Source organism: Triturus cristatus, chromosome 3_2, assembly GCF_964204655.1.
Source record: "Triturus cristatus chromosome 3_2, aTriCri1.1, whole genome shotgun sequence".
In the NCBI taxonomy this organism is placed as follows: Eukaryota; Metazoa; Chordata; class Amphibia; order Caudata; family Salamandridae; genus Triturus; species Triturus cristatus.
In genome coordinates, this window is record NC_140584.1 from 252,239,389 (window position 1) to 252,311,477 (window position 72,089).

Below are 72,089 nucleotides of genomic sequence, written 5' to 3' on the forward strand. Positions count from 1 at the left end.
AATGGGCAAGAAGGAGGGTGCAGGGGCATGCAAAAAGGCCCATGGAGGATAGAAGGAAGGATCAGCACCTGGGCACAGACAAGAGAGTTCAGGGGAAGGGGCCTCACAACAGACCGCGCGGGGCAGGCAGGAGGAGCAGTTGCAGCACAACAGACCAGGGAGGGCAGAAGGGTGTGGCAGTAAAATGGACAATGGAGAACAGGAGGAAGGGGATAGGGTCATAGCATGTGGACAGGCAGGGTGGAGGTGGCAGGGACAGGTTACAGTCATCTGTCAATGCTAGGCAGGTGGGATGGGAGTGGCAAAACACTCAGAGTAGATAGGAGTGGCAGGTCCATGGAACATGGTGGGAAAAAAGGATGGAGCAGGGGCATGCACAAAGACATCGGAGGGCAGGGGGAAGGAGAATAGGGGCAGCAAGCTAAGCACAGAGGCTAAGCAGGAGTTCAATGATGGTCCATAGAATTGGGCAATGGAGGGCAGGAGGAGTGGACTGGTACATCATGCTAAATGGAGGGCAGTGGCAGCACATCAGACCATGCATGGCAGGAGTGAGGAGGCTAGTCCATGGATTCAGACAACAGAGGATAGGGAGGAGGTGGATGGGGCAGCAAGCTAACTGTTCAGAGAAGGTGGGTATTAGGAACGTTATTGTTTTTAAAATGTGTGTCTGTGCGAGCTACTTAAAATATGAACAAGTATGCAGCATAATCTCACTTTTATTCAGGAAGAAGAGGACGTTTGTGACTGTGGCTCCGGGCTCACTTGGCAGAAACACCCCCTGACCCTCCACCCCCATCGCAAAATGTAATGCCTGTGAAAAGGGTAGGTGGTTGCAATGTAATATAGAACATAGTCCTGAGAGCACGATTGAAAATGAAAACTAGATATAGTATATGGTATAAACTATGCACCAAAAAGTGTGATATAAGATGAACCAGGCGTGAAATATAATATGCAATACATTGTGCGCAATGACAGATTCATTGGAGAGCGCGAGATACCACAGGCACTAGCGCGTGCTATGCGATATGCACCTTGGAGTGTAATATGCACAGGGCAGTGTTGTGTAACCTAACTAGTCTCTATTGTAATATTAAATATGTGCTGGGGAGTGTAACGTTGCATATGCACTGTGACAAACATATAGATCCCAGATTGTAATATGTATGGCATAGCGCTGTGCGTTATAACATAGGCATCGAGGAAGGCACGTTAGATGGGGCAATATAACCCATGCGAAGGCAAGTGTGGCATGACATATTCACGGGGTGGTGTTACAGTGCACATGGGCTAGAGAGTGTCATAGCATGCGCACTAGCTGGTGGAATACGACACAGAGGTGTGTGGCACTCGGCGGACACTGGTGGGTGTAACACAGCATTGGGCTCAGCCAGGAGCACGCTGTGACTCTCAAGTGAGGTTGACCTCCTTTCCAGAGAGTAAAATAAAAAGTATTACACGTCCGGCTGTGGATGTGTGTTTTATTAACTGTGAGGGGGGTTTCTTGCATAGTTTGGTCAAATTTTTGTCGAATCCCCTTTGAAAGGCTTGGTGTGCATGTGTATTAAATGTGCCCGTCAATAGCTACCCATGTTTGTATAAATAAACGATAAGGGTGTCTACTTGGAGAGTACCCACCGGCGGGGGCACCTGGATTAGGCACGGTAGTTCGTAAGACACGTCAGAGCTTCACTAGTGGTGTAAATACATTCCACGTGGATTCATTGTATGCATAGTCACCTTTTAATGAATATTAAGCAAATCGTCATGGTGATAGGTATATACGGTTTGTCCAGCATGTCCTAGGTGTTTCTATAAGTATATATGTTTTAAAAATAAAAAAAATCAAAGGCCGGCCCCGGTGGATGGGGTCCCCGGGCCATAAGTGGCCTGAGGAGAGGGGCAACGCAGCCCCCCTCCTAAAGAATAAAAAAAAAAAATGGCCATGACCCGGGGGTTGGGGTCCCCGGGACCGATTAAAGCCTTGGGAGGGGGGCCACACGGCCACCTTCCAAATTTTTTTTTTTTCAACAAAAAAAATTAGAGTGCAGGCCCTGGGGGATGTGGTCCCCAGGGCCAATAAATTAGAAAAAGAAGGGGGGCCACACAGCCCTCTTTCTTAAAAAAATAAAATAAATAAAAGACTGGCATCGCGCAGGAGGCCACGCCCCCTCCTTGCAGCACTCTGCAAACGCACCCCCTGGCCAGTTGTAAGTTGGGGAATTAATACTGAGGGTCCCTGAGGGCCAACTAGCCCAACAGGTATCTCCAGTATGTGCTAGGGAGCTACGTTGCAGACAGTTGTTCTGAGGCCATGCCCCTTTTTATATCTCTATGCAACGCAGCTCTGTGGCGCTTACTGGAGGTACCTAGTGGGCTAGCTTGACCCTAGGGACCCTTAGGATTCAAGGGGACTTAATCTCTCAACTTAGAATGGCCACAGGGTGCGTTTACACAGTGGTGAAGGGAGGGGACGGGGCCTGAGGTGACGTGTGCAAACACACCCTGTGGCGCGTTTTAAGTTGGGGAAATAATTCCCTTTCAATCCTGAGGGACCCTGGGAGCCAACTAGCTCACCAGGTGCTTCCAGTAAGCGCCACTGCTCTGCTTTGCAGAGAGGTGGTGCAGGCCGTGCCCCTTTTTACACCTCTCTGCAATGGCGCTTACTGGACATACCTAGTGGGCTATTTTGCCCCTAGGGACCCTCAGGATTCAAATGAACTTAATCTCCCAACTAAAAACGGCCACAGGGCGTGTTTACACAGTGGTGAAGGGAGGGGACGGGGCCTGAGTTAACGTGTGCATACACGCCCTCTGGTGCGTTTTAAGTTGGGGAAATAATTCCCCTTCAATCCTGAGGGACCCTGGGGGCCAACTAGCCCACCAGGTGCTTCCAGTAAGCGCCACTGCGCTGCGTTGCAGATAGGTTATGTAGGCCGTGCCCCTTTTTACATCTCTCTGCAACGCAGCTCTGTGGCGCTTACTGGATGTGCCTAGTGGTGTAGTTGGACCCTAGGGACCCTCAGGATTCAAGGGGACTTAATCTCTCAACTTAAAACGGCCACAGTGGGGAAGGGAGGGAACGGGGCATGAGGTGACATGTGCAAACACGCCCTGTGGCGCGTTTTAAGAGGTAGTTTTAATCCACTGCCCTATTATATACTAGGGGCTTACAGAGGAGGTCATGCTAATCACAGGGGGACCCCAACACATAGTGTTCCCTAGTGTATGTAGGTGTTTTCACTGTATTCTGAGTTTCTTTTAACATAGCTCTGGCTCTAGGACTGGTTAGTCAGACTCATTTACCACCAGTATCCGTCTGAAAAAGTTGAGAGTACAGGATGATTTTGAAACAAGGCTTCTTTCTGCTTTTCTGTTTGTTCTTTCTGCACGTTATCCTTCTTCCTGCACTTTAAGGACTTCTGTTGCTTCTTTCTGCATTTCTTTTTTTTCTTTCTGTGCGTTTTTTCTTCTTTCTTTACATGTCCTATCTCTGTAGGCATAGTTAGAAATTAGCATTTAAAAAACCTTTGAAATTCACTGAAAAAAACGTAGGTTTCAGGCATGTTATAGTTAGGAATGAGCATTTAAAAAACCTTAGAAATTCACTGAAGAAACCATAGGTTTCAGGGGCGTTATAGTTAGCTGGACTTTTCACTCGTACAAAACCATTGAAAATCCCCCGTTATAGTTAGTTCAGCTAACTATAACTTGCGTGATATTACATCACTCATGACATGGTCAGTGACATCACTCTTGACATCACTGATGACATCTCAAATGACATCACTGATGACATCACTGATGACATCATCCTTGTGATAGAGTGGCAGACCTACTCTCCCCTAATATAACCTTTGATACACACATTCAAAAATAGAAACAAACATTTTCAAAACAATGGACATACCAATACCAGTTACAACATCCTATTCAGTAATTCTAAGATCCACATACACATCCACTCATTCACCAACAGTCCTATACAGTCACTCATACATGTACTCACTCATCATATGTACTCATACACCTATACATCCTGTTACACAACGCCACTCATCCATAGAGTTACTCACACACATAGTCACTCATGCTAATAAAGAATCAAACATCCATTTACTTGCATGTACAGTTATACACACACCACCACACTTACTTCTACAGAAACATACACATACTTAGTCTTTTAAACAATCACTTATAGAAACACATACTTATTCATACAGGAACTCTTCCAATCTCTCACTCTCACATATACTCACTTATATACACCAATAGTCACATATACTAGTTTAAAACATATGTAGCTACTCATAAAGACACTATTGAGACAGTCATTCTCTCACTAACACACCCATGCACACCCTCATCGACCCATACAGTCCTGCACACATGCTGTCTTCAACACATACAAACAGTGAGTCACTCATTCATGCACCTACGCACTACGTAATACCCCCCACCGAACCACACAGACACTCAGACACTCATACTGATACTCAAAAAAACAACTAATAACCTATATAGACACTCATGTAGCTACTCACCAACCTATGCAGCCACTTATACACAAAGTGAGAGACTGATACAGATATTTACATATTTAAACATTACTCACTAAGCCATGAATTCACTAAGAAACACTTAATCAGTCAGTTATACAATAAATTTTTCAAAAACAAATCATCCATATAGACACTTATATAGCCATTTATTCTTCCATCAACCTTGAGATATACATATATAAATATGTGTAATTTTCAGAAAAACACACATTCACTGGATGATGTCATCAGTGATGTCATCAGTGATGTCATTTGAGATATCATCAGTGATGTCACTGACCATGTCATGAGTGATGTAATATGTGATGTCATCAGCAGTGCATTGCGGGCGCGCAAGTTATAGTTAGCTGAACTAACTATAACGGGGGAATTTCAATGGTTTTGTACGAGTTAAATGTCCAGCTAACTATAACACCCCTGAAACCTATGGTTTCTTCAGTGAATTTCTAAGGTTTTTTAAATGCTCATGCCTAACTATAACATGCCTGAAACCTACGGTTTTTTCAGTGAATATATACATATATATATATATATATATATATATATATATATATATATATATATATATATATATACATATTATCTACTGGCGGTCACCAGTAGATAGTTATAGTTAGGACCGAGTTCCCATAGGAAATCTGAAAATTCTATTTTGAATAAATTTAGCGCCGGTTGACGAATCCTCGCGAAATTTTCAAAACTAATGGGGCACTCTGCTCAGCTCCTACCGTGAAAGTCTTGGGGTGATTCGTCAAGCGGGGGATGAGAAAATAGGGGGTCCCAAAACGCGTTTTCCCCATGCATTTTCCCATAGGACCTTTAGTTGAAGGTACAGCCCGAACGGCTGAACAGAATTACTTGAAATTTGGCAAAGAGTTAGTCCTCAGGTCAGGCATGTGCCTTTTGCATATATGGTGTCAATCTGTTCAGTAGTTCCTGAGAAAATTGCAGTTAAAAGTACATAAATATCTATATGCGCGCACCGTGCGCGCACGGTGCGCGCACCAAATGTCCGTGAGCATAATTCTGATTAGTGGTTAGATGTCAGTCAACATTCGAATCGGTCAAAATCAGGAAGTGTCGGACGCCATTTTGTGTGTGACAGTGAAAAAGAAAGGTGGAGAACGTGAAAAGGGGGCAGGGTAGAGAGTTCCTGACCCCCTAGCCTTTGTCAGGGGGTCCCTGAAGGACCCCGAAGGGTGAAAAAAACATTTTAATTTTTTTCTAAAAATCGTGGGGTGCGCGCACCGTGAAAAACCCTTTAAAAAAAAAAACATTTTAAACTGTTTATAAGTTTATAGAAGATATTAACTTTGCTGTTCAACGTTATCCAAATTCAAAATAAAAGAGCTGAGCCATTCCATATTAAAGGATACAGTCAATCTATAACTATAGGTAGTTTATTGTAAAATAAATATATAAAAATATAATAATACATACATAAATTAGCATTTAAAAAACCTTGCAAATTCACTAAAAAACCATAGCTTTCCCACACATTATAGTTAGGAATTAGCATTTCAAAAACCTTGCAAATTCACTGAAAAAACCATAGGTTTCACACATGTTATAGTTAGCTGGACATTTCACTCGTAAAAAACCATTGAAATTACCCCGTTATAGTTAGTTCAGCTAACTATAACTCGCGCGGCCGCAATCCACTGCTGATGAAGTCACATATTACATCACTCATGACATGGTCAGTGACATCACTCATGACATCACTGATGACATCTCAAATGACATCACTGATGACATCATCCACTGAATATGTGTCTTTCTGAAAAATAAATATTTTTTATATATGTATATCTAAAGGTTAATGGAAGAATAAATGGGTAAATAAGTGTCTAAATGGATGTTTTTTTTTGTAAAATTAATTGTATAACTGACTTATTAACAGTATCTTAGTGAATACAGTGATGTAATATGTGACGTCATCAGCAGTGGATTGCGGTCGCGTGAGTTATAGTTAGCTGAACTAACTATAACGGGGGAATTTCAATGGTTTTTTATGAGTGAAATGTCCAGCTAACTATAACATGTGTGAAACCTATGGTTTTTTCAGTGAATTTGCAAGGTTTTTTAAATGCTAATTCCTAACTATAACATGTGTGAAACCTATGGTTTTTTTAGTGAATATATATATATATAAATATATATATATTCACTGAAAAAACCATAGGTTTCACACATGTTATAGTTAGCGGAAATTTTACTGATAAAAAACCAGTGAAATTCCCCCGTTATAGTTAGTGCAGGCAACTATAACTCACGCGACCGCAATCCTCTGCTGATGCTAATACTGTATTTAGACACTTATATGCCCATGTCTTCTTCCATACATTTTTAGCTATACATATATTACAAATATTTTTTTTTCATAAAGACACATATGTCATCAGCAGAAGATTGCGGTCGCGTGAGTTATAGTTGCCTGCACTAACTATAACGGGGGAATTTCACTGGTTTTTTATCAGTAAAATTTCCGCTAACTATAACATGTGTGAAACCTATGGTTTTTTCAGTGAATTTGCAAGGTTTTTTAAATGCTAATTCCTAACTATAACGTGTGTGAAACCTATGGTTTTTTCAGTGAATTTGTACGGTTTTTTAAATGCTAAGTTACTTTACGCCATTCGAGGCGTGCGCGCCCACTTAACGCAGTTCGTTCCGTGCACGGTTTTTATCAACTTTAATAAGCCCTGTACATTTGGTGGCCTTCGGCCACCAAAAGCACAGGGGGTGGGGTCAATGTGGATAGTGTTTTTTTTATTTCAATTTTATAATTTCATGTTGCCAAAATTTAGTTTTTTTAACCTATTAATAAGCCCTGTGCATTTGGTGGCCTTCGGCCACCAAAAGCACAGGGGGTGGGGTAAGTGTGGATAGTGTTTTTTTTATTTTTATTTTTTTACCGTACGCTTACGGTAAGCGTACGGTAAGCGTACCCCGCGAAATTGCCGAAAAAAAAATAAAACCGTTTTTGCTCTTGGGGGATGTTTGTGGACTCCCTCAACATGACTATGTGGGAGGGAGTTGTCAAACAGCCCCGTAACATGTTTTTGGCCATCATGTTTGATAAACAACACTCAGTGCGAGAGACAAAATGGCGGCCGCCGCTTCCTGGTTTCGGCCGATTCGAATGTTTACTAAGATCTAAGAGCCAATCAGAATAGCGCTCGCGCACGCCACCGTACGCTTACCGTAAGCGTACGGTAAGCGTACCGTAAGCGGGCTCAGATATATATATTGATTTAAAGGCTATTTTCTCAGAATCTACTGAACAGATTTACACCAAACCTACAAAAGGCACTTCCTTGACCTAGGGACTACCTCTCTGCCAAATTTTGAGTAATTCTGTTCAGCCGTTCGGGCTGTAGCTCGTTCTAAAGGTCCTATGGAAAAATGCATGGGAAAATTGTGTTTTGGGACCCCCCTTTTATCTCAGCCCCCGCTTGACGGATCCCCCCGAGACTTTCAGGGTAGGAGCGGAGAGTAGCGCCCCACCTATTTTGAGAAATTCGCGAGGATTCGTCGACCGGCGCCAAAGTTATTCAAAATAGAATGTTGAGGTTTTCCTATGGAAACGTGGTCCTAACTATAACTACCTACTGGCGACCGCCAGTAGGTAATATATATATATATATATATATATATATATATATATATATATATATATATTACCTACTGTCGGTCGCCAGTAGGTAGATATAGTTAGGACCTATTTTCCATAGGAAATCCACAACTTTCTTTTTGGAATAACGTTGGCGCCGATTGACGAATCTTCGCGAAATTTTCCAAACTTTTGGCCAGCTCCGGTCCGCTCCTATCCTAAAAATTTCACGGTGATTTGTTAAGCGGGGGCCGAGAAAAAAGGGGGTCCCTAAACACATTTTCCCCATGCATTTTCCCGTAGGACCTGTTGATGCAGCTACAGCCCGTACTGCTGAACGGAATTACACTAAATTTGGCAAAGAGGTAGTCCTCAGTTCAGACTCGTGCCTTTTGCTTAAATGGTGTAAATCCGTTCAGTAGTTCCTGAGAAAATTAGAGTTAAAAAGATAGATATATCTATGGCCTCGGAGGATCCGCGCACCCTCCGGGCACTCAGCCCGCACCCTGCCGTGCACAAGCTGTATTCTAATTGGCTGTCAACACTCCAGATCAGGAAGTGTTGGCAGCCATCTTGTGCCTTGGTACAACCGAGGCACAAGAAACCTGAAAAACAATCGTGAAAAAAGCGACAAGGGGGCAGGGTAGAAACACCCTGACCACCTAGGCCTGCTCAGGGGGCCCACAAGGACCCCCAGCACCAAAAATATATATATATTTTTTTTAATCGGCGAGATTTGCGCACCCAGCGCGAATTTCAGCCGGAAAAAAAAAGAATAATTCAGACCGTGCTGAATATTCTAATTTGCCCCCGGAGGCCAAATCCCGGGGGCATAATTTAAAAAAAAAGTGTGGGGGGGTCCCAATCCCCCCCACACTGCCCTGGGGACCGCCACCCCCGGGGCTTTATTTTAATGTATGCGGGGAGGCTCATGGCCCCCCCACAGCCCCGGGTACCGCCACCCCCAGGGGCTTGGTTTTTTTTTAAAATAAAAAACCCTGTGTGGGGGGGCTCAAGTCCCCCCACATGCCCCAGGGACCGCCAGGTGCCCGGGGCACTAAATATTTAAAATAGGGGGTCCATTACGGACATCCAAGCCCCGGGGACCACCACCCCCTGGGGCTTTATATTAAGTGGGAGGAGGGCTGTGCAGCCCCCCCTGAAGCCAATGATGGCCCTAGGGACCGCCACCCCCAGGGCCGGCTCCTGCAGTGTCCCGGGGTACCCACCCCTGGGACACTGCTGTTTGCAATGGCAGGGCGGGAGCCTCCCGGTTCCCGCCCTGTCATTGCAAACTGCTTTGCTTCATTGAAGCGAGAGTAGGGAAACCTGCTCTTGCTTCAATGAAGCAAAGCAGTTTGCTTTTCCACATGGGGAGCAGCATGTTAGCTGCTCCTCATGTGGAAAAGCAATGCCGGCTCCCGCAGGAAGCAGGAGCCGGCTGGGACTGTGGGGGGATTGGGACCCCCCCATGGTCCCCAACGAGGTGGCCAGGCCCCGGGGGATGGGGTACCCGGGGTCAAAATGGGCCACAGGAGGGAGGCAAGGCAGCCCCCCTCCAAAAAACATGCCCCGGGGGATGGGTTCCCTGGGGCAAATTATGGCCTCGGGAGGGGGACAACGTGGCCCCCTTCCCGATTTCCCAATTGGGGGCAGGCCCTGGGGGATGGGGTCCCCAGGGCCAATAAATTAGAAAAAGAAGGGGGGCTACACAGCCCCCTTCTAAAAAAACAAAAAAAAAAAACAAAAGAAGGGATCGGGCCGGAGGCCATGCCCCCTCCTTGCACCTCTCTGCAAAAGCACCCCCTGGCGCGTTTGCAGATGGGCATCTAATTCCCCTTGAATACTGGGGGTCCCTGGGGGCGAACTAGCCCACCAGGAACCTCCAGTATGCACCAGGGGGCTGCGTTGCAGAGAGGTGTAATGAGGCCACACCCCTTTTTACACCTCTCTGCAACGCAGCTCCATGGCGCTTACTGGAGGTACCTGGTGGGCTAGTTGGCTGCAAGGGTACCTCAGGATTCAAGGGGACTTAATCTCCCAACTTAAAACGCGCCACGGGGCGCGTTTGCACAGTGGTAAAGGTAGGGGGCGGGACCTGAAGTGATACTGTGCAAACACGCCCTGTGGCGCGTTTTAAGTTGGGGAATTCATTCCTCTTCAATCCAGAGGTCCCCTAGGGGCCAACTAGACCACCAGGAACCTCCACTAAGCCCCACGGAGCTGCATTGCAGAGTGTTGTAAAAAGGGGCGTGGCCTCTGAACAACTCTCTGCAACGCAGCTCTCTGGCGCATACTGGAGGTACCTGGTGGGCTAGTTGGCCGCCAGGGGACCTCAGGATTCAAGGGGACTTAATCCCCCAACTTAAAACACCCCACGGGCGCGTTTGCACAATGGTAAAGGTAGGGGGTGGGGCCTGAGGTGATATGTGTGCAAACACGCCCTGTGGCGCGTTTTAAGTTGGGGAATTCATGGGCTAGTTGGACCCCAGGGACCCTCAGGATTGAAGAGGAATGAATTCCCCAACTTAAAACATGCCACAGGGCGTGTTGGCACAGGTCACCTCAGGCCCCGCCCCCTTCCTTTACCATTGTACAAATATTCCTCTAAAATAAGCCGAACTACGAATTCCGATTTACTCACCAGTTATCAGGAGAAAACCCAGGGCTGCATCTTTTGGACCAGCACTGACCCTGAAAAGTAATTCTAAGCATACTTACCAGTAACTTGGATTACTTTCCATAGGAATCCATTGTGTGGTATTCAGCAGAAAAGTTTCTAAGTGTCCATTTTCTAAACGTACAAATATTCCTCTAATATCAGCCGAAATACGAATTACGATTTACTCACCTGTTATCAGGAGAGAACCCAGGGCTGCATCTTTTAATCCAGCACTGACCCTGAAAAATAATTCTAAGCGTACTTACCAGTAACTTACATTTCCTTCCATAGTATCCATTGTGTGGTTTTCAGCAGAAAAGTTTCTAAGTGTCCATTTTTGAAACGTACAAATATTCCTCTAAAATCAGCCGAACTTCGAATTACGATTTACTCACCTGTTATCAGGAGAGAACCCAGGGCTGCATCGTTTAGTCCAGCACTGACCCTGGAAAATAATTCTAAGCGTACTTACCAGTAACTTGTATTTCCTTCCATAGGATCCATTGTGTGGTTTTCAGCAGAAAAGTTTCTAAGTGTCCATTTTTGAAACATACAAATATTCCTCTAAAATCAGCCGAACTCTGAATTCCGATTTACTCACCTGTTATCAGGAGAGAACCCAGTGCTGCATCTTTTAGACCAGCACTGACCCTGAAAAGTAATTCTAAGCGTACTTACAAGTAACTTGTATTTCATTCCATAGGAATCCATTGTGTGGTTTTCAGCAGAAAAGTTTCTGTGTCCATTTTTGAAACGTACAAATATTTCTCTAAAATCAGCCGAACTATGAATTCCGATTTACTCACCTGTTATCAGGAGAGAACCCAAGGCTGCATCTTTAAGCCCAGCACTGACCCTGAAAAGTAATTCTAATCATACTTACTAGTAACTTGTATTTCCTTCCATAGGAATCCATTGTGTGGTTTTCAGCAGAAAAGGTTCTAAGTGTCCATTTTTGAAATGTACAAATATTCCTCTAAAATCAGCCGAACTACAAATTACGATTTACTCACCTGTTATCAGGAGAGAACCCAGGGCTGCATCTTTTAGTCCAGCACTGACCCTGAAAAATAATTCTAAGCGTACTTACCAGTAACTTGTATTTCCTTCCATAGGATCCATTGTGTGGTTTTCAGCAGAAAAGTTTCTAAGTGTCCATTTTTGAAACGTACAAATATTCCTCTAAAATCAGCCGAACTCTGAATTCCGATTTACTCACCTGTTATCAGGAGAGAACCCAGTGCTGCATCTTTTAGACCAGCACTGACCCTGAAAAGTAATTCTAAGCGTACTTACCAGTAACTTGTATTTCATTCCATAGGACTCCATTGTGTGGTTTTCAGCAGAAAAGTTTCTGTGTCCATTTTTGAAACGTACAAATATTTCTCTAAAATCAGCCGAACTACGAATTCTGATTTACTCACCTGTTATCAGGAGAGAACCCAAGGCTGCATCTTTAAGCCCAGCACTGACCCTGAAAAGTAATTCTAAGCGTACTTACCAGTAACTTGTATTTCCTTCCATAGGAATCCATTGTGTGGTTTTCAGCAGAAAAGTTTCTAAGTGTCCATTTTTGAAACGTACAAATATTCCTCTAAAATCAGCCGAACTACGAATTACGATTTACTCACCTGTTATCAGGAGAGAACCCAGTGCTGCATCTTTTAGACCAGCACTGACCCTGAACAGTAATTCTAAGCGTCCTTACCAGTAACTTGTATTTCCTTCCATAGAAATCCATTGTGTGGTTTTCAGCAGAAAAGTTTCTAAGTGTCCATTTTTGAAACGTACAAATATTCCTCTAAAATCAGCCGAACTCTGAATTCCGATTTACTCACCTGTTATCAGGAGAGAACCCAGTGCTGCATCTTTTAGACCAGCACTGACCCTGAAAAGTAATTCTAAGCGTCCTTACCAGTAACTTGTATTTCATTCCATAGGAATCCATTGTGTGGTTTTCAGCAGAAAAGTTTCTGTGTTCATTTTTGAAACGTACAAATATTTCTCTAAAATCAGCCGAACTACGAATTCCGATTTACTCACCTGTTATCAGGAGAGAACCCAAGGCTGCATCTCTAAGCCCAGCACTGACCCTGAAAAGTAATTCTAAGCGTACTTACCAGTAACTTGTATTTCCTTCCATAGGAATCCATTGTGTGGTTTTCAGCAGAAAAGTTTATGTGTCCATTTTTGAAACGTACAAATATTCCTCTAAAATCAGCCGAACTACGAATTACGATTTACTCACCTGTTATCAGGAGAGAGCCCAGGGCTGCATCTTTTAGTCCAGCACTGACCCTGAAAAATAATTCTAAGCGTACTTACCAGTAACTTGTATTTCCTTCCATAGGATCCATTGTGTGGTTTTCAGCCGAACTACGAATTCCGATTTACTCACCTGTTATCATAAGAGAACCCAGTGCTGCATCTTTTACACCAGCACTGACTCTGAAAAGTAATTCTAAGCGTACTTACCAGTATCTTGTATTTCTTTCCATAGGAATCCATTGTGTGGTTTTCAGCAGAAAAGTTTCTAAGTGTCCATTTTTGAAACGTACCAATATTCCTCTAAAATCAGCCGAACTACGAATTCCGATTTACTCACCTGTTATCAGGAGAGAACCCAGTGCTGCATCTTTTAGACCAGCACTGACCCTGAAAAGTAATTCTAAGTGTACTTATCAGTACCTTGTATTTTTTTCCATAGGAATACATTGTGTGGTTTTCAGCAGAAAAGTTTCTAAGTGTCCATTTTTGAAACGTACAAATATTCCTCTAAATTCAGCCGAACTACGAATTGCGATTTACTCACCTGTTATCAGGAGAGAACCCAGGGCTGCATCTTTTAGACCACACTGACCCTAAAAAGTCATTCTAAGCGTACTTACCAGTAACTTGTATTTCTTTCCATAGGGATCCATTGTGTGGTTTTCAGCAGAAAAGTTTCTAAGTGTCTATTTTTGAAACGTACAAATATTTCTCTAAAATCAGCCGAACTACGAATTCTGATTTACTCAACTGTTATCAGGAGAGAACCCAAGGCTGCATCTTTAAGCCCAGAACTGACCCTGAAAAGTAATTCTAAGCGTACTTACCAGTAACTTGTATTTCCTTCCATAGGAATCCATTGTGTGGTTTTCACCAGAAAAGTTTCTAAGTGTCTATTTTTGAAACGTACAAATATTCCTCTAAAATTAGCCGAACTACGAATTACGATTTACTCACCTGTTATCAGGAGAGAACCCAGGGCTGCATCTTTTAGCCCAGCACTGACCCTGAAAAGTAATTGTAAGCATACTTAACAGTAACTTGTATTTCCTTCCATAGGAATCCATTGTCTGCTTTAAAGTAGAAAAGTTTCTAAGTGTCTATTTTCACAAACTAAAAATATTCCTAAAAAATCGTCTGTATGACTTAAACACATTCTTTCAACTGTTTACAGGAGATTCACCTGTGCTGGATCCAGGATCCAACACTAAGTAAGAAAAAGTAACGATAACACTACTTACCTGCTGAGTGAATTTTCTGCCATAGGATAACATTGGTGATTCTATGGGAAAAAGTTTCTAAGTGTCAACTTTTAAATTACAATAATAATCCTTAAAAATCAATACTGTAACCAAATCGCTTTTACTCAACTGTTTACAGGAGATGTCCAATGACTGAATCTAGCATCCAGTCCTGTGGTTAGAACAATAATCCATAAAGTAACTAATTGCATTTGACAAGAAATTCACATTGAGCTCAATGTTGCTTTGTGTTTGAAATTGTGTTGCCCATTGCAACTACTGTAACTACTGCACTTAAACGTCTTTTGCCTATTTGCAAAGTATTACAACTAAAGTAATTCATTCTGAGAAAGTATATTTTGTATTGTAATGTATAATGTAATTAAAAAAAAAATATCTAAAAATAAACAGTTTAAACAATGTAGTAAATCAGTATCAAAAAAATCAGTATAACAATTAATACAGTAAAAATTGTCATTTACAAAACCTTTGAAATTCACTCAAAAAACCATAGGTTTCAGGCCTGATATAGTTAGGAATTAGCATTTAAAAAACATTTGAAATTCACTGAAAAAAACATAGGTTTCAGGCCTGTTATAGTTAGGAATTAGCATTTAAAAAACCTTAGAAATTCACTGAAAAAACAATAGGTTATAGGGGTGTTATATTTAGCTGGACATTTCACTCAAACAAAACCATTGAAATTCCTCCGATATAGTTAGTTGTACTAGCTACATCTTGCGCGCCCGCAATCCACTGCTGATGATGTCACATATTAAATCATTCATGACATGGTCAGTGACATCACTGATGACATCTCAAATGACATCACTGATGATATCACTGATGACATCATCCAGAGAATGTGGTTTGGTTCGTTATTTAAATATATATTATATATATAACAATTTACAGTGAAGAATGAGTGGATATATAAATATAAATATCTGGATGGAGGATTTAGTAGCAGTGTGATTGACTGTTTACCTGACTAATTTATAGTGTCTCACTAAATATATTGGATAGTGACTAAACTGTGTGAATATCTGTATCACTTTGTCAGTTGTTGTGTAAACTGCTGCACTAGAACTATAACACCCCTAAAACCTATTGTTTTTTCAGTGAATTTCTAACGTTTTTTAAATGCTAATTCCTAACTATATCAGGCCTGAAACCTATGTTTTTTTCAGTGAATATATATATATATATATATCCACAAGAGTTGCCTCCAACAGAAGGAGCCCACATAGGTAAGTATCGCTAAACTTCTTTAATGGCAGCTGATTTGCAGTTCAAAGAGACTTTCACAACCAAAATGAACCAAATTCCAGCCGACGCGTTTCGTGCTGCCCGCACTTAATCCTGGGCTTGCTTGTGGACTGCAACTAAGAACAAACGGCTATTTTGCGCACACGTAGTATACCTTTATCCTTGCCCCAGTGAGCGTGGCCACTACAGTGGCCTTCTGTGATCTGTAGTGCCAATTTCATCTCTAGTGAGTGGCCAAAAGTTCATTAGTAAAATTGAATGCTATTGAAAACCCCAGTGGGTTGTGGTAAAGTCCCTCTAATCTGCACAATCTTTTCGATGCAACCATCACGCTGCTCCTGTCCCTCAATGCTGTCACGTCATTTGGCGTCACGGCAGGGCTGTTCACCAACAGCGGGGCCCCTTCAAGCGGCCGAAACTAATGAACTTTCGGCCACTCACTAGAGATGAAATTGGCCCTACAGATCCCTTCTATTGGAGGGAACTCTTTTTTGTGGATGTAATGCGGTCCGTCTCGGCTGCTTGAAGGAGCCCCGCTGTTGGTGAACAGCCCTGCCGTGACACCAAATGACCTGACAGCATTGAGGGACAGGAGCTGTGTGATGGTTGCATCGAAAAGATTGTGCAGATTAAAGGGACTGTACCTAATAAATCAGTCTGATGCTTGCAGCTCGTGTGGTTTGTTCGAGTGCCTCTCATATCAGGAACAAGCAAGTGCATGAACATGTAGGCGGTAGCCTTACCGCCGAGAGTGCACCACCCCATGAAGAGAGGGGGCCACGGAGGATGGTATTTACCGGACTCTATATGCGGAGCAACTACACAGGATTGAGAGGGAGTCCGGCCACTGAGACCCATCTGGGGGTTTAATCCACAGCAGGATATTATATACTGTAAAGGGGAACATCTTTTCCCCCCCGGGACTTCAATGCCCATGAAACATTGCGCAGAATCATTCAGAACGGCCTATAGATGGCGCGCTATTTAAATGAAAGGGGCTGTGACCGGACTGTGTTTTCCACTTCACCACCGGCCTTGACAAAGAAGGGAGACTTCGAAAAGCGTTGGCAGCGGGTGATTTGGCTGCTCAAGTGATCGGGGGTCCGGCTCCTTCGTACCTAATAAATCAGTCTGATGCTTGCAGCTCGTGTGGTTTGTTCGAGTGCCTCTCATATCAGGAACAAGCAAGAGCGTGAATATATATATATATATATATATATATATATATATATATATATATATATATATATATATATATATATTATCTACTGGCGGTCGCCAGTAGATAGTTATAGTTAGGACCGTGTTTCCATAGGAAATCTCAAAATTCTATTTTGAATAACTTTGGCGCCGGTTGACGAATCTTCGTGAAATTTTCAATCCGCTCAGATCCTACCCTGAAAGTCTCGGGGTGATTCGCCAAGCGGGGGCCGAGAAAAAAGGGGGGTCCCAAAACGCGTTTTGCCCATGCATTTTTCCATAGGACATTTAGTCGAAGGTACAGCCCGAACGGCTGAACAGAATTACTTGAAATTTGGCAGAGAGGTAGTCCTCAGGTCAGGGAAGTGCCTTTTGCAGGTCTGGAAATAGCATTTAAAAGCATATAAATATCTATACGCGCGCACCGTGCGTGCACGGTGCCATGCGCGAGCGAAATTCTTATTGGTTGTTAGATGTCAGTCAACATTCGAATCGATCGAAATCAGGAAGTGTCGGCCGCCATTTTGTCTCTCGCACTGAAAGGAAAAGGGGGAAAAAAGGTGGAAAAAGTGAAAAGGGGGCAGGGAAGAGAGTTCCTGACCCCCTAGCCTTTGTCAGGGGGTCACAGCAGGACCCCCCAGGGGGAAAAAAAAAATCATTTTTTTTAACAAATCGCGGGGTGCGCGCACGGTGCGTGCACGGTAAACAATATATATATTAAGAAATACATAACTTAGCATTTAAAAAAACGTATAAATTCACTTAAAAAACCATAGGTTTCACACACGGTATAGTTAGGAATTAGCATTTGAAAAACCTTGCAAATTCACTTAAAAAACCATAGGTTTCACACAGGTTATAGTTAGATGGATATTTCTCTCGTAAAAAACCAATGAAATTCCCCCGTTATAGTTAGTTCAGATAACTATAACTCGCGCGACCGCCACTCTATCACAAGGATGATGTCATCAGTGATGTCATGAGTGATGCCCCTGACCATGTCTTGAGTGATGTAATATGTGACGTCATCAGCAGTGGATTGCGGTCGCGCGCGTTATAGTTATCTGAACTAACTATAACGGGGGAATTTCATTGGTTTTTTACGAGAGAAATATCCACCTAACTATAACCTGTGTGAAACCTATGGTTTTTTAAGTGAGTATATATATATATATATCTATCCACAAATCGCCTTAGAGCTCCTAGAGGGCACAAAACGGTGTTCCGCCCATCCGGGCTGTTGGCCTCTCAAAAGTTTGCCTGCCTGCTTCTCAAGCTTTCACTCCCATGCCCGATGCATTTCGAGGCCAGTTCGCCTCTTCCTCATGGGCTCTTCCATTTAAACATGGACAGCTCACCTTTGTATTCAAATTATTATTTATTGAATTGAACCGCCCTAAGTGGGCGTGGCTTATGCTCGCTGGCATGATAGTAATTGTAGTCCATTAAGGTGAGTCACATTATTTTCCCTTGAGTAGGTTCCATGTTTAAATGTTGATTAAAAGTTCCAGTGAGTCGAGGAGAAGCCCGGATGGTTGGGACTCTGTTTTGTGCCCTCCTGAATGCTTTGGGGCAATTTGGTGATTGTTTTTTTGCATGGCAGCCCTGTCCTGGGGAGGAGCACCATCCAAGCAAAGAAAATGGAGGCTGCTGCTGAGAACTAGTTTCAGCGCGATGCAGCACAGATGACCGAAATATAATTAAGATCTGCCTCGAATGTCACTAATCCTACGAAGGAAATTATCCATGCTTTTAAACTAGGTGAAGAGGAACTGCACCCACTTAGGGTAAAATAATAGGACTACATATCGCAGCATGCCGTTCTACACTAAGCAGTACTACTATAGGAAATGACATGCAGTGCCAGGAACACAAAAGAAGGACTGGCCTTTCCTCTTGATTTCATAAAGCAAGCCCCTGACGAAGAGGAGCCATTCCTTGAAACGCGTTGGGCAAGAAGTAACTGCAGAGTGACACGAAGAGCGAGTCGAGGAGAAAAACAGATGGTTGAGACTCTGTTGTGTGCCCTCCTGAATACTTTGGGGCAATTTCATGATTGATATTAGGGGTGGGCGGAATTTGCGAAAGTGACTTTCGCAAATGATCGCGAAAATGTTACAGATCTCCGCAAACACGCGGAAATATCGCGAAGATGCGGAAGTTTTTTTCCCGCCCGTTCGCGGTATTTTCTGCATGGTCGCTGTGAGAAGTTGGCCTGGTATATGATGTTCACTAGTTAAAGTGACCACCTTGTACCATGCCAAGCAACCCTTATGGTGTGGTTGTAAGTCAACCTTTTCGGACTAGCTGCCCTAGTGGTAGCGTAGGCTAAGCAGTCTTTGAGGCTAAACTCGTTAAAGCATGTTAAGCAGGCTGTTTTACCAAATGTAACCCCCCTTTATACCAATGACAGGACACCACACAGATATATATTGAAACTACATATGCATTTATTTCTCAAAGTATCCCCTAGACTCTTTATGAGCACAGGAGCATAAATCGTTAAACAAGACAACGTTATAATATACAGAAGTTGCACTTTATATGAATGGGCCCTGGTGGCCACTCAAACCATATACTAAAATAGTGGTATAAGTACCACGAATAGGAAAGGGAAAAGGCCTAGGGCCTCTAGAATCGCTGGCCCTACAAGGAGCTAACTTCAGTTAGTGACCAGGAGGTCCACGGATCGCGTGTGCAGTGAGGAAAGTTACACGCGGGCTCCCATAGGTTTTCAATGGGTGCGTAAAAGGTTAAAAGTTACTGCAGAAAGGGTCTTCTGGGTGGACTACGATCTTTAGATTCAAAACACAGACACTAGAGATGTTTCTCTACACTTGGGCACCGGAGTGCCAGCTTTACCTCACCCACAGGAAGCGGGTGCATAGGTCTCGAAGTGCGTCGGGTTTCTTCTATCGATTCAATGGAGCCTGATGACAAAGATGCTGCAGGCGGTTGGTCCAGAAGAGCTGCGTTGGATCCAAGGGTGGATCGAAGTTGTAGAAGACCTGAAAGCAGAGGGGACAGTGACCGGCGTGGCACCAGGTAGGTACCAGGCGATGTCGGGTGCAAACAGGTGGTGAGGTGTAGCTTGTCTCCGCAGCCACGTGGTCCCTGAAGGTCGACAACGTCCAGGAGTCGAGTCACGAGCTGTCCCACGCAGGCCCTCGCTGTCGGCGGTGTCGGCGACTCGAAAGAAGCAAACAAGCCTTGGCAAAGGCAGGAGTCGTGGAAGTTCAAGAAAGCTGATTGTTCTGACCAGCAAGGTCAGAGGGGCTGCTCTTTTGGAGAACAGCTAGGGCCAGTCTGGAGCAACCAGACCAGACTCGTTGATAGTGGAGAGGTGTGGCTCACTGGTTAGAGGCGGCAGACCCGTAAGCAGAGAATTGGCCAGGGACCAGGGTTTAATTCCCAACGCGGCAGGGTCGTGGACCAGGGTCAAAACGGATTCCATAATTCTCGTTTCGGTACCTACTCTAACCAGGAACACACTCGGCAACTCTGGGCATTAAGCTTGCCTCATCTCTACAACGGCCCCCCACAGACGCTGGGGATGCCTGGTTTCACCTTGGAGATACCCAGAAAGGGACCATCTCACAGGGATAGCCAGGACGGGTTCCCCAGCGGTCTATAGCGCCGGGACACCTCCTCGTGAGGTAGCTGTTCGCGCTCTACAAATATCAGTATTATTATTATTATTATTATTTCAAGTTTCGTCACCAAAATGGCCACTAGCCAACGGGCCAGGGACCGGGCAGGCGCGTCGAGATGCAAAGTGCAGAGGGGCCCCACGCAGATGGAGATGCTGGAGGGCTCACCTTTGGTGCAGATGCTGCTCGATGGTTGGGCTTCTCAGGACCCAAAGCACAACTTGGAGAGTGCCTCTGTCGCTGCGCTTGCAGCTTGTCGTCGGTCTTTCAAGATGGCTGGCTCCACGTGTCTCTGTGCCTCCACAGGTTCCTTCTTTTCAGGGACTCTGGATCAGGCGGTGAGAGGTCTGGGGGTCCAGGTCTTGTCGGGCTCTGGGCTCGGGCTCTGGCAGGAGGCGGCGGCAAAGCAGACGTTCAATAGCTGGTTGGTGCTTGCGTTAGCAAGATGGTCACTCCCTGACCATAGGGGAGATTTCCTTCAGTCCTCTGTGCAGCAGAGCGTCGAAGATCCCGTCTTCTTCTTGTTGTTAAGTTGATTCCAGGGTGTCTGAAGTCTTAGGACACAGCTCCTACCTTTAAGCGGATTCTAGGGGCCGGAATACCTGCTAGGTCCCTCCCTAAGGGTGGGACCAGGAAGGGGGGTGGTTACACCCCCAATCCTTTGTCCAGCTCGCCCCAGGTCCGGGGCTGGTGTGCCCCAGGACCGGATTGAACTGGCATATGCACCGAGGCTCCTTGTGAGCCTCAGGCATGTCTGGTTTCTTTCAAGCCCTACCTGACCAATACACAAAATCCTGTCTGTGGTGGTGCTCGCACCTCCCCTGGCAGGAAACCCTTTGTCCACATCTCCCAAGCTGGAAGGACTCCCAGCAGCAGGAGGGCAGACTTGTGTCTGTGGTGGCAGCATCCATTTTGTGGAGCTGAGACTATGTCTGATTTTACCCGGGTTTCAGGTATTGTACATGTCGTGTCCCTCTAGAAGGGTGGAATGCTAACCCCGTCGCCAGAATTGGCGAGGGGTTAGTATTCCAATTCGTATGACACCTTACTCGACATGTTTTGATAAAGCCAAACCAAAGATAGCATTTAACCGCGAGGTTCATAATGCACTTAAGAGTATATGGTATGACGATATCTGGAAACGGTAGAAGGAAGTTGTTCCGACCACTGCAGGCAGGCTCAGCTCATGCCAGAGCACCATCTCACATGGAACCAAGCACTCTGCCTTCAGGATTGTCAAGGCCTGCCATAGGAGTGACTTATAGGTTAACATGTGTCCCATTTAAGGTTAGGTATAGGTATACTACACCTAAGTAAGAGGTGGTTACACCAACTTACCCCAGCTGAGTGATCAGCCAGTTGTGTAAAATTTGTTAGGCCAGGCCAGGGGTGGCACAATACATGCTTCAGCCCCTGGTAGGCCTTAGATACACCAATGCCCTGGGTACCTAGTGTACACTGGTACAGGGGCTCACAGGGTGATCCACTTCCAATTGGTTATGCACCTAGGGTGCATAGTGTCAATTTAGTTAGAGAGAACAGCTGGCTGGGGGTCTGATTAGCAGGCCCACAGCCTCAATATGTCAAAAACCAGTGAAGCAAAAAGCAAAAATTTGGGGTGACCATAGGATAGCAGACCCTACTCTCCTACACAACCCCCCCCAAACGCAGGGACATTAAACTAGCCTTGACCAGTCTCGTCTTCATGTCCTAAGTGGAAGTACCTGGAGAGACCATCTGCATTCCCATGGTCTGTACCTGGCCGGTGCTCCACTGTAAAGTCCATTCCCTGTAGGGAAATGGACCACCTAAGCAGTTTGGGGTTTTCACCCTTCATCTGATTTAGCCACAAGAGGGGCTTATGGTCGGTCTGAATCTTGAAGTGAGTGCCAAACAAGTATGGCCTCAGCTTCTTCAGGGCCCACACCACAGCAAAGACCTCCCTCTCAATAGCTGACCAATTCTTCTCTCTGGGGGTCAACCTTCTGCTAATAAAAGCAATGGGTTGGTCTTGACCATCTACATTACGTTGTGACAGCACAGCTACCACACCCAACTCAGAAGCATCTGTTTGGACAATAAACTCTTTGGAGTAGTCAGGACTTTTCAGGATAGGTGCAGAGCACATGGCCTTCTTCAGGTCATCAAATGCCTTTTGACAGCTTACTGTCCACTGAACCTTTTTGGGCATCTTCTTGGATGTCAGATCATTAAGAGGAGTCACAATAGACCCATAGTTCTTAACAAACTTCTTGTAGTTCCCAGTCAAGCCCAAGAAAGCTCAAACTTGAGTCTGGGTGGTTGGAGGAGACCAGTCCTTGATGGATTGTATCTTACTCTCCAGTGGTTGAACTTGGCCTCCACCTACAAGGTGGCCCAAATACACAACCTTACTCTGCCCTATCTGGCACTTAGTAGCCTTGATAGTGAGGCCTGCCTTCTGCAGAGCCTCAAGTACCTTCTTCAGGTGGATCAGGTGATCCTCCCAGGTGGAGCTAAAGACAGCAATGTCATCAAGATATGCTGCACAAAAGTCATCCAACCCAGTAAGGACTTGATTCACCAACCTTTGGAAGGTGGCAGGTGCATTCTTCAGACCAAAGGGCATCACCAAAAATTGATAATGCCTACCTGGGGTTGAGAATGCTGTTTTGGCCTTAGACTCCTCAGCTAATCTGATTTGCCAATAGCCAGCTGTCAAGTCAAATGTGCTCAAAAACGTAGCAGAAGCTAGTTTGTCTATGAGCTCATCTGCCCTTGGAATAGGATGTGCATCTGTCCTAGTGACAGCATTGAGTCCTCTGTAATCCACACAGAACCTCATCTCTCTCTTACCATCTTTGGTGTGAGGTTTGGGGACCAGAACCACTGGGCTAGCCCTGGGGCTCTCTGAGGGTTCAATGACACCCAATTCCAGCATTTTGTGTACCTCAGCCTTTATACAGTCCCTGACGTGGTCAGGTTGTCTGTAAAGTTTGTTCTTCACAGGCAGACTGTCACCAGTGTCCACCACATGGGTACACCAGTCAGTTTAGCTAGGTATCAAGGAAAACATGTGTTGAAATGATTGTAGAACCTGTCTACATTCCATCTGCTGATGATCAGTGAGGTTGCCTCCAAGGGTCACTCCTTCAACTGAACCATCTTCAGGGTTCTGAGACAACAGGTTTGGGAGAGGGTCACTCTCCTCCTCCTGTCCCTCATCTGTAGCCATGAGCAAGCCCATGTCTGCCCTGTCAACATATGCTTTTAACCTGTTAACATGGAGTACCCTGTGGGGACTCCTGGGAGTTCCTAGGTCCACCAAGTAGGTAACCTCTCCCTTCTTTTCCAGGATTGTATGGGGTCCAGACCATTTGTCATGGAGTGCTGCTGGGGCCACTGGCTCCAACACCCATACCTTCTGTACTGGCTGAAACTCAACCAAGACAGCCTTTTGGTCATGTCAAGCCTTCTGTAAGGCCTGGCTTGCCTCAAGGTTTCTGGATGCCTTCTCCATATACTCAGCCATCCTGGAGCGGAGACCAAATACATAGTCCACTATGTCTTGTTTAGGCTTTTTGAGAGGTAACTCCCATCCTTCCTTCACTAAACACAGTGGGCCTCTTACAGGGTGCCCAAACAACAATTCAAAGGGGCTGTAGCCAACCCCCTTTTGAGGGACCTCTCTGTAAGCAAACAGAAGGCAGGGTAGAAGGATGTCCCATCTTCGCCTGAGCTTTTCAGGTAATCATTTGATCATACCCTTTAGGGTCTTGTTGAATCTCTCAACAAGCCCATTGCCTTGTGGGTGATAAGGAGTGGTGAACTTGTAGTTGACACCACATTCCTTCCACATAGCTGTCAAGTATCCTGACATGAAGTTGGTACCTCTGTCAGAAACCACCTCCTTAGGAAACCCCACTCTGGAGAATACTCCCAGCAGGGCCCTGGCCACAACAGGACCTGTAGTGGTCCTAAGGGGAATTGCCTCTGGATACCTGGTGGCATGATCCACTACCACCAGTATAAATCTGTGCCCAGATGCAGTGGGAGGATCCATGGGACCCACTATATCTATTCCCACTCTTTCAAAGGGAACCCCCACCACAGGTAGTGGTATTAGGGGGGCCTTTGTTGTGCCACCTGATTTGCCACTGGCTTGGCAGGTCACACAGGAGCGACAAAACTCCTTTGTATCTTCATTCATGTGTGGCCAGTGAAAGTGAGGGACAAGCCTGTCCCAGGTCTTGTTCTGGCCTAAGTGTCCTGCTAGAGGAATATCATGGGCCAAGGTAAGAAGGAAGCCCCTAAATTGCAGAGGTATAACCAACCTCCTGGTTGCACCAGGTTTTGGGTCTCTAGCCTCTGAATAAAGGAGCCCATCATCCCAATACACTTTATGGGTACCTTGAGCATTCCCAGCAGCCTCAGCAGCAGCCAGCTGTCTGAGGGGTTCAAGAGATGGACAGGATAACTGAGCCTGCCCCAAGTCAGCCCTGGAAGGTCCCCCTGTCCCCAGAAACTCAACCTGATCAGGTTCAAGCTCTTCAGGGACAGTTCCTTCAGGGTCCTCTAGATCATCTTCCTGGGAAGGCTGATCATCACTTGTAGGCAGGGGGGAAGGCACAGCCTTAACCCTCCTGTTCTTCTTCTTGGTAGGTGCTTGGTCCATTGTTCCAGGATCCAAGACCTGTGGTTCAGTAAGGCACTTTTTGGCCTCTGACCTGGTCACAGCAAGGACATGTGGTGATATACCTAACATCTCTGCATGTGTCCTGTACTCCACTTCTGACCATAGAGAACTCTCTAGGTCATTGCCCAACAAACATTCTACTGGGAGGTCTGCACTAACCACAACCCTTTTGAGGCCAGTTACCCCTCCCCATGAGAAGTTAACAACTGCCAAACTATGTGAAGTAGTGGCATTGCTGGCATTGGTCACCAGGTAGTTCTCACCTGGTATGTACTGTCCAGGGTCCACAAAGCCTGGTGTCACCATAGTGACACTGGCACATGTGTCCCTGTAGGCTTGAGCCACTTTTTCATTTATTAAAGGAGTCTGTCTGTACTTGCCCAGGTTACTGGGGCTCACAGTCAGGGACAAATCCATGTCCCCATCACAGATCAAGACTGCCTGGGTCAGGGTTCTGTCTAAGTCAGAATCTCCTTCAGTTCCCATAGTGATTCCCACTACACCCTTTGTCTGGGGACCAACACTGCTAACAGTAGTACTGGGAGCAGGTGCCTTAGGGGCAACAGTGTTGGGGGCTCCACCCTTCTTACAATCACTAGTCCAGTGAGTTGTATTCTTGCAAGATTTGCACCAGGGTTTCTTTGGACCTTCTTTCTTCTTCCCTTTAGGCCTGGACCCACCCTCGTTAGTACTAGTTTGGGGCCCTGTTGAAGACTTCTGGTCTTTAGATTTCTGATCTCCACCCTTTTGGTCTGTTTTCTTCTGATCACCCCCTTGGCCCTGGTTCTGGTTCTTTTGCTTAACCCTGGTTCTGACCCATTTGTCTGCCTTCTTTCCCAATTCTTGGGGAGAGGTCAGATCTGAGTCAACCAAGTGTTGATGCAGATGCTGGTTCTGACAGTTATTTAAAATCTGTTCTCTCATCATCAAATTGTACAATCCTGTATAATCAGATACCTTACTTCCCAGCAACCAACCCTCCAAAGCCTTAGTGGCACATTCAATGTATTCAGACCAGTCCTGAGTCTGTGTCTTCTGGGTGTCTCTGAACATTAACCTGTACTGTTCAGTGGTTAAGCCTAACCCATCAACTAAGACACTCTTCAGGGCTCTGTAATTTCTGACATCCTCCTCCCTAACAGTGAGGAGTCTATCTCTGCCTCTTCCTTCAAAGGAGAGCCATAAGATTGCTGCCCACTGGTCTTCAGGAACCTGCTGCACTTTGCAGGCTCTCTCAAGAGCAGTCATCTATTTGTGGATGTCATCCCCACTTTTGTAGGGGGGCACAACCTTGGACAGGTTCCTATTGTCAAAGACCCTATCTTTGTCCTTAGGGACAATGCTGCCACCAGTGGGTATAGACCCACTCTCTCTAGGTTGCCTAGCCTTACTCAGTTTCTCTTCCATCAGAGCTACTTCTAGCTCCTGTCTCCTGATTCTCAGCTGAGCTTCCTGCATTCTGGCCTCATGTTCCCTCCTCTGAGGGGTGGTCATCCTTCTCCTGGAGTGACCTTGAGACCCTCTAGAGGCATGGGAAGCATTAGATTCACTGGAGTGATTCCTTTGCCTCCCAAGCCCTGTGTTAAGTCCACTGGGGAGATCCAATGGGATGATCCCATTGTCAGTCCCCAATAGCCTTAGGTTAGCTGGGCCACGTATAACACTTGGCACTGGGCTAGTCCTCCCTTCATCCTCACTACCTTCTGTATCAGTACCCTTATCACTTTCATCCTCTGTAGTATGGTTCTCATCTAAGGGGTGACTATTGGAAAGGGGTACCTCAGTAGCATCTTCAGAAGGGGGGCCTCCTGTTCCTGTCCCTGAGGGGCCTAACTGGGAGGCTTTCTTGAGAGCTTACTGATCTTCATCAGCTTGTAAAAGCTCCCTGAGTTCAGCAGAAGTAGGGTTATTGGGCTGTTTAAGGCCCCTGATATTTGCCAACTGCCTGAGCTCATTTTGATTTAGGGTAGCAAAGAGAGTTGGTGCCCTCTGGGGGTCACTCTCGACAGAGATGGGTACCTTGGACCCCTCTGCCCCCTCCATTGCTCTTAAGTGTGGGTGGATGTGTTGCAATCTACCTACACTTGGGTTTACCTACTAAACCTATCTAGTAGTTGTAGTCAGGGTGTGCTACTCCCTTTGCTCTACAACAACTAAGTTCAGTAGAACTTAAGTATATCTATCTTGTTTTATATGTACCTACAGGTACCTATGTGATCTTTCAATTGGTAACCAAGAGATTACAATGGTAAAACACAGCAAGCTCAAATCCAACCGCTGCTCACCAATGTGAGAAGTTGGCCTGGTGTATGATGTTCACTAGTTAAAGTGACCACCTTGTACCATGCCAAGCAACCCTTATGGTGTGGTTGTAAGTCAACCTTTTCGGACTAGCTGCCCTAGTGGTAGCGTAGGCTAAGCAGTCTTTGAGGCTAAACTCGTTAAAGCGTGTTAAGCAGGCTGTTTTACCAAATGTAACCCCCCTTTATACCAATGAAAGGACACCACACAGATATATATTGAAAATATATATGTATTTATTTCTCAAAGTATCCCCTAGACTCTTTATGAGCACAGGAGCACAAATCGTTAAACAAGATAACGTTATAATATACAGAAGTTGCACTTTATATGGTTGGGCCCTGGTGGCCACTCAAACCATATACTAAAATAGTGGTATAAGTACCACGAATAGGAAAGGGAAAAGGCCTAGGGCCTCTAGAATCGCTGGGCCTACAAGGAGCTAACTTCAGTTAGTGACCAGGAGGTCCACGGGTCGCGTGTGCAGTGAGGAAAGTTACACGCGGGCTCCCATAGGTTTTCAATGGGTGCGTAAAAGGTTAAAAGTTACTGCAGAAAGGGTCTTCTGCGTGGACTACGATCTTTAGATTCAAAACACAGACACTAGAGATGTTTCTCTACACTTGGGCACCGGAGTGCCAGCTTTACCTCACCCACAGGAAGCGGGTGCATAGGTCTCGAAGTGCGTCGGGTTTCTTCTATCGATTCAATGGAGCCTGATGAGAAAGATGCTGCAGGCGGTCGGTCCAGAAGAGCTGCGTTGGATCCAAGGGTGGATCGGAGTTGTAGAAGACCTGAAAGCAGAGGGGACAGTGTTCACAGTCACTAGCCAGTGACCGGCGGGGCACCAGGTAGGTACCAGGCGATGTTGGGTGCAAACAGGTGGTGAGGTGTAGCTTGTCTCCGCAGCCACGTGGTCTCTGAAGGTTGACGACGTCCAGGAATCAAGTCACGAGCTGTCCCACGCAGGCTCTCGCTGTCGGCGGTGTCAGCGACTTGAAAGAAGCAAACAAGCCTTGGCAAAGGCAGGAGTCGTGGAAGTTCAAGAAAGCTGATTGTTCTGACCAGCAAGGTCAGAGGGGCTGCTCTTTTGGAGAACAGCTAGGGCCAGTCTGGAGCAACCAGACCAGCATTGTTGATTTCAAGTTTCGTCGCCAAAATGGCCACTAGCCAACGGGCCAGGGACCGGGCAGGCGCGTCGAGATGCAAAGTGCAGAGGGGCCCCACGCAGATCGTGGAGATGCTGGAGGGCTCACCTTTGGTGCAGATGCTGCTCGATGGTCGGGCTTCTCAGGACCCAAAGCACAACTCGGAGGGAGCCTCTGTCGCTGCGCTTGCAGCTTGTCGTCGGTCTTTCAAGATGGCTGGCTCCACGTGTCTCGGTGCCTCCACGGGTTCCTTCTTTTCAGGGACTGTGGATCGGGCGGTGAGAGGTCTGGAGGTCCAGGTCTTGTCGGGCTCTGGGCTCGGGCTCTGGCAGGAGGCGGCAGCAAAGCAGACGTTCAATAGCTGTTGGTGCTTGCGTTAGCAAGATGGTCACTCCCTGACCATAGGGGAGATTTCCTTCAGTCCTCTGTGCAGCAGAGCATCGAAGTTCCCGTCTTCTTCTTGTTGTTAAGTTGATTCCAGGGTGTCTGAAGTCTTAGGACACAGCTCCTACCTTTAAGCGGATTCTAGGGGCCGGACTACCTGCTAGGTCCCTCCCTAAGGGTGGGACCGGGAAGGGGGGTGGTTACACCCCCAATCCTTTGTCCAGCTCACCCCAGGTCCGGGGCTGGTGTGCCCCAGGACCGGATTGAACTGGCATATGCACCGAGGCTCCTTGTGAGCCTCAGGCATGTCTGGTTTCTTTCAAGCCCTACCTGACCAATACACAAAATCCTGTCTGGGGTGGTGCTCGCACCTCCCCTGGCAGGAAACCCTTTGTCCACATCTCCCAAGCTGGAAGGACTCCCAGCAGCAGGAGGGCAGACTTGTGTCTGTGGTGGCAGCATCCATTTTGTGGAGCTGAGGCTATGTCTGATTTTACCCGGGTTTCAGGTATTGTACATGTCGTGTCCCTCTAGAAGGGTGGAATGCTAACCCCGTTGCCAGAATTGGCGAGGGGTTAGTATTCCAATTCGTATGACACCTTACTCGACATGTTTTGATAAAGCCAAACCAAAGATAGCATTTAACCGCGAGGTTCATAATGCACTTAAGAGTATATGGTATGACGATATCTGGAAACGGTAGAAGGAAGTTGTTCCGACCACTGCAGACAGGCTCAGCTCATGCCAGAGCACCATATCACATGGAACCAAGCACTCTGCCTTCAGGATTGTCAAGGCCTGGGGGCGTGGCTTGGCGCCCGCTGGTGATGGCGGCGTTCCGGTGAAGCTCCGAGGCAGCGGTGAGAGACTCGCCGGTTCCCGTTTACCAATCCTGGGGACGGTTAGCCGAGGGAGTGTCGGAAGATGCCCTGACATCCCCTATGCTCGGTGGAAGCATTTTTGAAGTCCCGCGACGCTGCAACTTCTGTTGTAAGTTTTGACAGGAATCACTCGGCGCGGCCGCCATTTTGGATTTGCAGAGTGACGCGCATTATGCTGCGGTTCTACACCGTTAACCTAACGCTCCTCATGCCTAACTCCACACAACTTTAAATTGACCTTCATTTCGCCTGTTTTGTCAGTTCCTCTCATTTACTTGGAGCCATTACATCACTGGAACACATGTTTTTCCCGAAGGGCGCACGGAAGTTGCTCTCACATGAACTGCTCCCGCTCCATACTGTTGTTTCTGTACAGCCCGTTCAGTATTGACTTCATTGTTGCTGATATGGACTCCTCTCTGACGTTTTACAAGTGACATGTTGCGGTATTGAAGCTTACCTGGTGGCTTCCTGCGTTCAGCTCCATCGTTCGCAGTGGACCCTTGTGAGGCGGGCGAAAGGTCTTTTCTCCTCACCAATTTTTCTAGCCTCATTTTTGGTCACGCAGTGAGTGGGTGCCATATCCCTACCATATAGCATTATATGAACACTGCTTTTTCTTTTCACAGCTCCCTTAAACAGCTGTGAAGTTGGCTGCATTCTTTTCACGAACTATCAGATATCATCGCACTTATGTCATGTTATATCCTATGTAGCCTTTGTCTTTACCTCCTGTGCCCTCTGCTGAGTTAGCCATTTTTCGGCTTTGTTATATGGGCAGATTTAAGTCGATGTCGCGCTTGCCTCGCTCCGCCAAGCCCCAGATTGTGAAGAACTCTAAGGTTTTTTCTGCTTTTTCACAATTGGAAGATTCTCTTAACTCGTCTGGCTCTGATACGCCAATGGATCCTCCTAGGAACCCACAAGACAACTCTAAATCTAACACGAAGAGACTTAAGTCAAACTCTCTTTCTCCCCCAAAACATTCGGGGCCAGTATCCATGGAGTTGTTGTTAGAGGAGATAAGATCCTTGCGCCCATTCATGGAAGAGACCAATATTAAACTCCAGGTTCTTACAGATAATTGGTCGCAAATGGAAACAAGAGTAACTTCAATTGAAAAGTCTGTTCAGTCCTACCAAGAGACATCCTCTGTGGTCTCCACTCTGAAGTCTCAAGTCTCAGATCTCCAACAGCAAGTGGAGCAGCTGGAGAACAGAAATCGGCGCAATAACCTTCGCATTTATGGTCTGGTTGAAGGTCTTGAGGGTTCCGACCCAATCTCCTTTTTCAAGTTGTTCCTCCCCAAGCTCTTGCATCTGCCACAGGATAAGGTCCTCAACATTCAGCGTGCTCACAGGCTGGGCCGGCCACCTTCTTCTACTTCTTCCTCTCAGAGACCCAGAGGGGTTATCATCTACTTTCTGGAGTACACCGACCTTCTGATGGTTTTAGCGGCAGCCAAATCTTCTCCAAACTTAACCTGGTCTGGTTCTTCCTTGTTCTTCGCACAGGATTACGCCAAGGCTACTGCTGCTCGGCGAAAGGCTTTCCTGAACTCTAGAGCGGATCTGCGGGCAATGGGGGCGCGATATGGCCTTTACCACCCATGTCTGTTCAAAGTTACCTACAACAACAAGACTACCACTTACGAAGATCCAATGCGCCTACAGAGTTTTATTAATGCGCACAGGTCATCTGCTATGGACTCCTCCGGTCCTTCATCTTCTGCTCATGGTTGACTCTTACTTGTATTTGACCCATATGGCTATTGCATTTTCTTCTAGTTCATCTGAATTTTTTCTGATTTTTCGACCACCCACTGTGTTAACTATTCATTATCTATGTATGATGGTGTTCCCTGTTCTCCCGGTTAGTCATGGCTCCAACAGGCTCCCCTGATATGTTTTAATCCTTTGTTTCTCCTTTTTTCGTATCACAGGTTTGTGTCCCCGTATTTGACGATGTCTCTTGATCCCTGCCTCGTCGTTCCTGGATGTGCTGCCCCACCCATGTGGCTCCTTCCTCCCTCCACCCTCTCTCGTATTTCTCCTTCGTTGGTATGTTTTTTCCCTACTCCCTTCCTTGTCTTTCTATTGCATCTGTTGGCCTTTCCCCCTATTTTTCCCTTCTCCCTCTTCCCTTGTTCATGCTTCTGTTCATATGTTTATATTGCGATTTAGCATCTTTGACTAGAACCTCTTGTCTATATAGGGGTTACATTTCTTGTTCTTCTCAGCTTACCCATTTTACAATTTTTTTTCCTCTCTCTGGTTTTTATTCTTATGTCCATAATGTTTCCCTATATTCTCCTTTTTGTGCTAGTGCTTTTGCTTTCACTTTTGATGCGAGTTGTACTCTCTGCCGTTCTGGCTATTCTTCTATTTCCACTTCTTCTTTACTTCTGACTTTCTGTGTTATCTTTGACGCTGTTGCATTTCCTTCTTCTTTTCCTGCTATGGCTTGCGTTCGTGATCGATTGCTTCCTTTCTTCCACCTCAGTGTGTTTGTACTGGCTTTTCTTTTATCTTTTTGTCTCACTTCCTCTTCATGGGTGTTCCTTTTAATAGCTATAATATTCACATGTTTTGCAGATAAGTTATTGTTATGTCGTTGAATATAGTATCATGGAATGTGAGGGGTATTAATTCTCCGATTAGGCGTCAGCGGATTCTATCGCACCTCGCCAAACTAAATGTTGATATTGCATTCCTCCAAGAAACGCATTTAACTGAGGTAGAGTCTGCTAAGCTTAAGCGTGGTTGGGTCGGTGAATTGTTTTACTCACAGGGTGATGGCAAACGCAATGGTGTGGCAATCCTCTGTCGTAAATCTCTTCCCTTCCAGGTCCTGGCCCATGAATCGGATGATTCTGGTCGGTGGGCTTACGTCAAGCTATCACTCAGAGGTGTTCCAGTTTCTCTCCTCAATGTTTACGGCCCTACTATATGCGAGCCTTCCTTCTGGGCTGATTTTTCACCACTTTTAACTAAATTTGTGGATCATAATTTTATTCTAGCGGGGGATTGCAATCATCCTCTTTTTTTTTTATCGATAGGAAGTCCATGGCCCCTTATGTTCCCAACAAACCTCACAAGCTGTTTTGCCATGCTATTTCGCAACATAAGTTGGTAGATTCCTGGCGCCTTTGTAATCCAGGGTTGCGGGAGTACACTTTCTACTCTCCTTGCCACCAATCCCAATCACGACTTGATTACATCTTTGTTTCACACAACCTCACTCAATCACTCTTACACTCCGAATTTGGCCCGATATTACTTTCTGAGCATGCCCCTGTTCTCACAAGCGTCGATGTATTCCCTAAAAATACTGGCCCTAGGAGATGGCGTTTTAATAACTCCCTCATTCTCGATCCCAAGTTTACGTCCACCTTTATTTCCTTTTTTGATGAATTCTTTCTGATTAACGATGATGCCACTCTCCCTGACCACACTATTTGGGATGCTTTTAAGGCAGCAGCACGTGACTTTATTATTAGTTACGTTGCGGACAAACGCAGGATTGCGCGTAGACTCACTAAAACTATCCTTTCTGACATCAAGAAACTGGAACATGCGTATTTTACCTCTCATTCTGCTGATAGCTTGACAGCCCTTGTTGCAGCAAAAATGAAATTCAATGAGAAATCTACAGAGGATGCCTCCTTGTATTTATTGAAATCGACTGCTAAATTTTACGGGGGTCGGAACAAAGCGGGAAAGCTCTTGGCTAGATATTTGAAGGTTAAACATAATAAGTTGAATATTGAATCCATTTATGACTCTGATGACACTCTAAAACACATGGATGCTGACATTCTCGCTGAATTTTCACGTTTTTATGAGACCTTGTATACATCTGAAACCCACTCCTCTCCTAGCTCCCTTGCCAATTTTTTCTCAACTATTCGCGCACCACCCAACTTCCCCATTGATCTCTCTTCTTTAGAATCCGATGTCACACAAAAAGAATTACTCACTGCACTGCAACATCTCAAACTTAACAAAGCCCCTGGTCCTGATGGTTTTACCGTCGAATTTTACCTTCACTTTTCCAAATTGTTGAGTCCACGATTGCATTCCCTTCTCCACAACTTTATTACCCTTGCTGCTTCCTCAGGGACATTTTCGGACGCCCATATCTGCCTCATACCTAAGCCTGGGAAGGACGCACAATACTGCAAAAACTACAGGCCCATATCCTTAGTCAATATTGACTATAAACTCTTCGCTAAGGCGCTGGCGATTCGCTTAGATCACCTTCTTCCTGATCTCTTAGGCGAGGAGCAGTCTGGGTTTGTCAAAGGCCGATATATCACGGATAATACTAGACTCTTATTTAACATCCTGTCAAAGTCTTCCCGCTATCAATATCCACTTGCTGCGATTGCCCTTGACGCCGAAAAAGCTTTCGACCAGGTTGAATGGCGCTATCTCTTTCATACTCTCACTTGGTTCGGTTTTGGCCCTAGATTTATTTCTTTAGTATCCCTATTATACTCTCATCCCAGAGCGGCGGTCTATGCGAATGGTCAAATTTCCTCTTATTTTGATCTTGGTAGAGGCGTTCGCCAGGGTTGCCCTTTGTCTCCCTTCCGCTTCAACCTCGCTTTAGAACCTTTTCTGTCCAGGCTACGTCAGAATCCCGCCATACATGGTTTCCAATTTGCAAACACTCATATCAAACTTGCTGCTTATGCAGATGATATTTTGCTTTTTCTTTCCAACCCTACAGAATCCGTTCCTGCTTTTATGGACGAAGTTAGGCATTTTTCTTCTACCTCTGGGTACAAGCTCAATCATGACAAATGCGAGATTCTTCCCCTGACCAAATTTACATTTAAACAGGATTTCAGTGAATCTCGGTTCACTTGGTGTCCTTCACATATTAAGTATCTGGGCCTACACATTACCCCCTCTATTTCAGACACTGTTTCTTTATGTATGTCCAAATGTACACAAAAGATTGCAGATCTCACTGCTAGATGGCATCCCTTATACCTTTCTTGGTGGGGTCGTCTCGACACTATTAAAATGATGCTCTCCCCTATTGTTCTCTATACTCTTTCCAATATCCCAGTGTCTATACCAGCGAAATTCTTTACAAAAATCAACTCAACGTTATCCTCGTTTTTATGGAATTCCAAAAAACCTAGAATGTCCCTTGTCAGGCTCATTCGTCCTGCATCGGAGGGTGGTGTCAATTTTCCTGACTTTCCTGCATATCAGAAGGCCTTTTTACTACGTCAAGCCTCCCTCTGGTTACTTGACCCCTCTTTTCCCTGCCCTCTATGGGTTAAGGTTGAACGTACTCTCCTGTCTCCATTTTCTTTTGCAGAATATCTTGCTTTCTCTCGTAAGCCCTCTTTGATTCCTACTTCCATTCATAAATACACTCTTAAGCTTTTATTGTCTGTCACTCCTGATCCCCCAATGACCACTGCTGACCTCCTTTCTTCCCCCATCTGGCACAATAAATATCTCTTAATTGGTGGTAAGCCCTTCTATTGGAAGACTTGGAGAGTCCGAGGTCTGATCTGGATTTCGCAGCTCTTCTCTGGTCTTACCTTTCTCTCTTTTCCTGATATCTGCTCTTCTTATGGCCTACCTTTGTCCTTTCTCTCTAAATATCTTTTACTTAAAGCTGCTGTATTGGAGATTTTTGAGCGACTCTCGGTCCTTCCCTATCCCCCTGTTTCATGCACTCCTACCTCTCAACTTCATTCTTTCCTTCGTAACACTCCCAAAGCATCCCTTATCTATAAGCACCTCCACTCACATGAGTTTACTAGACCCAAATCCAGAGCTGAGCTTCAATGGGAAGTTGACTTCGGATTAGAATGGCCGACATCTCTATGGGACAAAATCTGGGTAAAGCTGCGTAAAACTTCTAGAGCGGCTTCCCTGACACAATCATTATTTTTTATTTACAATAGATTACTTCTTACTCCTTCCACACTACATAACCGATTCCCCACTACACCAGACAAATGTTGGTCATGTGATTCTCCCAATGCCACCCTATTTCACATGTTATTCCTTTGCAGGCACGTACATGCTTTTTGGTTACAGGTATGGGCTCAAGTTAATGTTATTTTTCGCACCTGTATTCCTTTCTCCCCGCCCCACCTTTTCTTGGGTAGTTTGTCCCCTGATTGGGGCAACGTTGATATGTGTGTTCGTATTGTTGATTTATTACTGGCTGTTGCCTTTCAACAGATTACTGTTAATTGGAAAAGCGCCACCAACATTTCTTTTAAGGCGTGGTGGTATAATGTCTGTCATAACCATAGACTTGATAATGCCTTTGTCTTTCCTATTCAATTAGCAGCTAGACGAGCTGACCTATGGCTCCCCATTACGTTATATCTAGACAATTGTGTTGCTCGTTCCTTCTCTCCATCACCTGTTCAGCAAGAAGTTCCTAAGCCCCCATGATACCCTTCTCACATTCAGTATTTGTCAACATGCTGTTTTATTCTCATGCTCTTCGCTTATACTTGTTTTTTAATGATTGATGTAATATCCCTGTTTCTTTTTCAATACCCATGATTATTGTCTTATCATTTTTGATGTACATTCTCCTATATGCATTGTATTTTCCAATCCCCTCCCCTCCCGCTTCATCTTCTCCCTCTCTTCCCTCCCTTCCTCTCTTATTGATATTTTGTATTGCATTTTTCTTTTCTGCTGCTTAATAAAATTCTTTTAAACTTAAAAAAGGATTGTCAAGGCCTGCCATAGGAGTGACTTATAGGTTAACATGTGTCCCATTTAAGGTTAGGTATAGGTATACTACACCTAAGTAAGAGGTGGTTACACCAACTTACCCCAGCTGAGTGATCAGCCAGTTGTGTCAAATTTGTTAGGCCAGGCCAGGGGTGGCACAATACATGCTTCAGCCCCTGGTAGGCCTTAGATACACCAATGCCCTGGGTACCTAGTGTACACTGGTACAGGGGCTCACAGGGTGATCCACTTCCAATTGGTTATGCACCTAGGGTGCATAGTGTCAATTTAGTTAGAGAGAACAGCAGGCTGGGGTCGGATTAGCAGGCCCACAGCCTCAATATGTCAAAAACCAGTGAAGCAAAAAGCAAAAATTTGGGGTGACCATAGGATAGCAGACCCTACTCTCCTACAGTCGCGGCTCACCAACTTACCCATGCGGTTGCTCGCGGGCGCGGCCATCTTGTTTTCACTCTTCTCGCGGTGCATGATCGCGAGAAGAAAGACGTGATCGCGCGACCAATGACATTACTGTGGGCGCGAACTGTCGCGAGACAGCGCAAATGGCTACCAACAATCCAAAATCTTGTGGAGAACGAGACCGGATCGGGAAAACTTGTCGGCGAACGCGGGGATTCAGGTAAGGCGATCGCGCGCGCGCAAGAATGTATTATTTGACAGCGCGAGCAAGAAACAAATTATCGCTAAGCTGCGGAATGCGGAAACTTTTACATTTTCGCGCTCTCCGCGGAACGCAAAAATGTCAAATTATAGCAATTTCCGCGAGCGTAACGGAAATTTAGCCCATGCCTAATTGATATTACCTACTGGTGGTCGCCAGTAGGTATTTATAGTTAGGACCTATTATCCATAGGAAATCTCCAACATTCTATTTGAAATAACTTTGTCCCCGGTTGACGAATCTTCGTGAAATGTTCAAAACTCGTGGCCCACTCCGGTCCGCTCCTATCCTGAAAGCCTTGGGGTGATTCGTCAAGCAATTTTCCATAGGGACCTTTAGTCGCAGCTGCAGCCCGAACTGCTGAACGGAATTACACCAAATTTGGCAGAAAGGTAGACCATGGTTCAGAGTCGTGCCTTTTGCTTAAATGGTGTAAATCCGTTCAGTAGTTCCTGAGAAAATCAAAATCAAAATCACATATATATCTGGGTGGAGCCTAACCACACATCTCATCGTGAGATCTGATTGGCTTCATCCAAGAAGTGTTGGCAGCCTTCTTGGGACCAATATACATGATAGCACCTCATTAAAAAGCATTGCAGTTAACAGAAGGTTTTAAGACTTTAGTTACATTAAAAATCATTTGTTGATGGTACCATACTCATTTTAGGAACTGTGGTGGGTTCTAAGGTGATTTTACCATGTGAAAAAGCCTTCTGCTGGCATATCATGAATCATGTTTGAGAGAAAAATATTTTCTCATGCTTTTCCCACAGAGGTTTGGAAGGTGATCTATAAGCTAAACTGAGTGCATATTTTCTATAAATTCACATTATCTTTCTCAGTCAGGTGAGAATGAAGTCTGATATTCTCAGTAAAACATGTACATCCAACAAGGGCAGAGACTGTCAGTTGATTCCTTTGTGTTCTACTGCAGCTTCCCAGAGTGTTCTAAAGAACAACTAGAGCGCTAACAGTCCTACTTATGACAAACGTATGGCACACCTGAAGTCATCTTGATTGGAATAAAGTGGTAACTCTTAAAACATTTATTTTAAAAAGGAACAAAATGAGGGGGTTCATTTTGCCATAGAAATTATGATTTGTGCTGCAGAAAGAAAAATTAGGGCACATTTAGAGTGACTTCTCAAATCCTCTTCTATTTCATTAAAACATTCTGACATGCAGACTGAAACATGCACTTTCAATACCAGCAGCAGACTTCCCTGGTGAGCAGTAGCTTTACTACAGTGATCTAATGAGCAAATAGAGTGCTAACATTCTGAATTTATGGCAAATGTGTGACACATCTGAATGCCTTCTTCATGAAATCAAAGTAAAAAACTGAAAGTATTTCCTACTGCGGTGGCTGCAGTAAATGAGGAAATTAGGAAACTTCATAACAAATAAGTCTCCCAAGATGGCCACCAGAGACAAAAGAGCCCAAATGTAGCACAAATATCACCCAGATGTAGCCCAAGTTGAGCCCAATGACAGAATGTCCCAGAGTGTTCTAAAGAACAACTAGAGCACTAACAGTCTTACTTATGACAAAAGTATTGAACACCTGAAGCCATCTTGATTGGAATAAAGTGGTAACATTTAAAACATTTAATTTGCAAAGGAACACAATTAGAGGGTTCATTTTGCCATAGAAATTATGATTAATGCTGCAGAAAGAAAAATTAGGGCACATTTTGACTTCTCAAATCCTCTTCTATTTCATTAAAAAATTCTGACATGCAGACTGAAACATGCACTTTTAATACCAGCAGCAGACTTCCCTGGTGAGCAGCAGCTTTACTACAGTGATCTAATGAGCAACTAGAGTGCTACCATTCAGAATGTATGGCAAATGTGTATTACATCTGAATGCCTTCTTGATGGAACCAAAGTAAACAAGCATTGAAAATGCAATATGTCGCTCCCTTGTTTAAGTTAAAGCAATTCTGTTTGTAATTAGGTGGCTTTTTTGCTTTGCTTGTATTAGTGTTTTTCAAACGTTCATGTACATAACATGCATATGTGTGCATATATGTATATGTATATGTATGCATGCATTTATATTTGTATTTATATAGATATGCAGATTATATATATGTTTATATATGTATGTATATATATACAGATGCATATATATAAATGCATATGCATATATATGCAAATATATATATATGTGCGTATATGTGTGTGTAGAGGGAGGTAGAGAGAGGTAGAGAGGTAGAGGTGTAGAGGTAGAGGTGTAGAGAGGTAGAGAGGTAGAGAGTACTAGAGAGAGACGTAGAGTGACGTGGAGAGGTAGAGAGTAGAGAGTGAGTAATAGAGAGTAGAGAGTGAGTAGTAGAGAGTAGTAGAGAGAGTTGCAGATAGTGAGTAGGAGAGAGTAGTAGAGTGAGTAGTAGAGAGTTAGTAGTAGAGAGTGAGTAGTAGAGAGTAGTACAGAGAGAGTAGTAGAGAGTGAGTAGTAGAGAGTAGTAGAAAGTGAGTAGTAGATTGAGTCGTAGAGAGTAGTAGAGAGTGAGTAGTAGAGAGTAGTAGAGAGTGAGTAGTACAGCGTAGTAGAGAGAATAGTAGAGAGAGTAGTAGAGAGTGAGTAGTAGAGAGTAGAAGAAAGTGAGTAGTAGAGCGTGAGTAGTAGAGTAAGTAGTAGAGTGAGTAGTAGAGAGTGAGTAGTAGAGAGTGAGTAGTAGAGAGTAGTAGAGAGAAGTAGTAGAGAGAGTAGTAGAGAGTGAGTAGTAGAGAGTAGTAGAGAGTGAGTATTTGAGAGTAGAAGAGAGTGAGTAGTAGAGAGTGAGTAGTAGAGAGTAGTAGAGAGTGAGTAGTAGAGAGTAGAAGAGAGTGAGTCATAGAGATTGAGTAGTAGAGAGTGAGTAGTAGAGAGAAGTAGAGAGTGAATAATAGAGAGTGAGTAGTAGAGAGTAGTAGAGAGTGAGTAGTAGAGAATGAGTAGTAAAGAATAGTGAAGTAGTAGAGAGTGAGTAGTAGACAGTAGAAGAGAGTGAGAAGTTGAGAGAGTAGTAGAGAGTAGTAGAGTAGTAGAGAGTGAGTAATAGGGTGAGTAGTAGAAAGTAGTTGAGAGCGAGTAGTAGAGAGTGAGTAGTGGAGAGTGAGCAGTAGAGAGTAGTAGAGAGCGAGTAGTAGAGAGTGAGTAGTAGAGAGTGAGTAGTAGATAGTAGTAGAGAGTGAGTATTAGAGTAGTAAAGAGTGAGTGGTAGAGAGTGAGTAGTGGAGAGTGAGTAGTAGAGAGTAGTTGAGAGCGAGTAGTAGAGAGTGAGTAGTGAGAGTGAGCAGTAGAGAGTAGTAGAGAGCGAGTAGTAGAGATTGAGTAGTAGAGAGTGAGTAGTAGAGAGTAGTAGAGAGTGAGTATTAGAGTAGTAGAGAGTGAGTGGTAGAGAGTGAGTAGTGGAGAGTGAGTATTAGAGATTAGTAGAAAGCGAGTAGTAGAGAGTGAGTAGTAGAGATTAAGTAGTAGAGAGTGAGTAGTAGAGAGTAGTAGCGAGTGAGTAGTAGAGAATGAGCAGTAGAGAGTAGTAGAGAGTGAATAGTAGAGAGTGAGTAGTAGAGAGTGAGTAGTAGAGAGAGAGTAGTAGAGAGTAGTAGAGAGTGAGTAGTAGAGTAGTAGAGAGTAGTAGAGTGAGTAGTAGAGAGTGAGTAGTAGAGAGTGAGTAGTAGAGAGTGAGTAGTAGAGAATGAGTAGTAGAGTGAATAGCAGAGAGTGAGTAGTAGAGAGTAGTAGAGTAGTAGAGAGTTAGTAGTAGAGAGTAGTAGAGAGTAGTAGAGGGTGGGTAGTAGAGTAGTCAGTCAGTGTCAGTCAGCCAGTGTCAGTCAGTCAGTGTCAGTCAGTGTCAGCCAGTCAGTGTCAGTGGCAGTCAGTCAGTGTCAGTCAGTCAGTCAGTGTCAGTCAATCAGTGTCAGTGTCAGTCAGTCAGTGTCAGTCAATCAGTATCAGTCAGTGTAAGTCAGTGTCAGTCAATCAGTGTCAGTCAGTGTCAGTGTCAGTCAGTGTCACTGTCAGTCAATCAGTGTCAGTCAGTGTCAATCTGTCAGTGTCAGTCAGTCAGTCAGTGTCAGCTAGAGCAGCTCTGTTGACCTGGTTCTCTGGCTCTAAAGCAGCTCTGCCGACCTGGTTCTCTCCCTCTGAAGCAGCTCCGCTGACCTGGTTTCTCTGGCTCTACAGTAGGTCTGCTGACCTGGTTCTCTGGCTCTGGAGCAGCTCTGCTGACATAGTTCTGAGGCTACAGAGCAGCTCTGCTGATCTGGTTCTCTGGCTCTACAACAGCTCTGTTGACCTGGTTCTCTGGCTCTAAAGCAGCTCTGCTGACCCGGTTCTATGGATCTAAAGCAGTTCTGCTGACATGGTTCTCTGGCTCTAGAGCAGCTCTGCTGACCCTGTTCTCTCCCTCTAGAACAGCTCTGCTGACCTGGTTCTTTCCCTCTAAAGCAGCTCTACTGACCTGGTTTCTCTGGCTCTACAGCAGCTCTGCTGACCTGGTTCTCTGGCTCTAGAGCATCTCTGCTGACCTGGTTCTTAGGCTCTAGACCAGCTCTGCTGACCTGGTTCTTTGGCTCTAAAGCAGCTCTGCTGACCTGGTTCTCTGGCTCTAGAGCAGCTCTGCTGACCTGGTTTCTCTGGCTCTACAGCAGCTCTGCTGACCTGGTTCTCGGCCTCTAGAGCAGCTCTGCTGATCTGGGTCTCCGGGTCTAAAGCATCTCTGCTGACCTGGTTCTCTGGCTCTGGAGCAGCTCTGCTGACCTAATTCTATGGCTCTAAAGCAGCCCTGCTGACCTGGTTCTCTGGCTCTAGAGCAGCTCTGCTGACCTGGTTCTCTGGCACTAAAGCAGCACTGCTGAGCTGGTTCTATGGCTCTAAAGCAGCTCTGCTGACCTGGTTCTCTGGCTCTACAACAGCACTGCTGACCTGGTTCTCTCACCCTAAAGAGCTCTGCTGACCTTGTTCTCTGGCTCTAAAGCAGTTCTGCTGACCTGGTTCTCTACCTCGAGAGCAGCTCTGCTGACCTGGTTCTATGGCTCTAAAGCAGCTCTGCTGACCTGGTTCTCTGGCTCTAGAGCAGCTTGGCTGACCTGGTTCTCTGGCTCTACAACAGCTCTGCTGACCTGGTTCTCTCCCTCTAAAGCAGCTCTACTGATCTGGTTTCTCTGACTCTACAGCAGCTCTGCTGACCTGGTTCTTGGCCTCTATAGCAGCTCTGCTGACCTGGTTCTCTGTCTCTACAACAGCTCTGCTGACCTGCTTCTCTGGCTCTAACGCAGCTCTGCTGACCCGGTTCTATGGCTCTAAAGCAGTTCTGCTGACCTGGTTCTATGGCTCTAGAGCAGCTCTGCTGACCTGGTTCTATGGCTCTAAAGAAGCTCTGCTGACCTGGGTCCCTTGGCTCTAAAGCAGCTCTGCTGACCTGGTTCTCTCCCTCTAAAGCAGCTCTGCTGACCCGGTTCTCTTGCTCTAAAGCAGCTCTACTGACCTGGTTTCTCTGGCTCTACAGTAGCTCTGCTGACCTGTTTCTCTGGCTCTGGATCAGCTCTGCTGACCTGGTTTCTCTGGCTCTACAGCAGCTCTGCTGACCTGGTTCTCAGCCTCTAGAGCAGCTCTGCTGACCTGGGTCTCCGGGTCTAAAACCGCTCTGCTGACCTGGTTCTCTGGCTCTAGAGCAGCTCTGCTGACCTGGTTCTCTGACTCTAAAGCAGGTCTGCTGGCCTGGTTCTCTCCCTCTAAATCAGCTCTGCTGACCTGGTTCTCTGCCTCTAGAGCACCTCTACTGACCTGATTCTATGGCTCTAAAGCAGCTCTGCTGACCTGGGTCTCTGGGTCTAAAACAGCTCTGCTGACCTGGTTCTCTGGCTCTAGAGCAGCTCTGCTGACCTGATTCTCTGCCTCTAGAGCAGATCTGCTGATCTGGTTCTCTGGCTCTAAAGCAGCACTGCTGACCTGGTTCTATGGCTCTAAAGCAGCTCTGCTGACCGGGTTCTCTGGCTCTAAAGTAGCTCTACTGACCTGGTTCTCTCCCTCTAAAGAGCTCTGCTGACCTGGTTCTCTGGCTCTAAAGCAGTTCTGCTGTCCTGGTTCTCTTCCTCGAGAGCAGCTCTGCTGACCTGGTTCTATGGCTCTAAAGCAGCTCTGCTGACCTGGTTCTCTGGCTCTAGAGCAGCTCTGCTGACCTGGTTCTCTGGCTCTAAAGCAGTTCTGCTGACCTGGTTCTCTCCCTCTACAGCAGCTCTGATGACCTGGGTCTCTGGCTCTAGAGCAGCTCTGCTGACCTGGGTCTCTGGTTCTAGAGCAGCTCTTCTGACCTGCTTCTTAGGCTCTAGAGCAGCTCTGCTGACCTGGTTCTCTGGCTCTAGAACGGCTCTGCTGACCTGGTTTCTCTGGCTCTACAACACCTCTGCTGACCTGGTTCTCTGCAGTCACGATGCACGCACCCGAGTTCGCGAAAATATATTTAAAAATAATATACGTTTATTATAAGTACATATATGTTTTTTTTATGACTATCTTAGATAATCTCTTGCCCTAATATGTATATTAAAGACACATACATATCATATTGGAACATAATTTTTTTTGCGGGATTCGTGCACCCAGCGTGCCCCAGCACGTATATGATGTCATGCGGGACCAGCCACCGCGCAAGCATCTCGTACCGTGGTGTGCATGTGTCACGAATGTGCGGGAGCAGGAGTCACGGACTGGTCGCATACCAATCGCGCACATCATGTAATACTAAATGTATATGATGTAACTGAAAAACTCGCAGCCATCGCACATCGTATGCAGATCCTTCACGACTTTTATAAAATAGCGGCTAGAATCCGCGTACACACCGTGATGTGTACGCTTTGAGTGCGTTTGGAATTTTTTTTTTTTAAAGGAAATAATATTAAATATATTACATAAAAAATTAAAACCAAAAAAATAATCAATATTTCAGTTTGATTTTTTGTTGTTGATTTTTTTGGCAATTTTCTGAAAAATATATGTTATTTAATGAAAAAAATATTTATAAATGAACAGTTAAAGAACTGTAGAAAATCAGTACAAAAATAGGCGACCCTTGACCTTGCCTGGTAGGTCGCTCCCCCCACTGCAGCTCTGCCTGCATTCCCGCTGACTCCTGCTGCCGCCGCTGAAGTCGAGGCCCTCCACCACCCGCAGGCTACCACCTGCGCCTCATCCCTGGTGGCCAGTGGTGGCCTTAGGTTTGTATCTGCTCTCTGTTGTGCCTGTAACTCTGTCTGCCCGTCTCCCTCCTGTACTCCGCTGCCCTCATTCGGTACACCTGTTCCTCTTCTGTACCCCTCTGCCCCCCGCTCGCCGCTTTACTTCTGTGCCCCCTTTTTTGATTCTGTACCCCTCGACTTACTTCTGTGCCCCCTTTTTTGATTTTGTACCCCTCTTTGCCTTGTCTCCTTCCCGCAACGGCTTTGCTTCCCTGCTCCCGTCCCCACCGCTGCTTCCCCTGTGGCCCCGCCCCCTCCACGCACATTCGCTGCCCCTGACACACGCCTCCCGCCTCCCAGCTGCTCCTCCCTCCTCACCTCCCCATATATGGCGGCCGCTGCGCGGTGAGGAGAGTGACCCTTGACCTTGCCTGGTAGGTCATTCCCCCCCACTGCAGCTCTGCCTGCACCCCCGCTGACGCCTGCTGCCGCTGCTGAAGTCGAAGCCCTCCACCACCCGCAGGCTACCACCTGCGCCTCATCCCTGGTGGAAAGTGGTGGCCTCAGGTTTGTATTTGCTCTCTGTTGTGCCTGTAACTCTGTCTGCCCGTCTCCCTCCTGTACTCTGCTGCCCTCGTTTGGTACACCCGTTCCTCTTCTGTACCCCCCCTGCCCCCCGCTCGCCGCTTTACTTCTGTGCCCCCTTTTTTGATTCTGTACCCCTTTCCTTACTTCTGTGCCCCCTTCTTTGATTCTGTACCCCTTGACTTACTTCTGTGCCCCCTTTTTTGATTCTTTACCCCTCTTTGCTTTGTCTTCTTCCCACGACCGCTCCGCTTCCCTGCTCCTGCCCCTGCTTCCCCTGTAGCCCCGCCCCCTCTGCACCCATTCGCTGCCCCTGACACATGCCTCCCGCCTCCCAGCTGCTCCTCCCTCCCCACCTACCCATATATGGCGGCCGCTGCTCGATGAGGAGAGCGACCCTTGACCTTGCCTGGTAGGTCGCTCCCCCCGCTGCAGCTCCGCCTGCACCCCTGCTGACACCTGCTGCCACCGCTGAAGTCAAGGCCCTCCACCACTCGCAGGCTACCACCTGCGCCTCATCCCTGGTGGCAAGTGGTGGCCTTAGGTTTTGTATCTGCTCTCTGTTGTGCCTGTAACTCTGTCTGCCCGTCTCCCTCCTGTACTCTGCTGCCCTCGTTTGGTACACCCGTTCCTCTTCTGTACCCCCCCTGCCCCCCGCTCGCCGCTTTACTTCTGTGCCCCCTTTTTTGATTCTGTACCCCTTTACCTACTTCTGTGCCCCCGCCGCTGCTTCCCCTGTGGCCCCACTCCCTCCGTGCCCATTCGCTGCCCCTGACACATGCCTCCCGCCTCCCGCCTCCCAGCTGCTCCTCCCTCCCCACCTCCCCATATATGGCGGCCGCTGCGCAGCCACGCAGCAGGCGCACCGCTGCCACGCTGTTCCGTGCCTGGACCGCGCCCAGCGCCAGAACCCCTGCCTGCTGCACCAGCCATGAAGACCGCCTCCGCTACAACGCCAACACCCTCGTCACTCTCAACCCAGGAAGGACCCACACCTGCTGCAAGGCCACCTCGAAGCACACCCATGGTCCCTTCGTCAGCCGAAACTGCAGCTTCTCCTACCTCGAAGGCACCGAGACACCCGCCACGACGGAACCCAACCAGCTCAGATGCATCCTGATTAACACCTGCTCCGCAAACAAACACGCCGTCGAGCTCTGGGACCTACTCGATACTAGGCCTGGGCTAAATTGCGTTCTGCTCGCGGAAATTGCGATAATTTGAAATTTTCGCGTTCCGCGGAGAGCGCGAAAATGTCAAAATTTCCGCATTCCGCAACTTAGCGATAATTTGTTTCTTGCTCGCGCTGTAAAATAATACATTCTCATGCACGCGCAATCGCCTTACCTGAATCCTCGCGTTCGCCGACAAGTTTTCCTGATCCGGTCGCGTTCTCCACGAGATGTTGGATTGTTGGTAGCCATTTGCGCTGTCTCGCGACAGTTCGCGCCCGCAGTAATGTCATTGGTCGCGTGATCAAGTCTTTCTTCTCGCGATCATGCACCGCGAGAAGAGTGAAAACAAGATGGCTGCGCCCGCGAGCAACCGCATGGGTAAGTTGGCGAGCCGCGACCACGCAGAAAATACCACGAATGGGCGGGAAAAAACTTCCGCATCATCGCAATATTTCCGCGTGTTTGCAGAGATTTTTAACATTTTCGCGATAATTTGCGAAAGTCACTTTCGCAAAGTCCGCCCACCCCTACTCGATACCGCATCCCCGGACTTCGCCTTCCTGAGCGAGACCTGGATGAACGAAGCCTCCTCTTCAGACATCACCAGAGCCATCCCCGACGGGTACAAGATCACCCGCAGAGACCGCACCAACGGAGCCGGAGGAGGAATCGCCATCGTCCACAAGAACACCATCAGGGTCTAAACTAACACCATCGACACTCTCAGCACCGCCGAACACATGCACTTCCAGATCCACATGGACCCCAAGACCACCCTAAGAGGCACCCTCGTCTACAGACCGCCAGGACCCCGGCCACAATTCTGCGACTCCATCGCGACCTCATCAGCACGCATGCGCTGACCTCCACCGACTACATCCTCCTTGGAGACCTGAACTATCATCTGGAGAACAACAACAACAACAACTACTCCACCCTGATCGACAACCTCGCCAACCTCGGACTAAAACAGCTCGTCACGACGCCGACCCACATCGCCGGTCACATGCTTGATGCCATCTTCTCCTCAAGCCCCCACGTTGCCTTCAGCCATGCCTCCGAACTCACCCGGACAGACCACCACTGCATCCACTTCTCCTTCCAAAAACCCCTCACACACCACCGCACCCTACAGATCCCCTGCTGCTGCTGGTGCAAAGTCACTGAAGAACAACTACAGACAAACCTCGCACTCAATGCACCCTCAGACGCTGGATGGACGACTGCGCCAACACCTTAGCCCCGCTGAAAAAGCCCACCAACAGAGACACCAGCAAAAGAGCCAGCTGGTTCACCCCGGAACTCCTAGCATGAAAGCGCACATGCCGGAAATTGGAGAACAAATGGCACAGCGACAAGAAACCGGACAGCCGTGCTGCCCACAAAGACGCCATCCACAACCACCACCACCTCATCAGGACCGCCAAAAGGACCTCCTTCAAAGACCGCCTTGACAACAATGCACACAACAGCAAGGAACTCTTCAACATCGTTAAGGAACTCTCCAACCCCAGCTCCAACTCCAATGACATCCCGCCATCGCAAGCCCTGTGCGACTCCCTCGCCACCTTCTTTCACCGAAAGATCACCGACATCCATGACAGTTTCAACCCCCGGTCGACCTCTACAGGCTTCGACACGCCGGACCCACCGCATCCCACCGACCACGACTCCCTGACAACCTGGGCCAACGTAAGCACCGAGGACACAATCAAGACCATAGGCACAATCCACTCCGGATCCCCGTCTGACCCTCTACCACACCACATCTTCAACAAAGCCGTCAGTTTCATCGCACCCCACCTGCGCAACATCATCAACCCCTCCTTAAAGACCGCTACCTTCCCTGAGAGCTGTAAGCACGCCGAGATCAATGCCCTACTGAAGAAACATGCTTCCGTTCCCAGCAAAGGTCATCGAGAAGATAGTTAACATCCAGCTCACCTGTCACCTCGAAGACAACAGCATCCTGGACCCCTCCCAATCAGGATTCCGCATCAACCACAGCACCGAGACTGCCCTCATCGCTGCCACAGACGACATCAGGATCCTGCTAGACAATGGCGAGACGGCGGCCCTCATCTTCCTGGACCTCTCCGCCGCCTTCGACACCATCTGCCACCGCACACTACGCACGTGCCTCCATGACGCAGGGATCCGAGACAAGGCCCTGAACTGGACCACCTCCTTCCTCTCCGGCAGAACTCAGAGAGTCCGCCTCCCCCCGTTCCATTCCGAAGCCTCTGAGATCATCTGCGGCGTTCCACAGGGATCCTCCCTCAACCCGACGCTGTTTAACGTCTACATGGCACCACTCGCACGCATCGCCCGACAGCACGACCTCAACATAATCTCCTACGCCGACGACACACAGCTGATCCTCTCCCTCACCAAGGATCCCCTCACCGCCAAATCCAACCTCCACCAGGGAATGAAGGCAGTCGCGGACTGGATGAAGGAAAGCCGACTTAAGTTGAACTCAGACAAGACAGAGATCCTCATCCTCGGGCCCAATCCCTCAGCATGGGACGACTCCTGGTGGCCTGCATCACTGGGGACACCCCCGGCTCCTACCAATCACGCTCGCAACCTGGGAGTCATCCTCGACTCGAAACTCACCATGACCAAACAAGTCAACGCAGTCTCCTCCATCTGCTTCAACACCCTCCGTATGCTCTGCAAGATCTACAGATGGATCCCGACAGACACGAGGAAAACAGTCACCCAGGCCCTAGTCAGCAGCAGACTCGACTACGGAAACGCCCTCTACGCCGGAGCCTCGTCCAAGCTCATCAACAGACTGCAAAGAATCCAGAACGCCTCTGCACGCCTAATCCTCGATGTCCCGTGCCGCGACCACATGACCCCCCACCTGAGGAACCTGCACTGGCTCCCCGTCGACAGAAGAATCTCCTTCAAGCTCCTGGTCCACGCTAGGGGTGGGCGGAATTTGCATAACCGTGTTACGCAAATCTCCGCGAAACGGTAAAAAATCTCCGCAAACACGCAGAAATTCCGCGAACACGCGGAATTGCTTGTTCGCGATGCTTTTTTCCTGTTCACAATCACTGTGTGCGTGCTTGGGGAGAAATATCTTGCAAACACGCATTTTGAGAACGCGAACAAGCAAAAAATTGCGCGAAGTCACGGAAAGCTGAATTTTGGGCAATTTTGCGTTCTCCGCGGAACGGGAAATTACCCAAATTCCACAAAACCGGCCCAGCCTATCTCAACAGTCGACTTTCCTTCTACGTACCCAACAGGAAATTCCGCTCCGCTGACCACACACTGGCCACGGTCCCGCGCGTCCGTAGAACAACAACCGGAGGCAGGTCCTTCTCCCACCGCGCCGCCAAAACCTGGAACACCCTCCCCCTCAGCCTACGACAAACCAAAGACCTGCTGACCTTCAGGAGACGACTCAAGACCTGGCTCTTCGACCAGTAGCAGCAGCACCACCCCACCCCCCCCTCAGTGCCTTGAAACCCTCACGGGTATGTAGTGCCCTTTACAAATGAACTGATTGATTGATTGATTGATAACTACTATTACACTTAAAAATTTGCATTTAAAAACCTTTGAAATTCACTGAAAAAAACCATTGGTTTCAGAGACGTTATAGTTAGAAATTAGCATTTAAAAAAGCGTTGAAATTCACAGAAAAAACCATAGGTTTCAGAGACGTTATAGTTAGAAATTAGCATTTAAAAAACCTTCGAAATTCACAGAAAAAAACATAGGTTTCAGGGGTGTTATAGTTAGCTGGCCATTTCACTCGTACAAAACCATAGAAATTCCTCCGTTATAGTTAGTTCTGCTAAATATAACTCGCGCGCCCGCAATGCACTGCTGATGATGTCACATATTGCATCATTCATGACATGGTCAGTGACATCACTGATGACATCACTGATGACATCTCAAATAACATCACTGATGACATCATCCACGTGACAATCTGATACACCTCATCATACACTAGTATAACCTTTCATCACTCACTTTTAAATACAGACTACCATATTTGAAACCATTGACACACCAAAACCAGTTACTACGTACCCACTCAATGATTCCTTAGTCTACACACACAACTACCCATAAAACAACAGAATCATTTATACATGCAGTCACTAATTAATATAACACTATCAAATGCACTTATACACATATATAGACATTGACACATCAGCAGTCATCTTAGTCGGTTATGCAGTCATCCTACTCACTCATGAAAAAAATTAATCACACTTACATTTACTCACTTACATAATTGTCCAACACCACCTGATTTATTCAAACACATAGTAACTCATAGCTAATATGTTAAAAAATCACCATTACAATTATACACTCATTCATATAGCTACTCTCACAATCACTGACTCTTATACATACTTATTTATATACACCAACTCTCACATACAATGCCTTTTATTTTTTTACTTTGTTGAAGATGTACAACTAAAACATATATTCGCTCACCAACACACAAATAAATACACTCAGTCACCCAAACAACTGTTTCCACATGCACGCTTAAACCTATCCACCTAGTCAATCAACCATTCACACATCTATGCATAAAGTTACATACACCCATCCAACCACACAGAAACTTAGTGCCCCATACAAATACTCATCCAACTAATCAATAACTAATATAAACACTCATGTAGTTAGTGACCAACTGATGCAGCATGTTATACAACAACAGAGACAGTGATGCACCCTTTCGCATAGTTTAGTTACTAATCCATGTCTTAAGTGAGACACTTTTAATTACTCACTTAAACAGACAGTCAGACAGCTACTAAATCCTCCATCCAGACAGTTATATATCCACTCAATCTCCAATACAGATTGGTATATATATATTACTTATTTAAATTTCAAACTAAACTCCATTCACTGGATGATGTCATCAGTGATGTCATCACTGATGTCATTTGAGATGTCATCAGTGATGTCATCAGTGATGTCACTGACCATGTCATGAATGATGCAATATGTGACATCATCAGCAGTGCAATAGCGGACGCGCGAGTTATAGTTAGCAGAACTAACTATAACTGAGGAATTTCTATGGTTTTGTACGAGTGAAATGGCCAGCTAACTATAACACCCCTCAAACCTATGTTTTTTTCTGTGAATATTAATATATATAGTTTGCCCCTTCTGGGAACCAGAGGCACTGGGGAGGTGGCGCGATAGCTGGCGGAGCCCGCCGGTAATCCAAAACCGTAGAAAGCAAGCAGAGTGCAATACACTCTCATAAAGATGCAGAGCAAACAAGATTTATTACATCATAAATCTCAGCGTAGCGTGGTCAAGACCACTGGACGATCGAAGCGCGTTACGCTGAGAGTTATGACGTAATAAATCTTTTTTCTCTGCATCTTTGTGTTTTGCTTGAGAGCGCGCCGAACTGTCCTTGCTTTCTACAGGTATATATATAGGAAACCTTGTATTCTTGGTTTTGAATACAAAAGACTCGCACCTCAGGATCATGTTAATCAAGTTAGATGCATTGGTTCAAATGGCAACGTGTTTCGACCACAGAGGTCTTTTTCAAAAGCCAACTTGCATATAAACACAGCCACCATTTAAATTGTGAAGACCCAAACATAAAAGATAGACAACCAGTGTTGGCTGCTTGCATAGATATCGTGGATAGACCACATCTCTTGTATAGACCACTCTCATAACATTATAATTGCTTTCAAATGTACAATTATTACACATATGGTTAATTCACAATTTCATAGGATTCTCATCCTTCATTTCAAACAATATTTCAGAAATGCATGATTGTAAACATGTGCACATGTCAATCTTTATAACTGTAAATAATTAAAATAAAAGACATGTGTCAATAAATTTAAAATGACTGACATTACATCATGTCAGCTCGTAATCTAACATAATGTGTTATTCTCATCACAATCATGTCTAACTACATGCATAACTATCCAAAGAAAAACCACAGGTGTGAGATTTAAACTCAAGTTAACCACTACATGGAGCTGCCTGTGAAGCCACCACCACATAACCTCTGCTGGTTCCGAAATCAACCCGGCCAAACCCAATGAATCGTTTTGATAGCGCACAAGTGTGCTAATGGTATTTCCAATCTGTCACTCTGGTACAGGCAGTTTCTTTCCATGGTTCAGTTCCAGCCAAGTGGCCCTTGAATTTATTAGTCAAACATATCACTTGCGTGGTTAACACAAAAAGCAGCAGCCAACAACCCATGACTAATACAGAAATGGGAGTGTGAGGGGTGGACACTGTGCAAAAATAATAAACAAAGGGGAATTAAAAGAAACAAAAGGAATACATACTCTAATCCATGGCTTAAATGTATAGATCAATATATAGTATACATGCTGGCAATATTAACTAGTACTAGTCAGTCACTATAGCGCATGTAAACTAGGCTTCCTGTGAAACTTCTCAATGCTGCCAATACTGGATGTCGGTTGGGAGCCCCCACTGAAACCCAGTATGCACAGGGAAAGCAATGATCACACTGGGAGCAGGTCATAAACTAGGAACAGGATCAGTTACTCATCCAATGTGGACAAAAAGTTCTTCGTCCATCCCAATGGGGGACTTATTGCCAAGAAGCACAATGGATCTGGATTCCAGAATTCTCATTTGTTTCTCTTCGTCTCTCTCTCTGCCGCCACCCTGTCAACACCAAAAAAAGAGAGATTGTCAGGATTCTGATTGTGATCATTTAACCAATGCCTTGCTGTAGAATAGACCAAATCACCATTTTTGATCGCACTTAGGTGCTCTAAGATCCTCTCTTTCACAGGAAATATCATACTCCCTACATACATTTTATATATATATATTCAAGCGCTATTCAACACTTTCGCTTCCACACAGGTGAGCGGGTACTTGGTAGTGCAAGGGTGCAGTCGCAAATTATATTGTTCAAACGGCATTGCCAAAACACGTCTGTGTGCACAAAGGTCCAAATAAAAAGGCATATTTTCTCCAGAGAGTGCTGGTCTTCATTTCTGTATTAGAACTATATATATATATATATATATATATATATATATATATATATATATATATATTCACTGGAAAAGCCAAAGGTTACACGGACATTATAGTTAGGCTGACATTTCACTTATACAAAACCAGAGAAATTCAGTTAACTCACACCCGCAGAATGCACTGCTTTTGACCTCACATATTACATCACCCATGACATGGTCAGTGATGTCATCAATGACATCTCAAATGACATCACTCATGACATCATCCAGTGACTGTGTTTTTAAAAAGTTTATGAATGTTAAATATATATACCAAGGTGTATTGATGAATCAGTGGGTGTGTGAGTGCCTGTATGGATGATTCAGTGGATGCTTGACTGACTGTATAACTCAGTGATAAGGTGACTCATTGGATGTATGGGTGAGTGACTAGGTTGTGTGAATGTCTGTATCAGTCTTTCAGTTGGTGTATAAGTGGCTATGGGTTGGTGAATGAGTATGTGAATGGATATATGGGTGATTGGCTGTCTAAGTAGCTGTATGGGTGTATGAATGTCTGTTTGGGTGGGTGAGATGTGTTTGACTGCCTGCATTGATGAGTTAGTGGGTGAGTCAGTGGCTGTATCGGTTTGTGAGTGCATCTGTGAGGGGCTGTATGGGTGACTAAGTGTGTGTATGGCTGTGGCAGTGAGTGAATTGAATTGAGTGAATTGATGTGTCAGTGGTATATGGGTGAGTAACTGCATATGTGGAAGGCAGTATAGGTTTAGTGTTGAAGTATTTGAGTGACTGTATGTGTGAGTGAGTGATTGTGAGGGTGGTTGTATGGGTGAGTGTGTGCTGGTGTGAGTGTGTGCTGGTGTCAGAGGCTGTATAGGTGAGTGAGTACGTGTTAGTATCTGAATGAATAAGTAAGTGAGTGTGTAACTGTATGGATGAGGAAGTGGCTGTGTGATTGACTGTTTGGGAGACTGACTCAGTGTGTGAGTGGCTGTATGGGTGTTTGAGTGGATATGTCAGTGGCTGTATTAGTGAGTGAGTGGGTGTATAAGTGGCTGTATGGGGGAGTGAGTGAGTGGATGTATGTGTTGATCTATGAATCAGTGAGTGGCTGTGCAAGTACTGGTATAGGTGTGTAAATGGGTTTGAGAATGGTAGAATAGGAATACTGTAAAGTACATTGCTTGGGGAAAAGAGTGAAAAATGAGCACAGTACTGTCGTACTTTTGAATTTGGGACCGCGTAGGAGGCAGGGCCCTACCCCTGTCTATCCCGGTAATAGTGAACCGCGAATGGTTAATGCGGTATGTACGAGTGCTTTCTGTAACGTTTTAGCTATGAGTGCACTGTGTATACGCTATTTCACATCACTACGTGGGTTCCATTTTGTATCGGTGGCCATCTTATGGTTGCCCTCACATAGGCTATATAGCATGACGCGAAAACTGGCCTTTTAGAGCACATGTACCTTTCCTTGACTTTTCTGTGACCTGGGCAGCTTGGCTCCGCTGCCCCAGGTCAAACTGGTCTCACGAGTTCCACCTGTGATTAGCATCAGGGCTTGACACACCATAAAGTCTTTTCATCCTACACAAGCCTCCGGCTAATCTCTTTCACACCTGACTGTTCCAGCTTTATGGCTTGTTGGAGATGCTCATGTTTATTGGGGCCTATCGATATCTGATGTGGGATCTGAGCCTTACTGTGTAAATAATTACGGGCTGGCTTAACTGGAATGTGGGATGGTCATCATGACTCTGCCTTTTCGTTTGAAATGTATACATGTAATAGCCATATCATAAACTAAGGAATGCATGCCTGAGGCAGGATATTCTGTATTTAAGAAGAAGCCCGTTTCTGTGATTTTCGGCAGTCTCCTGAGAACATACACGCTGTTGTACTTCTAGGATACCTGTGATTAGTCTGCAGCCAATAAACTGATCTTTGACTTCACCCAGAAGACTCTGTGTTTCTGTAGGTCTGAAACAGGAAGAACCCGAAGTCATAGGGTGTGTTCCCCTGCACCGCTGGGCTTAAAATTCCCAGTACTTCAGTTGGCGCCCAACTCGGGACGATTTCAGCGGTACCGGTCCAAGGTTCATGAGGAGCTTTGTGAGGAAATTCTGGAGGAAGGCCGCCACTTCATCTACCCCTGCATGTCGACGTGGTCCGAAGGTCTTTTCTGCGAGGTTCTCCGCGTCCCGACGGCTACGAAGGACTGCTGCCCTGATTATTCGCCCTGTTTTGGACCCTTGATGATTTTGGTAGAGCGAAACAATCGAGAGAGTCTTCTGGTGACGCCATTGATCATCGAGATTCAGTTAAGTATAAGTGGAGCGTCTCCCAATTTGTTTGGTATCCTTCGGGATAACTTTGGTTTATTTGGAGTTTGCAAACCCCAAAGCCAGAGGACTCGTGTATTCACGAGACTATCGTAATCGATAATCCTCTGAAGTTTGGAACTAGACTAGTGAGCGAAGATGCCTGGTGCTAGTGTATTTGGTAATTGGTTTTGTTTGAGTTGTAGAAGGGATTTCCAGTTGGAGGATTCGTGTCCGGTTCCTCCAATTGGAACTCCAACTTATGAGCTTTATGTAAAACATGGCGTGGGCCCCATTGCATTTAATGAAATATGGGTCCGATACACCAGAAAGGACGGTGTTTTAAAATGGCCCCAAAATGGTAGTTTCGATACAGATATCTTAGATAATTTGGAAGTTAAATTGTTTAAAAAGAAAGCCCGGCCGGCGATGTTTGATTCTTTCCGCCTATGGGGAAAGGAAGCCAAACAGAAGGAAATTAAGCTAGCGAAAAGGGATAAGAGAGAAAGAGGTATGTCAGTGATGCAAGCAGCTGTGCAATTTAAAGATAATGAGGAGGAACAAATGAATGAGCAATTGCACAGACAGCGCAAACTAGGGATTGATAAATGTTACCCTGTTTTGTCACCCCTTGTGCAAGATGAGACGAAAGAGAAAGAAAAAGATTCCCTAATGTCCCATTTGTTAAGTTCGCCACCCCCGTATGCGCAAAGTGCCACAGCACCTCCACAGCTTGTAAATGCGCAGCCTCCAGTAAATATGCCGCAAGCCTTCCCGCAGCTGCCAGCTCCTCTTTAGCTGGCTCCTATCCCTGCAGTGCAGCCCTCTCAAGGGCCGCCAGTTTTGTTACCTGTTACCCCCGCGCTTCCTGCGACTTTGCCTAGCACGCCAGCGGCTTCCCCTGGCGCTCCTTCTTACACTACCCCGGTACCTGTATCTGAATCTGTTTTTCTTCCCTCTGTCTATCCCCCCGTTTTCGCCTCAACTTCTCCTTCAGCACGACAACGACTGGCTAATGTAGTTACTAGTCTAATGTCGCCTCTCTTTGGGTCATCTAGTGCGACTCCTGGTTTACAGCGTAAGCAATTGAGTAGTCAGCTACCTGGTCCCGAAGAGAAAGAGGTGTTAGATCATCTGGCGCGTAGGTGGATTGGTTTCCCTTCACTCTATGATGTGGAATCGGTTGTTAACGTTTTTCATCAATGGGATGCACCAAAACAGAGGTATGTTTTTGATAAAATGTGTGAATTCCTCTGTGAGGAATTGGAGGATAAGGGTGCAAACCCAAACCCACAGGAATTGTGTCGAGTGCGATTTGATTTCGAAACAGGTGTAATTGTGGGCCCCAATGTAGATAAAGCAGTTGCGACTTTACTGTCCCTCAGAAATGGCGATTGCCAGCAATCATTGTTTAACCAGGATTTCCCTGTGGGGAAGGAGGTAAAAGCGCGCTAATATCCGATGCGTGAGGTTCCTCCAGTTTGGAGACCTGGTGACCTAGCTGCTAACCCACCTGTTCAGCCATATTTTCAGCGTGTTTGGGTGCATGTCCCATGGAAGAGATCTGAGGTGTTAGCACTTAAACAGACATTGCCTGATCCCCGTAAAAACCCTGCAGGATATTATAAGGAGTTGTCACAAACTGCAGAATCATGTGTCATGAATCTAGCCGACATAGATATGCTGTTTGGGAATGTGGTTCTACAGCCTTTATGGGGATCCATTCGTAATGTAGATCACGCTGCAGAACTAGGGGACACATGGGCTAATATCATTGCCGCAGACACTAGACAAGTTGGTGGTGCAAAACCTGAGCCCCTCATAGCAGCGCTCCCTGGTAGAATTATTACCTACATGAAAACTATAATGCCTGCGATGCGCGTAAATTGGGATAAACTATCTGCATGTAAGCAGAAGAAAGATGAGACAGTGTCCGATTTCTTTACCAGGTTTGAAGAAACGTTTATCGACCACAGTGATCAAGACATGAGCACTGAAGGTGGCCAACGGCTATTTGTTGATAAATTTGTGCAGAATCTACTCCCCGAGTTGTGTAAGAAATTAAAAGACTCAGAAAGTTCTTGGGCTGTTTCCTCTTCAGCGCAAATACTGGCTACTGCACAGTATTATGAGAATAGAGACAAAGATGAGAAGGATAGAACAGATTAGAAAACGAAAGAACTAAAGACAAAGGTCCTCTTGCAGCAGGCCTATCCGCCACGGGGAGGACAGAGTAATTATAGGCAAACACAAGGTATTTATCAGCAGCCCCAACAGTTTCAGAATAATCAGCAAATGAACGGGTATTATCAACCACGAATCCCTGTAGGTCCCAACCAATGTTCATATTGCAAAGAGGAAGGTCATTTTAAACATAGTTGCCCTAAATTAATGCAGCGTAACAGTAATGCGTATGGCGCAAGAGGTAGAGGTGGTCAGCAAGCTCCTAGATGCAGAGGGCGTGGAAATGTTCTCCGGAACGCGCGTCCTCTTTCGCCTCAAAATACCATAAATAGCTTTGATCAGCAAGCCACCGCGACTGGTAATACAGCTCAGTACTACAATAATGATTATTATGCAGAAGATGACAATGTAGAAGATGATGATTACTAGGACAGCCGTAGACAGAGAGAGGGAGTTGTTTCAGTGCCAGTGGATCAGAGCAGACCCTATGTTAAAGTAACTACAGCAAATGTAACGGAGCCCTTTCTGCTGGATACTGGTGCTGCGAAGAGTTCAATCATGCATTCAAAACTCCCTGGCGCGCCTTTGTCTGGCGAAATGAATGTCTCAGTAGGTTTTTCTGGCGCCCCAGTTAAGAACCCAATTTCTAGTCCTATGTCGCTTTCTGTTGGACCTTGTGAGCTAAAAGCACCCCTCATTCTAACAACAGGTTGTGGTGAAAATTTGCTAGGCTTAGATTTGCTAAAAAGATTGCATGCCACGCTATATTGTTCTCCTTCAGGAGTGCAACTTACATTAGACAAGAAAGTGATTTCCCCGATGTATTTGTCTAAAAATGCAATGCCACCTGAATTGTCATCCCTTCCGGATGCCCTTTGGGCTACTGGTCCCAATGATGTGGGTCTCCTGGAAATACCGCCATATGTGGTCACTTTAAAAGTCAATGTCAGATTGCCACGTATTCCCCAGTACAAGGTCTCCAATGAAGGTCAGAAAGCATTGTTAGCAATTGTCAGTGGTTTGATTAAAAAGGGTGTAATTGAAGAGACAAGAGGCAACGTTTGCAATAGTCCTGTTTTACCTGTCTTAAAACGAACGGACCCTTCACAGCCACCTGTTTACAGATTTGTGATTGATCTTAGAGAGGTTAATAAGATTGTTGTGCCACAGTTTCCAGTTGTCCCTGATATAACTGCTTTGTTAACCATGATTCCAGCCTCGGCTGCATGGTTCTCAATGATCGATCTGAAGAATGCTTTCTTTAGCATCCCAATTGCAGAAGAGAGCAGAGACATTTTTGGCTTTAGTTTAGGAGGTCGCAGCTTCCACTTTAAACGCGCTCCCCAGGGCTACTGTGAGAGTCCATCAATATACAGTCAGGCTTTAAAAGCGCAGCTTGATGCACTGGTTTTACCCAGTGGCGCTATCCTCATTCAGTACGTTGACGATTTACTAATCGCCGCGGATACTGAAAAGATTTGCAAAGAAGCTACCTTGTCATTGTTGCGTCATTTGTCTGCCTTCCATCACAAAGTGTCTCTCTCAAAGCTGCAATATTGTTGACAAGAAGTGACCTACTTAGGTCATCTCTTGTCGAAGGAGGGAAGGAGACTGACCCCAGAACGAATTCAAGCCATTACACAGTTGAGTGTGCCAAGAACACAGAGAGAAGTGCGTGCTTTCCTGGGCATTACTTCATACTGTAGGCATTGGATTCCTAATTTTTCCTTGTTGGCAAAACCTTTGTTGGCATTAACATGTAAGGACACACCGAATCCTATCCCATGGTCTGAAGAGTGTCAGAAAAGTTTTTGGGAATTGCGTAATGCATTGTGTTCAGCTCCTGTGTTGGGTACCCCTGACTACAGCAAGCCTTTTACATTGTATGTTCATGAGAAAGATGGTTGCGCATTATCAGTGTTAACACAGCCTTTTGGCGACAGACCGCGTCCATGCGAATACTTTTCATCAACCTTGGACCCGGTAGCGAGGGCATTGCCAAGTTGTCTGAGAGCCACAGCCGCTGCAGCCATGTCTATTCGACGGTCTGATGGACTAGTAATGGATAATACATTGATTGTCATGGTTCCACATGCTGTGGACACATTGTTAAATAGGACCAAGACACAACACTTAACTAGTGCGCGATTATCTGGTTATGAGCTGACACTGTTAGCAAACCATATACACATAAAGAGATGCAACACGTTGAATCCAGCTACACTATTACCAATTCCAGCAGACCTAGATGAGATAGAGCAACATGATTGTCTGTTCAGAACAGAGGAAGAAACTAAAGGGAGAGTAGATCTCAAAGATACTCCCCTGACTGAGTGTGATGGTACTTTATGGGTGGATGGTTCGTGTTTCAAGCTTCCGAATGGTGATACGACTGCTGCATATGCTATCACGACTTTGCACACGATTGTTGAAACTGCACGTGTGCCACAAAATTCGGCTCAAGCAGCAGAATTGATTGCACTTACGAGAGCATGCGTGTTATCTGAAGGAATGAAAGTGAATATATACACGGACAGCCAGTACGCCTTTGGCGTGGCTCATAGTTTTGGGCGATTGTGGAAGGAACGTGGGTTCCTGACTTCGCATGGAGCTAAGATTCAGAATGGCAAGTTGGTGAATGATCTCCTTGAGTCGCTGACCCTACCGTTGCAAGTTGCGATTATGAAATGCAGTGCGCACAAGAAAATCACTGATGATGTTGGCCGTGGTAACGCGTTTGCTGATGAAGTCGCGAAAGAAACAGCAAAAGATGTGAAGACTCGAATGTATGTTGCAGGCCCTGCCAGATGGGTTGGTGATGTTGGAATGTGTGAAAACACGATAGAAAGTGTAAAGTCCCTTCAAGCTGAAGCCACAGAGAAAGAGTTAAGCAAGTGGAGAGAAAGTATGGGTAAGTTGGATGAGAATGGTTGTTGGATTGATTTGTCAGAACATAGGCGATGGTTGTTACCTGATGCATATGTGCTTCCAGTGGTTACTATGGCACATGGAATGGCACACATCAGTACGAAAGGAATCTGTAAGTTGTTGGCTCCAGTATGGCAGAATGCTGGAATTCCTAGGTGTGCAGAGAATGTGGTCAAGAATTGTATGGTATGCTTGAAGTACAACCCTGGTAGGGGAACCCCAACTCCAGCTGGTCATTTTGCGCCTCCATCATATCCATTTGAAGTTTTGCAGTTGGATTTTATCCACATGGAAAGGTGCAACAACCTGGAATATGTATTGGTGGTTGTTTGCGCTTTCTCAAAATGGATAGAGGCCTATCCTCTAAAAGATAACACTGCTCTATCCACAGCCAAAGCCCTTGTGAAGGAATTTTTCCCTAGGTTTGGAATGCCAAGAATGGTGTGGAGTGATAATGGAAGTGAGTTTGTGGGTAAAGTGATGAAGAATGTGTGTGAGGGACTAGGTATAAAGCAAAAGTTTCACGCTGCAAATCACCCCCAATCAGCTGGATTAGTGGAGCGCTACAATGGCGTTCTAAAACTTAAATTGGCCAAAATCCAGGCGAGCACCGGTCTTAAATGGCCTGACGCCCTGCCTTTAGCACTCCTGTCCACTAGAATGACCGTGCATTCACGGGTGGGACTTAGTCCCTACGAGGTCGTTTTTGGCCGCCCGGCCAATGTATGGGGTGTGCCAAGACCAACGAAATTCAGTGAGATTGAGCATCCAGTACTACTTGATTACTTGTATGATTTGACGGTTAAACTGCGTGTTTTACACCAACAGGTGCATGATACTCTCCCTCCGGCTTCTGAAGCTCCTGGACACCCTATCGAACCTGGCACTTGGGTCCTCGTGAAAAACTTCCAGCGGAAAACCCACGAGGAGCCCCGCTGGATTGGCCCTCACCTCGTGCTACTGTCTACAAGATCAGCTGTTCGAGTAAAGGGGAAAAGGAACTGGATCCACGGCGCCCACGTGAAGAGGATCCCTTTGCCTCTGCCGTATGACCAGTGGGTCCAGGAGGGTATCGCAGACTCTGAAACAGACACTGTACCTCGTTTTGTGCCGTTCAGTGATGCACGCATAAAAGGCACAGCTTCAGCGCAGGAAAGTGACGATATTTTGCAAGAAGCTGTGCCACCGTCAGTTCGATTGGACACTACAGAGCCTGAACTCTTGTTCCAAGATCAAACAGTGCCTGGCCATTTTCGTTACAATCTAAGGCCAAGGCCCATGGACAAATAAATATTCTTTTTCTTTTACCTTTCTATTTTTTGATAACCAGAGCTCTCCCATCTGAAGGACTTTCTTGATTTTTGTTTTTCGAACCACCATCCGGGTTCAGCCGCAGGGTCGTGGTGCCAAGACTTTGGGGTACAGGCCGAAGACGTTAGGTCGACGGTTCTGGTTGGTCTAGGGCGTTCTCTGGACTGACAGGCGTACTCCTTAGCAGAAGATACTCACCCGCCGCGAGCGGCACGATTAGAGGATGGAGTTTTGTAAGATGGAGAGACTCACTGAGGAAATGAACTTTAAAGCAAGAATATGTAAAATAATGACACGCAAACGTTTTGTATTTTTATGCCTATTTGAATTATGTAGTATGGTAGTGTTTACTGTAGGTTTTGTATTCTTCTCCTCTCAAGAGCCCATTGCACCCACTGTACAGCCTATACCTCCTCCTACTATCTCCTCACACTCTTTTCACCCTCTGCCTGAACATGAACAAGCTAGACGATCAGAGTTTGTGAATAACTCATTTATTCAACTCCTGCACCAGCACCAACTAGTCATGAATACAACAAATTGTTGGGTGTGCGGTTTAATGCCACATACCATTAATAAGGGTATTCCCTATCTAGTGCTGCCGTATAGTTACAATGGATCGTCATGGGCATTCCAGACGATGTTTCTCTATGCTCTAGATGCCTACTCCCCGCGACAACCGCGTTCCATCAGACCTAGCACCAATAACAAAGCTTTAGTGAAAGGAGTTGCCGATATGAGCAGAGATATCGATGCATACTCATCCATTCCCAAAGAAGAGCTGAGAGCTTATGTAGGGTGGAACGCGACGGGGTATAGTATTAGTCTAGGTGAAAGACGACGGAAAATCTCATCCCCAATCTGGGTCGTACCCCACATAGGTCAGTTCTGTTTGCAAGGTAATGGTCAGAATCCTAGAGCTCAACTGTGAAGAAGTGACTGTACTGAAACGTACACTTTCCGTCACAGTTTTCCCCTGCGTTTTTGGCTGCCAAGGGTACATATTTTATCTGCAATGACCGAGCATATACATGGTTGCCCCCTGATTTCTTGGGCACATGTTATTTTGCAAATCTGCTACCGCCAACATTTACTGCCGCCTCCGACTATCACAAGACCAGAGTTGTGAGAGGCCTGATTAGTAAGGAGGATACTGCCGGTCAGGAAGCGGGAGATTTCTTTTTGGGTTTCCTGCCGTTTTGGGGACCTATGGTCAATAGTAGGGACCCGAGACAGCTGACCCGTGTGGTTGAATCCACTGTTAATGTTACGGCTGGTGCCCTTGGTAATTTGACAGCTGAGCTCCAAGCGGATCGCCTCATGACTTTGCCGAACCGCATGGTTCTAGACGTCATACTTGCAGACCGTGGTGGGGTATGTAAGGTTATCCAATCCAGTTGTTGCATTTTCATACCAGACAACGCTCCAACAGTCTATCAAGCCATCTCCAAACTGCATAAAATATCTGACTCCATACACGTGGATAAAGGAGAGTGGTCACTGGTGGGGTGGTTCTGGGAACTGATATCTGCCTGGGGTTGGAAAGTTCTGATGGTCATTGGAATGATCTTAGCCATCCTTTTCCTGTTCTATCTGTGCATACAGTGTGCTCCTGCGATATGTGGCCTCTGTGCTACATTATGTGTAAGGAAACCTGTATCGAGGGACGAGCTAAGTAATAGGATGATGCTACAGCAACATCTCCATGACTTGGTGAACATTGACCTAGACTCGGATTGAAATGAGTATAGTTATTGCCTATGTAAGGGCAAAAGGAGGGTCTGTCGTACTTTTGAATTTGGGACCGCGTAGGAGGCAGGGCCCTACCCCTGTCTATCCCGGTAATAGTGAACCGCGAATGGTTAATGCGGTATGTACGAGTGCTTTCTGTAACGTTTTAGCTATGAGTGCACTGTGTATACGCTATTTCACATCACTACGTGGGTTCCATTTTGTATCGGTGGCCATCTTATGGTTGCCCTCACATAGGCTATATAGCATGAAGCGAAAACGGGCCTTTTAGAGCACATGTGCCTTTCCTTGACTTTTCTGTGACCTGGGCAGCTTGGCTCCGCTGCCTCAGGTCAAACTGGTCTCACGAGTTCCCCGTTCTCTGGCCACCTGTGATTAGCATCAGGGCTTGACACACCATAAAGTCTTTTCATCCTACACAAGCCTCCGGCTAATCTCTTTCACACCTGACTGTTCCTGCTTTATGGCTTGTTTCCCAAAACAGGAGATGCTCATGTTTATTGGGGCCTATCGATATCTGATGTGGGATCTGAGCCTTACTGTGTAAATAATTACGGGCTGGCTTAACTGGAATGTGGGATGGTCATCATGACTCTGCCTTTTCGTTTGAAATGTATACATGTAATAGCCATATCATAAACTAAGGAATGCATGCCTGAGGCAGGATATTCTGTATTTAAGAAGAAGCCCGTTTCTGTGATTTTCGGCAGTCTCCTGAGAACATACACGCTGTTGTACTTCTAGGATACCTGTGATTGGTCTGCAGCCAATAAACTGATCTTTGACTTCACCCAGAAGACTCTGTGTTTCTGTAGGTCTGAAACAGGAAGAACCCGAAGTCATATGGTGTGTTCCCCTGCACCGCTGGGCTTAAAATTCCCAGTACTTCAGTACTTGAAATCTTGATACATGTGCAAACTTTCATTTGACCCTGTTGGACTTAGCCCTCTTTGCAGGGTCATGTCCCAACATTTTGCCTTTGCCCTCCTGCTTTCCGGATTCAATTTTTTGGCATTAAGAGTCTTTGCACTTTACCACTGCTAACCAGTGCCAAAGTGCTAATGCTCTCTCCCTAAAACATGGCAAACATTGGCCGACAGCTGATTGGTACACTTAAGTTACTTATTAGTCCCTTGTATCTAGTACTATGTGTACCCAGGCCTGTATACTAAATACTACTAGCTGGCCAGCAACACTCATTGTGTCACCCACTAAGGTAGCCTGTTAAGCATGGCCCAGGCTTGCCATTGCAGCCTGAAGTGCAGCGTTAAACTGCCAATTCTACCCAGCAAAATAATGCTTTTGCCAGGACTGAACCTTCTTTTTTGAATACTTATAAGTCACTGCTAAGGTGGGTCCTAAAAACCCCATAGGGCAGGGGGAATTGTATTTAAAAAGTAGGGCATGTGTTCCTAAATTTGTACATGTCTCCTGGTTGTAGACAACTACTAAATTCCTGTTTCACTACTGTAAGGCCTATCTCTCCCCTTGGATAGGATTAATTTGCCTTATTACATTTAATAAGTGCTAACTGTTGATCTGTAGCATATAGGAATGTCAAGTGTGAACCCAAATGAATTTTAATTTAAAATCCTCTTTAATGGTGAAGTTGGATTTTAAAGTCATAATTCTAAAAGTGCCACTTTTGGAAAGTTGGCATTTTCTTGTTCTAACAATTTGTGCCTTCTGTGAATGTCCTCGGTCACATGACTGTAAATTGCTCTGCTGTTGAGCTTTGTGCATTCCCCCCAGAAGATGAGACAAAAGGGGACTAAGTGTTGGCAGGATGGGACATAATGCTATGATGGTTTGGGGCTGAGCATCTCCCTGCTCCAATTACAATTACACTCCAAAGGTTAGTCTCGAGCACCCACAACAAAACAAACTTGACACTAGTCTTTTGTCACCCCTTTGCTAGTAACGGTCACCAACGCGAATCTCTGGTGAACTGACTCTTCATGCTACAGCGACCGCCAGTGACGACCAGCCTGCTCTTCCCTCTACAGCGACAACCATATGTGATGCTCTCCCTGCTCCTCACAGCCTTCTCCTACACTGTAAATTGGACTATTCGAGCCGGCCTTCCAGCGGGTAACATTTCAGTGGGACTGACCTGGTACCTGTATCTAGTCTTGTGTTCCATTTAAGTCAGCCTAAACTTGTGATTTTCTCCCGTTCTAACATGGCCATATGACCGCAAGTGGCGCTTTGTGCTTTTAGGCGCTATACCTACCTGAAATTTTTTAATTGCATATCTCTGGTTTCACTTTTTGAATTTGTGACATTCCAGTCTCATTTTGCTTATTAAACTCGGATTTGTGTCATTCTGGTTTATTTCATTAATTAAATTTCACTTTATTTTTCTTAATTGGGTTGGGATTTTTTGTGTTGTGTTTTCACTTTATTATGGTTTGTGTGCTGCATACATACTATGCAATTTGCCTCTAAGTTAAACCTGACTGCTTTGTGCCAAGTACCAGAGGTTTCAGAACAAGTTTGTTTACTGACTTTCGTGGTTCACCATGACAAAGATTGTGGCTACTGCCTGCGTGGGCTTCCACCCCTCTTAGCCAAAAACCCAATGTCTTACAGCCTCCAAGTCGGAATTACCTCAAAACTGGGAACAATCATCAATGAGTAATTATTTACTATTAACTCCTTCAGTTAATTATCTCTCTGTTACATTATTACATTCTGTTTCTGAACAGTGGTGACTAAAACAAAATTGCTGCTTTGCTGATGCTCCAAACCATTCAGAACAATGTGAAACAGAATAAAACACTTCAACCCAATCTTTTCCTGCCGTGCTGAGTACAGCAGAAAAACATGTCTTCTGCTTTTGCATCCCTACTTCGAGTGATGACGTCATGTTACCGTAAAGTGATACAATGACAAAGATTAACCGTTTATTTTTGTTGAATAACTAAAACAATTTATCGTCTGTTAATGAAGAGAAATAAAAATAAAACAGTGAAGAAAAACTCTGCCTGTTCCCGAAGACTGCAGACATTTCTGATGTCCATGCCAGTTCTGAAGCTTTCCTCCCCATGCACATTTAAAGACATCAGTCTTCGTGTCAGTGCAATATTTTAGCCTTTAAGCTGTTTTCTTGCCTCACTGGGTTCACATACGATACATTTGAAAGCTTTAGTACAAATTTACTTTGAATAAAGTCTTCAATTCATTTTCATGGCACCAAAAAGACAGCTTTAATAACTGCAATGACAACTAAACTGGAAATCATTCCAGGCCTTTTCACTTAAGTGACAAGTAGAACACGCTCATAATGAGCCTTAGGTTTTACGTTTTCTCTTTGACCATAATAGCTTCATTTAAGAGCGTCAGCCCCTGACACTTCATCATTTATCTGCATTATTTCTCATCTTCTTTCAAATAAATTATGGAATACTAGAGTGAGCACATAAAAACAAAGTGACTTGTTATCTGTAAACAGCAGGATGTATCGCACAGAAGTTATACCGTTTGAACATTTAAGATACATTTATTACTTGCACTTTTTATTTTATTTTACTTTTATTTTTTGCAGACGCCATATTTTTGTTTCCAATGGCATTCGCACAGGCCTCCACTTCCTACTGAGACAAAGTGTAGCGAGATTTTGTTATAAAGGTTAGCAAATAGGTACCAGGCAGGCGAACAAAAATAAATAAAAGCACTATAGATATGTCTCTCGTTTGAAGCAGGACGTTTTTATTATACATTTTGTCATGCAGGGAAATGTAGCACATCCAAAGAGACAATAAAGAGCAAATCGCTCCCATGTCTTCTTTATTTAGATGTGTTTCTTCAGTGAAAGGAGAACTGCTTTTATTCACTAACCATTTTGTGTTTTAGTGTAAGTCGGAAATGAGATGTGGTACAGCGCTTTTGTAAAAGGACAATATAATCTGTCTTGCAGCAAAGCAGTAAAGTAAACACACAAATACATTTTATATGTATTAATCTTCTGTTGTTATCCATAGTATTAATAAAAGTAATTTAAATGAAAATGTTTCTGAGAAAATGAGCGATCCGCATTCACTTAGTGAACATAGTGGAACACATTTCTTTAGTTTTCAAAGTCAAAGTCAAAAATACTTTGGGGCATATCAACAAGGGCTTTATCTCTGCTTTTTTGGCTTTAAAAGCCAAAAAAGGAGAGATAAAACTAGCGCCCTATCAACAACAGGGTGCTAACATGCAAATTTGCATGTTAGCACCCTTTTACTCTACGCTTCCCCTTGCATCTCTAATGAGATGCAAAGGGGGCGTTCCTTAGTAAAATAATAGGAGAAATGTCGCTAAGCGACATTTCTCCTATTATCAAGAATGTCGCTAACCCTGTTAGAGACAAAAAAAGCAGCGCTAACCGCAGTTAACGCTGCTTTTTTACGTCTGGTATTTTTCTGACTTAGCCATGATATCCTATGGAAGGAGGATATCATGGCTAAGTTTGCCTGTCCCTATCAACAAGGTAACGTGAGATTATCGCTGAGTTTCCAGCGATAATCTCACGTTAGCCTGTTAGCGTGAGAATTTTTATCGCTATTGAGATAAGCGTTGCTAATAGCACGCTATCTCAGCGATAAAAATTCACGCTAGCCGGCGATAATTATCCTCACGCTAAGAGCGCTGAGCGATAATTATCGCCGGTTGTTGTTGATATGCCACATAATTCGGCAGCCAAGAGCCACAAAAGCAGAACATATTTTTTTTTATAAGAATACACATTTCATCAGAATACATTATATGTTAAAAAGCATCCAGAATTACTACTACAATGATCGAGTTAAAAACTCACAAAAGTTAAATCCTATAAAGTGCAGCAGTGCTAAAACAGTGCGCGAAGATCATAAATATTATCTTATTAAAATTAAATTGCATAGCTCAGAAGAACATATTTACACTAACTCAGCGCCCAAGATGGCTACTGCAACGGCAGCTTGGACCTGTGTCTAATGGGCCCAGTTAAAAAACTCTGGGTGAGGCTAGCATTTGCAAATAGAGCAAGGCCGGCCTTACCTGAACGAATCGAAAATCTCTAAGTTGGGGGAGAATGTACTTCCTGCGCAGAGGATCGTAATAGGCACAGAAGAACATTATAGGGAGGGTGTCCTGCTCCGAGAAATTGTCACAAGGGCACGGTTTTAGTAAATCAGGTTTCGAATAACCTTTAGGGAATGCCAGTAACCAGGGAACTATATTCAATCGAAATCTCGTCAAAACAAAGCAATGATATACTTTTTTTACATAAGATAAATATGGTTGCATCTGATTACCCAAGCTCAGTGTGACAAGCCTTCTCACTGAGGGTTTTGGCTAATTCAGTGTCCTCCCTGAGGCCTTGCCGCCTGTCTATGAACTGCTGCTTAAAAGCTCTAATGGCGGTCTTACCCAGAGGCATGGGGGTCAAAAACAACTCAGCTAGCCGAGACATATTGTCTGTTCCTTTATGTATTTTATCCAGGGAATACGTAGAGCCCCTCCAGTGCAATACATTCTGAAATTATCTTGATTTAAACTTAGGGTCGGTTGAGCCCAAATTCTCAACCATCGTAGCAGCGGAGCGACTGCAGTCTGGTCCAAGATGTAACCCACCCCCAGTTCCTCATGTAGATTAAAAATTGGGGTAGCAATAGGGACCACAAGGAGTTTGCGCATAAAGTTATTCTCGGTCCCTTGGATTCTCTTCACATCCTTGTAGCCCCAAATGTCACTACCATAAGTAGCCATGGGGATACATTTCGCATTATAGACCTTCAAGAGTGCTGGAAGGAGCTTTGACCCTAATCTCTTTTCAAATTCCAGGGTGGCCCCCACAGCTCTGGCTAAAACATTCTTTTTTAGTGTGCGTTGCGCACACCAAGAGCCTTGATCATCAAAAAGTACCCCTAGGTACGGGAACGTGGACACTTTAGTTAGCACGACCCAATTACAATAAAGTTTTGCCTTTATTTATTTATTTAATATTTATTAAGGAGTTTTATATAGGACTAGCCAGACCCGAGGGTATCGGAGCGCTTCACAGCAGTTTTAGAGTACTTTCACAACAGTTTTTGAGTAAGATTCATACAATAAAGCCGCATTCTACATTTAGGTTCAGAAAGTCGGCTTGTGCTGAGCAGCATTGAGGTAGTACGTGTGTCCTGAAATGACCTCATAGAATGCACGTTGTCTTGGGGTGGAAACAGTAAAGCAGTATTCTACATATAGGTTCGGAAGTCCAAGTGTGCTGAGCAGCATTGAGGTAGTCCGTGAGTCCTGAGATAACCTCATAGAGAGCACGTTAACTTGGGGTTGAACCACTTAGGTGGGGGGTAGCAGGTAGAGGTCAAATAGCAGGGAGGAGGTAAGTCTTAAAGCAGCAATGTCTGCGAGAGACGACGGGCAGGGATTTGCGTTTGGATGGCGGCTATCCATTCTGGAGAGAGCGGTTGAGGAAAAGGACTTTTAGATGGTTTTTGAATTTTGTGAAGGATGAGATAGTCCTGATACCGACTGGGCCGCTATTCGCGAACCAATGGTCATGGCATGTGACTTGTTAAGATTTGTAATTAAATCTAAAGAATCCATAAAATTATAAAACAATTTAAAAGTTGTTACAAACCCCTTGCAGTTCTGGACAATAAAACCACATCACCAGCGTACAGAAGTGCGGGAATAATCTTGGTGCCAGCCCTGGGTATATCTTTGCAGCAAGATGTTAAAGAATCCCCCAGCTTGTTGACATCTAGCGTGAACAGCAGTGGCGCCAAAATGTACCCATGCTGGACCCCCTTCCTACATCCCAGATGTCTGTTAGGCTCCTGTTTTCATTCTAGCATTCCACAGCCGTTGTATGGGCAGTGAGCAGCAAAGAGATCAGTTCAGCATCTTTCTCACACAGGATCAACCACAGCATGGACCTGTTGAAAAAGTCAAAAGCTGAGGTTTGGTTAGGTCCATAAAGGCCAGGTGTAAGACCCCCCCCCCCCACCTTAGCAACAGTGTACTTCACGATCACCAAATGGAGATTGAGGCATTGATCCAGTGTCCCTTTCCCCTGCTTGAATCCATATTATAGATCAGAAATAATGTTAGCCTGATGAAGCCAGGCTGTTAGGCTATCCGGGACTACTTTCCCCATGATTTTTACTGCAGAGTCTAGGAGCGAAATCGGTCTGTAGCATGCCGGGTCTACCCGGGCGCCCTTTTTAAAAATGGTGATGATGACCGCCTTTGCCCATGACAAGGGAAAACCACAGGCACATGCTGCATTAAAAACATTTGTTAAAATCTTGGCCCAGACTTTAGGATCTGCCTTGTAAAGGTCAGCTGGTACCCCATCAGGGCCAGGGGCCTTTCCACCTGAGGTTAGAATGATGGCGTTGTTAACCTCATCTATATTAAAATGGAGGGAGGAACCTGCTAATCCGGGAACTGTTTGTCCCACGGCTTCAGCTAAATTGGCTTCACTGTAGATGTTACCAAAGTGCTGGGCCCATTTCTCTGCAGGGACTATACAATCTCTGTTGGAATTTGGTGTGTCAGAAAATAGAGGACTATTGACGACAGACCAAAATTTAGAGCTATTAGTCAGCACGCCGGCTTGGCTAAGCTTCTCCTAGGCCGGCTCCCTTAACTGTTTTTCCCTCTCATAAACTGCGAGTTTATAGGCCTTTCTGCTGCGCCTAATTAGTGTTGCGTCTCTCGGTTTTTGCTTAAGGGCCTGCATTAGCTCCTTATAGGCAGCCGAACATGTGTCATCAAACCACCTTTTAAATTTTAGACCCTTCACTCTAGTTGTGATGGATAAGTTAGAGGCAACCTGCTTAGTGATTGTATCAAAAGCATCTAGAATGGCTCTATCATGAGGTGCCTGGTCCATACAAACTTGAAACTCTGAAGTGCAGGTGGTATACAAGTTATCTAGGAAACTCTCTGGGGTAATCCTTTCCCACCTTAGTCTCTGTGCTTGGTCTTTAGTGCTGATGTTTGTATTAGTAACTAGGCTCGCGAATCCCCTTTTAGGAGCAGCTGGAAGAAAAATAACTAATATTAAAGGGTTGTGGTCGCTAAGGCAGTTCCAGGTGACACTTAAATTCTTTACGGGCAGTGTTAATAGAGCGGATAGCAGAATGTGATCAATTATACTTGGGCTACCATTGCCTGCATAGGTAGTAACCAGAGCTGGCGTAGCTGGTTGCTCTAAACAATTCAGGTTATGGGCTGATAGAAAGCCTTCTAAGGTGCCTGACGGTGTGTGTTCAAAATGGTTTTGCTCATGCGAGCCATCTTCCTCCTCCAACATTGAGTAGCTATTGAGGGAGCATTTGTGGGTATTAAAATCCCCTAGGACTAACGTGTTGTAGTAGGCTTGTCCTTCTTCCCC